The sequence below is a fragment of the Neophocaena asiaeorientalis genome, unplaced genomic scaffold (genome assembly GCF_003031525.2).
Source record: "Neophocaena asiaeorientalis asiaeorientalis breed wild unplaced genomic scaffold, Neophocaena_asiaeorientalis_V1.1 scaffold275, whole genome shotgun sequence".
In the NCBI taxonomy this organism is placed as follows: Eukaryota; Metazoa; Chordata; class Mammalia; order Artiodactyla; family Phocoenidae; genus Neophocaena; species Neophocaena asiaeorientalis.
Window position 1 is genome coordinate 238,021 of NW_020173679.1, and position 68,572 is coordinate 306,592.

The window sequence follows — 68,572 nt, forward strand, 5'->3', positions numbered from 1 at the left end:
CGTCTGCAGACCGACAGGCAGAGGTGAGCGGCCGAGTCTCCCTCACCAACGCCCCCCGCCCCCCCGCCCGAGGTCCTATGTTTCCACTAAAGCCACCCTCTGGATGTGGGTACGAGGGGCTCACAGGGACTCCGTGTTGACCCAGGAGCACAGGCCAGCAAGGCCTGGACAGCTGCCCACTCGCCGGAGAGCTGAGCAGGGCCAGCCATACAAGTACAGATGTGCCTCTAGGAAATCAAGATCCCCAAGCAAAGAACGGGATAAAATTTGTCCCAATCTAAATAATCTAGTAATTGAAGCTCTCCCAAGATCGAAGGAGCAGCTCTTGTTTTACTGATCAGGTGGTGCTGGCTCAAATGACGGCCAAGAGCCTTTGAACTTGAAACCTCAAATCCAAACCTAAAAAATAGGTGCGTTATGAATTAGTTATTTGTAAAAGGATTCATACAGACTTCCTTTAAAAAGCCAGTTCCTCTAGAACTGCATATTTAATTATCTCAAATCTTCTAGTTCAAAATTGACCAGCGGTATGACTCTCTTTTACAGGATCCCCAGGCAAGTGACCATCCAGCTTCACTTGAGTGCTTCCAGTGACGGGGAGCTCACTGCCAGGGGCAGCTGGGCTGACATTCAAGTAGTGCTCACTGTTTGAAAATTCTTTCTTATATTAAGCTAAAGTCTACCTCTCTTTCACTTTATTCAAGAAAATGTCCACCACTGAGGTTTCTGTTCTGTAAGCGGACAACCGAAAGGAACCTGGGAACCATTAACCACCACTCCACGGGTCCTACACAGAGAACAAAAACCTCCATCTTGAAGGAGGGAGTGCTCATCTCTTGTGTACAGAGCTAAGACACAACAACTTAGAACATAAAAATCAAAAAAGACCCAAAGGCTCCTAAACGTCCCCAGACCTAAAGTCCAGTGTGCCCTGGACCGCCTGGAGGTGCAGCGGGGCAACTACCTGCGTCTGGCTCCACGAGGACGTTGTCGGATTTCAGGTCTCTGTGTGCGACGCCCTGCTGCACCAGGTGAGCCACCCCTTCCAGGAGCTGCAGAGTCATCACGGTGGCCAGGCGGGGGCTCGGGCTGTTCCCACGAAGATACTGGCGCAGGGTACAGGAGTAGCTGGCAGAGAGGGCAACAGGGCCTCGGCTACTGTGCACCAGGGATCCCGAGCACCTTATTTCCTATTAGAGTGATGGCCTTTCCTCTTCTTTTTTTTTTTTTTATTTTATTTATTTATCTTTTATTTATTTATTTTTGGCTGTGTTGGATCTTTGTTGCTGCACATGGGCTTTCTCTAGTTGCGAAAAGCGGGGGCTACTCTTCATTGCAGTGCGTGGGCTTCTCATTGTGGTGGCCTCTCGCTGCGGAGCACAGGCTCTAGGCGTGCGGGCTTCAGTAGTTGTGGCTCGCAGGCTCTATAAGCTCAGTAGTTGTGGCTCGCGAGCTCTAGAGCTCAGGCTCGGCAGCTGTGGCACGGGGGCTTAGTTGCTCCGTGGCACGTGGGATCTTCTCGGACCAGGGCTCGAACCCATGTCCCCTGCATTGGCAGGCGGATTCTTAACCTCTGGGCCACCAGGGGAGCCCCTTCTCTTCTTCCTGAACATTTTGATTTCTTTTTTCCCCAAGTATCCTTTCTGTTCCCACCCACCATCTTGAAATTAAGTAAGAGCTGGGGCCTCACATATTAAAAGCAACAGTACAGATGCTTGTTTCCTTAAAAACCCATACGGCAATGCCAGGGGTGCAGGGACGGAGGAAGGAGAACAGTTTATGTTAAGAAACCAGGTGAGGTGAGCATAGCGGGGGCAACAGCCAAAGGTACTAACAGCACTGGGGGAAAAGTATGTTCTGACTCAACACGTGTTTCTGTTTCCATGAAAAGTTGTCCTAAAGGGACAACTGGCCTCCCAGAGGGCGGGGATCCCTCTTCCCTGCAACCCCGGGCTCCAGGCATGCTGCTCACTACAGGGCCTGCCACACCCGACACTTACTTCTTCATCACAAGGAAGAGTGTCCGCCCGTGGCCCAGGCCTTCGGGGTGAAGGCGCGGGGGCAGCACGTCAGGGTAGTCGAGCAGGGCCCCTGGCAGCAGTGGCACAGACGACGTGAAGGCGCGGAAGACGCGGATGACGTTGGGGTGTGCGGCCAGCTGCTTGGGACCCCCCTTGGATCTTCTTTTTCAGCCAAGTGGGACAAACATGAGGCCAGTAGCAGATATGACACTTGGAAATGTAACAGTCTAAGGCCACATTCAATACTGACATGCATTTATGCGCCCAGCTCCTCATATCAACTCTGCCCCAGGTGCAGAGCCTGGTTTTGGAAGGAAAACCCACAATGACTCATTGCATTCAGTGACTCCACCAGTCCGTCCACTGTCCATCCATCCCAGGTGGCAGAACACAGTGGAGGAGACCCTGGAATCAGACCGCCTGGGATTGAATCCCACCCCTGCCACTCCAAGTCCTTGGCCAAGTTGCTTAACTTCTCTGGGCTCAGTCTCAAATGCAAAAGGGGGATAAGGGGGTAACGTACCTCAAGAAGTTGTTAATGCTTGTAAAGGACCTAGAATCTCCTCGATTCCAAGTTCTAGCATAACGCTTGGCATGGAGTTATGAGCCCAATAAACCTTTGAGTGAATGGATACACATGCAGTTCATAGTAGAGATGTCACCTGCTGCCATGCCCACACCTACCGCTCAGACACAATGGCCACGTTTGGGATTGCATGACCAGGGCTGCAAAACCACCTGCCCCTGGCTCAGAGCTGCTGGGACTAAGGGTGAGCACCTACCCCAAGGGCAACAAGCCTGCAGTCATGTCTGAGGCCCAGTGGCTGGCAGGAAAAGGGGAGAGTCTCTCTTTGTGGAGTGAGTGAAGAAACGTGGCAGTACCTGGGCAGTCAGCAATGGAGCTGAGGGTGAAAGGATGCTGTTACAGAGCAGGACCCTACGGGGCCTTCCCCCGTATCCTCTGCTTTAGCTCCTCTCCAAAGTGCCTGGATAACAGTATCTGCTGCACATTCCTGAGCTGTTTTACAGATGTGACACCAAACGGAAGATGCTAACTACTTGATGACCACGGGCTCATGGCCCCCAGACGTACTGGCGCCTAAGGATTGATAATGTTAACCCCTGTGACACCACCCTGTCACCTCACCATCAACCAGTCAGAGAACTGTGCACGAGCCAATCACATACCCTGTGACCTTCCCCTCCCCTCCCCTGGCCTTTAAAAATGCTGTGCTGAAACCCTTGGAGTTCGGGGGTTTTTTGGGCATGAGCCATCCTTCTTGCATGGCCCTGCAATAAATCTTTCTCTGCTCCAAACTCCGATGTTTCAGTATTGTTTGCCCTCACTGTGCTTTGGGCACATGAACTTGAGGCCTGAGGGAAGCCAGAGGTGTAGCCATGGATAGGAAATAAGGACACTGGGTGGCAGAGGAGGAGGACGGAGCAGAAGCCCAGAGACATCAAGACAACACAGAGAGTTCGACACACGCTCTGTCTTCAGAGCTGCTTCAGTTCCGAGCTTTGAAGCCAGTCCACCATGTGGCCTTGTACAGCTCCTCTGGACTCCACCCAAATGGGCCCCTGTCCTAGGCGATCAAAGGAATCAAAGCATTGTTCCTAGCCTGGGGCCATTAGAGCCAGTGGGAGAGTCACGATCACAGCACAAGGCCGTCAGTGCCACAGTGGGAAAGCGCTGCCTGGTTGTCACGAGAGCCCAGAGGAGGCATGTGGCTGTGCTGGGGAGACGCACACGTGTGTGTGTGTATAGAACTGGAGGAGGACCGGAGAGTGTGTGTGTGTGTGTGTGTATAGAACTGGAGCAGGACCAGAGTGTGTGTGTGTGTGCGTGTGTGTGTATAGAACTGGAGGAGGACCGGAGTGTGTGTGTGTGTGTGTGTGTGTATAGAACTGGAGCAGGCCCGCAGTGTGTGTGTGTGTGTGTGTGTATAGAACGAGAGCAGGAGGAGTGTGTGTGTGTGTGTGTGTGTAGAACTGGAGCAGGACCGCAGTGTGGGTGTGTGTGTGTGTGTGTGTGTGTACAGAACTGGAGCAGGACTGGAGTGTGTGTGTGTGTGTGTGTGTAGAACTGGAGCAGGACCGCAGTGTGGGTGTGTGTGTGTGTGTGTGTGTGTACAGAACTGGAGCAGGACTGGAGTGTGTGTGTGTGTGTGTGTGTAGAACTGGAGCAGGACCGCAGTGTGGGTGTGTGTGTGTGTGTGTGTGTGTACAGAACTGGAGCAGGACTGGAGTGTGTGTGTGTGTGTGTGTGTAGAACTGGAGCAGGACCGCAGTGTGGGTGTGTGTGTGTGTGTGTGTGTGTACAGAACTGGAGCAGGACTGGAGTGTGTGTGTGTGTGTGTGTGTAGAACTGGAGCAGGACCGCAGTGTGGGTGTGTGTGTGTGTGTGTGTGTGTACAGAACTGGAGCAGGACTGGAGTGTGTGTGTGTGTGTGTGTGTAGAACTGGAGCAGGACCGCAGTGTGGGTGTGTGTGTGTGTGTGTGTGTGTACAGAACTGGAGCAGGACTGGAGTGTGTGTGTGTGTGTGTGTGTAGAACTGGAGCAGGACCGCAGTGTGGGTGTGTGTGTGTGTGTGTGTGTGTACAGAACTGGAGCAGGACTGGAGTGTGTGTGTGTGTGTGTGTGTAGAACTGGAGCAGGACCGCAGTGTGGGTGTGTGTGTGTGTGTGTGTGTGTACAGAACTGGAGCAGGACTGGAGTGTGTGTGTGTGTGTGTGTGTAGAACTGGAGCAGGACCGCAGTGTGGGTGTGTGTGTGTGTGTGTGTGTGTACAGAACTGGAGCAGGACTGGAGTGTGTGTGTGTGTGTGTGTGTAGAACTGGAGCAGGACCGCAGTGTGGGTGTGTGTGTGTGTGTGTGTGTGTACAGAACTGGAGCAGGACTGGAGTGTGTGTGTGTGTGTGTGTGTAGAACTGGAGCAGGACCGCAGTGTGGGTGTGTGTGTGTGTGTGTGTGTGTACAGAACTGGAGCAGGACTGGAGTGTGTGTGTGTGTGTGTGTGTAGAACTGGAGCAGGACCGCAGTGTGGGTGTGTGTGTGTGTGTGTGTGTGTACAGAACTGGAGCAGGACTGGAGTGTGTGTGTGTGTGTGTGTGTAGAACTGGAGCAGGACCGCAGTGTGGGTGTGTGTGTGTGTGTGTGTGTGTACAGAACTGGAGCAGGACTGGAGTGTGTGTGTGTGTGTGTGTGTAGAACTGGAGCAGGACCGCAGTGTGGGTGTGTGTGTGTGTGTGTGTGTGTACAGAACTGGAGCAGGACTGGAGTGTGTGTGTGTGTGTGTGTGTAGAACTGGAGCAGGACCGCAGTGTGGGTGTGTGTGTGTGTGTGTGTGTGTACAGAACTGGAGCAGGACTGGAGTGTGTGTGTGTGTGTGTGTGTAGAACTGGAGCAGGACCGCAGTGTGGGTGTGTGTGTGTGTGTGTGTGTGTACAGAACTGGAGCAGGACTGGAGTGTGTGTGTGTGTGTGTGTGTAGAACTGGAGCAGGACCGCAGTGTGGGTGTGTGTGTGTGTGTGTGTGTGTACAGAACTGGAGCAGGACTGGAGTGTGTGTGTGTGTGTGTGTGTAGAACTGGAGCAGGACCGCAGTGTGGGTGTGTGTGTGTGTGTGTGTGTGTACAGAACTGGAGCAGGACTGGAGTGTGTGTGTGTGTGTGTGTGTAGAACTGGAGCAGGACCGCAGTGTGGGTGTGTGTGTGTGTGTGTGTGTGTACAGAACTGGAGCAGGACTGGAGTGTGTGTGTGTGTGTGTGTGTAGAACTGGAGCAGGACCGCAGTGTGGGTGTGTGTGTGTGTGTGTGTGTGTACAGAACTGGAGCAGGACCGGAGTGTGTGCGTGTGCGTGTGTGTATAGAACTGGAGGAGGACCAGAGTGTGTGTGTGTGTGTGTATGTGTGTGTGTATAGAACTGGAGCAGGACCGGAGTGTGTGTGTGTGTGTGTATAGAACTGGAGCAGGACCGGAGTGTGTGTGTGTGTGTGTATAGAACTGGAGCAGGACCGGAGTGTGTGTGTGTGTGTGTATAGAACTGGAGCAGGACCGGAGTGTGTGCGTGTGTGCGTGTGTGTGTATAGAACTGGAGGACCGGAGTGTGTGTGTGTGCGTGTGTGTGTGTGTGTGTGTGTGTACAGAACTGGAGCAGGACCGGAGTGTGTGCGTGTGTGTGTACAGAACTGGAGCAGGACCGGAGTGTGTGTGTGCGTGTGTGTGTACAGAACTGGAGCAGGACTGGAGTGTGTGCGTGTGTGTCTAACTGCACACACAAGAGGCCTGTGTGCATCTGGTGAGGGCATATGAATTCACCACGTGGAGCATAGGGTGTGACGGGAGAAGATCAGAAACCAGGTGGGAGAAGCAGCCCCAGGAGCAGATCACAAGGGCTGAGTCTGAGGTCCCTAGAGGAGCAAGGCTAGGAAGAAATCCACCCAGTGCTCTCAGGGTCTTGGAGTCTTTCTCCTGAGACAGAGTCGATGTCATCAGTACTTTAGGTAACAGGCCTTCTGCCATATTCATCTAATCATTCCGCAGACATTCACTGAGCTGTTGGGTTTACACAGTAAACAAACATAAAAGCCCTGCCCTCAGAGAGCTTTCACTGCAGCCACAGAGACGATTAATAAATAGACAAAGACATCTACGATTTAAGGACAGATGGAGATAAATGCTGTGAAAAAACTAAAGTGGGTAGAAAACTGGAAAGTGACAGGTCTGCACGGCAGCACCATGTCAGCTGGCTGACGCTTCCACCACAAAAGGAAGCACCAGAGGATAAAGTTAGACCCTAGGAACCAGCTGACACCCACCCTTCCCTACAAAGGAATCCGGAGAAGAGGAGGCCAGGGCTAAGCCCACCAAGCAGCTACTTCCCTAGGCCTGCACCGACCGTCAGTCACACTAGAGCCAGAGCCTTCCAAGCCCTGGAAGGGGTCTTCCACGTATGTTTCCTTAAGTCCCTATCTCCACCTTCTTGCTTCTGATCTACAGACCAACCCTCTAGTAAGTCACCAAAAACACAGCGGGCCACCTCTTCCTGGGGGTCTACAAATACTAAAGGGAGCACAGCGTCTCCTCTGGCACAAGTATTATCTTTTACAACCTGTGGGTTTGCAAAGCCAAGGTGAGCTTCGGCTGCTATCCAGACTCTTCCCTCTGTGGAGGGAGCCTCTTTTCCTACTTCTTTGCCTAGCTAATGGCTATCCATCTTCCAAGAGGCAGAACAAACTGTCCCTTCAAGAGGCCTTTCTGAATGGCCCCGAACCCCTGCAACACACACACCTCTGGGCTCCCTCAGCACCTGAGCATAGGCTATTCTAGCACTTACCACGCTAGACTCTGCTCCCGACTTCTCAGGCTCCTCTGTCACATGGAGAACAGGCCATTAAAAGAAAAATCTCTTGGCACTATCGGGTCACAGCAGCTATTCGTGAAGTGAGTGTTGCCTCTGCTGGGGACAGAGTTCAATTTGTTTCCACCTGGGCATTACTTAGGCATCAGAAACCAGATCCATTTTCCATCGTTCTGAACTGGGCAGCTCTGGACGGCCTTCTCTCCCTACTCCAGCGTGAGTCAGCCACCTGCATCTTCCACCAGAGTCAGACCGTCTACAATCTTTCCCAATTATCCACCAACTGAAAATCCATCACTGACTACATCATTCAGTGAGAATTTATTATCTACTGTGTGTCGTGTCAGACGCTGTGCTGAGTGGTGAGGGCACAGGTGGGGATTCTGCTCTGTGTGGTGGGCAGATGGGTGCTTACCTGTGAGCGACTGCGCCATACTCCCCGGCCAAGGCCACTCGACTGGCTGGGACGAGCTCCTGGCTCATTGTGCTAAAGATGGCTTCGCTGGATGAGCCCGCCTGGAACACATCCGTAATGGATCCGGGGTTACACAGGCCCAAGCAAGTCCAGGCCCTCCTTATAATCTGGACCAGGACAGCTACTGCCTAGAATTGGTTTTGACCTTCAAGCTAAGATAACCTCTCTGAAGTGGGAGGCCGAATTTCTCCTGGGAGAGAGAAGGCAGAGACGCCATCCATGCCAACCCAGAGGACGCTCCCCACACCTCACACCCTTTGACAGCTCAGGTGCCCACGGCAGGAGGAGGTGTCAAGATGATCAAGGCAGGGGCCCTCCTTCCTGCCATAGATGCCTCCGGTCACCACCAGGCTCAAACCTGACCACCGAGCACTAACGCTCACCCTCGCAGGCTCCCTTCAGCAGACAGGCCCAGCCCGACAAGCCCCCGCTGGATAAACTCGTGCCGAATCACAGAACAGCCCTCTTCATCACCCAGTAAAAAACACAAAACAAGGAAAAGCACCTTATTTCCCTCATTTCATTATGAACAGCTCTCAGGACTTGTGAAACCTGTCAAGAATCCTTTAAGAATCAAGTCTTTTAGCTTTTGTGAATGCATTTGCTGTCGTGCCCCAACCAGTGGGAGTTTTGATACTAAGACTGGATGTTTCCTAGGTCGAGGATTTGGCTACTTGTTAGCTATTAGCCCAGCGTGGAAGTATGGTCTAATAACCTCCATTCCCCAGATCGAAACCTGAACCTGCATCCTTCAGTGTCCAGCATGAGCTGTGTGGCTGTGTCCCACCTTAGCCTTGGAAAGATGCTCTGGGCAGGAGGAAACGCATCAGGTCTTGATGAATTTCCTAACCTCTCCTCCCACCCCCCCATGTAATGGCAAGATAAATTACTCTAAATGGACAGAAGTCTTTGTTTTCAGGTGGGAAAAATACTGAATTTCCCAAAGTGTCGAGTTCTGCAAGAGTTGAGAGCAGAGAGGCGACAAGCCAGCCTTGGGTCTGCAGGGGCGGTGGGAGGCGTGCGGCCCCTCGTGCCCAGCGCGGCAGGTCAGGGAGACAGAGGCCGGTGCAGACTGCAGCCCCGAAATCAACTGATCGGCCTGGACACTTTAGGCACTTGCTACTCAGTGTGGCTCACGGCCCAGCAGCATGGGCATCGCCTGGGGGCTCGTCAGTGGTGGGGGTCGGCGGGAGTCTCAGGCTCCACCCCACAGCAGCTGCCCACAATCTATCTGCCTTCTAACCTGCCCCCAGGTGATGCACGGACATATTACAGTCTGAGACATGCTGCTTCAGACTCTTGTGCAAGAGCGTGACGCACCTGTACTGTGGAGAATCTGTGTTGTTTCCTATCTACTGCCTGAGAAAAAGCGCCGCGAGGTTCCCCCAAGATGGGCATTTTGAGAAACGCCGACTTTAAAGATGGAGGGCCCGGGCTTCCCTGGTGGCGCAGTGGTTGAGAGTCTGCCTGCGAATGCAGGGGACACGGGTTCGAATACCGAGATGTTCCACATCATCTTGATGGCCAAGGGAAAGGCAGGGGCCAGTGGGGCTTGCTCCTCTTCTCCTCGTGGAATGATCTCTGGGCCTCTCCCTGGAAGAAGCCCGATACTCCCTGCCACTTGCTGGTTCTGGGGCAACACAGGCATGGTGGCCTCATAGACAGCGGCACTGCAGCCCTTGCCAATGGACTTCCCGATCAGATACTCCTCCAGCCGGAAACCCTGCCAGCGTCTAGCGTCCAATGGGTCAGGGAGCAGCTTGTTTTTCTGGGTGAAAACTGCCTGTGAAGAAAGAAAGCAGGCGCCGTGAGGCAGGGAGCCCAGGAAGGCTTCAGTGAAGGGATGCGGAGGTACAGTGAGGCGAGCTCTTCACTGACAAGACCAAGAGCCAATAAAAACACAACCAAGTTGGGTTTCACTGCTCGTCCTGGGCTCAGGCCATCCTGCTTTCTCTCTCATTACTCAGAATAATTTTTCTCGAAGTGTCACTTCACTGCAGTCACCGAGGCAGCCCAACACAGAACATGAATTAGTTAAGAGGTCAGAACTCTCAAATTCTGCAGCTGGCACATCACTCCTTTGCTGCCTGTCAAGCTCCCAGCACAAGCTTGGGGGTTTCTGATTATGGAGACGGCTCCTTCTGCAAAGACCTCGGCAGGCAGGTATTGGACGGTTACCAAGTACTGTGTATGGGCAGAAGCATGTGGTCAGCAGCCTCCCACTTGGGAATGACCTCAGGCTGCTTTTGCAGGCCAGGGGGTAAAATAAGGGGGCTCCCTGGAGCCGAGTCATCAGGTCCTGTTGTTGGGCTGCAGCCCACAGGCCTGCAAGCCTTGTACCTGCCCAGCCTTGAGACGACTGAAGAAAGAGCCTGGAGTCAGTGACAAAGACATCAATGGTTTATTGGATGGGGCATCTTACACGTCTGCAGCATAAGGTCCTGGAGCAACATCCCAACGTGTGTGGTAGACAGCAGGCTGGTAGACAGCAGGCAGGACACGGCAGCAATCTTCACTAATCTTCACTAGTCGGGGGAGAAGGAGGCTGCCATTTATAGGGAAATTGGTATCAGGTTGGCTCATCAGTTACCAGGGAAACCAGCGGCTGGGGCACGTCCCTCACAGCCCCTCAGGTTAATGACCATCACGAGGACAGATGTTTCCCTTTAATAAACTAGCAGGTGGAGCTGTTTTGGCCTAAGGCTTAGAACAATCACTAGCTGGGGCAGGAGGCAAGCACCTTCCTGTGAGTAGGATGTAAGTGAAGCAGGGACTGGTCCAGCAGGGGATGTACAGACAGCAAGAGGATGGCCATCTTGAGTGGCCTGACCATACATGTCTTCCTGTCTCTACCTCTTAGGAATCTGGTGGGCCATTCTGTTTGCAGAAAGGAAACAAGAATACAAGAGTTCGGAGGGACATAGATGGAAATGCGGGTGCTGTGGGGATGCACTGGGATCGAGGCTATTTCCCCCAAATCGGGGTTCTTGCCTACTCCAGGCAGGTGACATCATTTCTGCAGTCACCCAAACTCTGCCTTCCCCCTCAAATCCCATCTGACCTGCTGACCCCTCCCTCTTCATGGTCAGTCACTCAGCTCCAGACTCTCCCACTCACGTACTCCCTTCACCTGCTTCTGAGCCGGATGAAACCACGCTGCTTTCACGTGTCACTCATCAGGTTCAAGAACCTGATAGGTTATTCGGTACCTTGTGCTGGTACTTCCTACATGGGAAAATTGTTCTGCAGGCTGGTCTGCACTGTCCGTGCTGGTCTCTCACATGCCTCTCCCTGAACCTCTGCTCAAACTATTCCCCTCCCCCGCCCCCTATTTCTATTGTCTTCACTCTACCTGCTCATCCTTACTCATCCAGCAAATCCGAACTCAAGCTCCTGCTTCCCCTATAACCAGTCCTGACAGCCCAGCCCACAGCAACCCTTCCTCCTGGAGGATTCCTAAAGCACTGAGAACCTATGAGCTAACACACCTCGTATGATAACTTCTAATGTTTTTAAAAAACGAAAGTCTGTCTTGCCTTGCCAACTAGTTTCCAAACTCTGTGGAGTGGAAGCAATATCTCGTAGAGTAATCCTTTAGCAACCATGGTTTTGAGAATGAGATACATGTTTTAAAACTTTTAATTTTGAAATAATTATAGACTCACAGGAAGCAGCAAAAAAAAAAAAAAGTACAAAATGTCCTGTGTACCCTTCACCCAGTTTCCCACAAGTGACATCTTATAAAAAGCACTAGTACAAAGCCCAGGAAAGTGACAACATACACTACTGTAAACTAGACTACAGACCTTACTCAGTTTTCACTTTTTCTTTTTTGGCCGCACGCAAGCGGGTTCTTAGTTCCCCGACTAGGAACATGCGCCCTCTGCAGTGGATGCACGGAGTCTTAACCACTGGACCACCAGGGAAGTGCCTCACCATCTTTTCTGACCTGCATTCTTTCATGTGTGCACGCGTGCGCACCTGTAACTCTGCAATTTTATCCCCCGTACAGATACATGCAATCACCACCACAGTCAAGACAGCGTGTTCCGTCGCCACAGACTCCTCTGTGCCACCTCTTTGTATTTGGGCCACCCCCACCCGTCCCAGTCCCCTGGCAACCAGTGATCTGTTCTCCATCTCCACAGTTTTGTCATTTCAAGACTGTTATATAAATAGAATCGCACAGGATGTAACCCTTTTGGAACTGACTTTTTTCCACTACGCATAATGCCCTTGAGGTTCATTTAGGTTGTTACCTATCGATGGCTGACTCCTTGTTATTCCTTAGTATTCCACCGTATGACCGTACCAGGGTTTGTTTAACAATCACCTGCTGAAGGATGTTTGGGTTTTTAATATTTTGCTATTATGAATGATGCTGCCGTGAACATGTGTTTAAAAATTATTCTTAAGAATTGTGGTAAAATACACATAACAGAATTGGCCATTTTCAGTGTGCAGTTCAGTGGCACTAAGTACAGTCACGCTGTTGGGTAACCATCACCACCATCCATCTCCAGAACTTTCTTCATCTTGCAAAACTGAAATTCTATACCAATAAACAGTGACTCCCCAGCCCCTCTCCCCAGCCCGTGTTCACTTTCCCTCTCTATGAATTTGACTAAATACCTCATGTAAGTGGAATCATACAGTACTTGTCTTTTTGTGACTGGCTTATATCACTTAGCATAATGTCCTCAAGCTCCTCCATGCTGCTGCATGTGTCAGAATTTCCTCTCTTTTTAAGGCTGAATAATATTCCATTGTATGTATATAGCACATTTTGCTTATTTTTCACCCACTGATGGACACTTGGGTTGCTTCCATCTTTCGACTACTCTGAATAATGCTATGAACGTAGGTGTACAAGTATCTGTTCAAGTCCCTGCTTTCAGTTCTTCTGAATATATACTCAGAAGTGGAATTGCCGGGATATGGTAATTCTATTTTTAATTTTTGGGGGGAACTGCCATACTGTTTTCCATAGCAGCTACTCATGTACAGGTTTTTGTGTGAACATAAGTTTTCACTTCTCTGGGTAAATGCCCAAGGCTGCAATGGCTGGGTCCTACAGCGAATCCATGTTTAGCTTTGTAAGAAACAGCCGACTATTTTCCAGAGTGGCTGCACCATTTTATATTCTCACCATTGGTCCAGTTTCTCTGCATCCTCACAGGCATTTGCTACTATCACTAATTAAAAAATTTTAGCTGTTCTAATAAGTACGCAGAGATATCACATTGTATTTTTAACTTGCATTTCCGTAATGGCTAGTGATGTTGAACATCTTTTCATATGCTTATTTGGCATCTGTATCTCCTCTTGGTGAAATATATATTCATGTCTTTTGCCTATTTTATATAGGCTTTTTTCTTCCCCCAAATGCTTTCCAAACGCATCTAAAGGCACTGGTCAGTGTTCTACCCCAGTATGACACCATACAGAATTTTAGCACTAGAGTTGCCAGATCTGGTGATTTCTTTCAAAAGAAGCCAAATGCCCGAATTTTTAAAATTAATTGGCAACTAATTAAAAATTTTAAGTCACAGAAAGGTGAAGTGTGAGGAAAGGACATGGAGGATGGTAAGCTTAGGGGGTCAAGCTCCTCAGTTTAAAAAGAGCCTCCCTAATTTTAAGTAGGATTTGTCAAGTTGGCCGACCTTGGCTTCTGCCAGTTGAGCTGTAGCAAAAGACAAGTACAGAGGCTGGGGACTAGGTCAGGTGTCACCTGTAGCCCCAAAGGGGACAGCGCAAACATGAGACACTCTGGTGATGAGTAACGCGAACTGGGCTGAAAACCAGGAAACATGGGAGACACTGCTTGGTTTTCAACCAGCTGTGTCCTTGGGCAAGTCACCCCACCTTCCACCACCTCAGCGCTAAGCTGTGAAACGCAGGGGCTGTACTAACTCAGTGTTTCCAAACCCCAGGAAGAACGACCTCCCTGGAAGAGGAGGGAATCCTGCCAGCAGATGGCCTTCAGACTTGAACTCAACAATGGTTCTTCCTTGGGTGTCCAGCCTGCCCACCTACCCTGCAGATTTTGGACTTGCCAGCCTCCAGACGGCAGAGCCAACTCCTTCAAATAAATCTCCCTTTTTATAAACACATCCTATTGGCTCTGTTTCTCTGAAGAAATACAGATTTTGGTTGAGCAGAAACAGAATTCTCTGAGCTATTTAAAACATTTAAAAAGCCTAAGAACCTCTGTGTCTCTAGTCACCTCTGATAACTCTATGCAGGTTAACTAAAACCCATTAGGTCTGCTGTTTTCTCCTGCTGTTCTTGCTTTTTACTGTGGCTTCAGTTATGTCACTAATCGGCTAAACTGGATGCAGCCTGGCTGGCACAGTGGTTTAAGGGCACAGGCTCTGGAAAGTCAGACTTGGGGCACTGCCCTTTATTAGCTGTGTGACTTCAGCAAGTTACTTCACCTTTCACCTCTCTGAGTATGTTTCCCCATCCATAAATTGTGGATGACAGGCACCTCGGGAATAGAAGTGTTATTATGATTTAGTTGTCCTTAAATTTTAGAAAATTTATGGAAAGTCATTGGCCTCGGTGCAAGAAGAGCTATAATTAACATATCTTTTAAAACATGCTGAGGAAGGGAAGACAGTAAAACAAAAGTGAGGTCCTGGCCGAGTATGAGGAGATCAGTAACAAAGAAAATGAGCCTTAACCAATGACTGCCCAGAAATTCCAGCTCCAAGATAAACCTTGAGGGGCTTCCCTGGTGGCGCAGTGGTTGAGAATCTGCCTGCCGATGCAGGGGACACGGGTTCGAGCCCTGGTCCACCGCTCTGGTCGCCCCCAGCCGTAGGTCGGGCCAGGCTTGGCCGTGAAGCGCAGTAGCAGCGCTCGGCCCAGCTGCAGGCCCCGGCCCAGCGCCTGTCGCACCGCCATGGCTCCGCAGCCAGGTCTTTCCGGAGCCGCAGGCGTCGGTGACGCCGGACAAAACAACAAACTTCGGGGGCGGCGCCTCTGCGCAGGCGCGGTCGCTAATGGGCGGGGCCGCCACTCTGGCGGTTTCCTGGCTGGGCGCGCGAGGGCGCTGTGCGCGCACTTGCGCGGCGGTTAGTTTCTTGCGCTTTTGTACCCAGGGTCTAGGAGTCGCGTGTCAGGGTGGTCCTCAGTGTGAACATCGCTGGTTCTGGGCAAAATCGAATAATTAAGAAGGGAAACATATTTATTATCATCCACCGTGCCAGACTCTTTACATTTGTTAATTTTCCCACCAATGAGATAGGAATGTCATTTTTATAGATACGAAAACAGGCATGGAGAGGGCAGTGAGGGACCCAGGTCGTATGTGTCAGAGCTGAGGTTAAAGTTCACGTTGCCCTGATTGTTGGGTCCTTGTCTCCCAGTGCCCTTAGGCTCCTTTCAACAAGCCCACGGTCTCTGCTGGCTTCTTGGGACTCCAAGAGAAATCGCACCCAAAGACCACATTTTTCAGATTAGTGAACTGAGTCCCCGAGACGTGGAGCGACTTGCCCAACGTCGCACAGCTTGTTAGTGGCAGAGCCCTGTTACCCAAAGCTGCTGTTAGAAATGGCCGATAAAGGGATTCGTACTGATTTCTTTTTTCTTGCCTTTTTTTAAATGGGAATTTTCAAACACACAATATTGGAATAGTATAGTGAACCCCATGTACCCATTACCCAGCTTCAACAATTCTCAACAACTGGCCGTTATTTTATTCGTCTATGCATACCTTCCTATGCCCCATTCCCCCAACTTTAAAGCAAATCCCAGACATCGTATTGTAATGACTTTATATTATAAATACCTAAATATCTATTGCTAAGTGATAACTCTTTTAAAGAAAGCATAAACAATATTATTATCACCTCTGAAAATATTAACATTAGCTCCATAATATCATTTACTATCCAGTCAATATTCAGATTTCCCTGTTGTTTTGTCTTATTTTACAGTTACTCAAACTGGGATCCAGACAAGGCCTACATGATTTATTTGGTCAGTGGGTTATTCTTTAACAAGGGACTATGCCTTCCCCAGGCTAAGGAGGTATATTTTGTGGTGCTGCCATTTAAAAAACGTTGCTGTAATCATGGGTACCTCTATTCTCTTTACCCCTAAGGATAGTTGTGGGTAAGAGGCCCTGGAAGAGATGTAGAATGTTTTTGTAGGTGTAGCCCTGTATCTCTGTGTGACAGGTGAGCTTCAGGGCAAGGAGACATTTGTCTGGCCTGAGACCCACCTCAGCATTGCTTGGGTAGAAAGGCACAGCCTAATCCATTTATTTTTGGGCTCATTTGCAACATTCAGCACAGCTCTGGTTCTGTGCTGTATAGTAAGTAGGGATAGGAGTAGATACGAATAATAAGGCAACTGCAAAAAGATTCATCCTTGAATTGGTGAATTTAAACATATTGAAATATATATATATATATATGTATATATATATATATATAAAGTGGGGAGCTGGTAATTTTACTTTTTATTTTATGTATGCATTTACCTATAGAAATGCATACATAGTTTCTCCAAGAATGTTTATAGCAACACTATTCCACATAGTGTAAAACTAGAAACAACTCAAATGGCCATCTACAGTAGACTGGATAAATTGTGGTATATTCACCCAATGGAATACTAAACAGCCATAAAAGTGTCTACAACTGTAGGCAACAACATGGATATATTTTATAAATATACTGATCAGTTAAAGAAGGCAAACATAAAAAGCAATAAATACTATGTGATTCCATTTATATAAAGCTCAAAGGCTGACAAAATTAATCTACAGTGTTAGAGGCCAGGATAGTGGTTGCCCTTGGAAGGGTAGTTGCTGGAAGGAGACTTGAAGAGGCTTTTGGAATGCTGGTGATGTTTTCTTTCCTAATCCAGGTATGTTCATGTCATGAAAATTCACCTAGATGTACACTTTGATTTGTGCAATTTTCTGTGTGTAATATTTCTGTAAACATTTTACATAAAGCTTTTTAACACAATGAAAGCGTTTTTGAAAAATTCAGTCTATCTTGTCCCTCCCCCCTTCCCTCTTCCCACCGGTAACCACTAGTTTGTTCTCTAAATCTGCACCTCTGTTTCTTTCTTGTTATATTCACTAGTTTGTTTTATTTTTTTAGATTCCACATATAAGTGATATCATACAGTATTTGTCTTTCTCTGTGTGACTTATTTCTCTAAGCATCATATACCCTCCAAGTCCATCCACGTTGCTGAAAATAGCAACATTTCATTCTTCTTTTTTGGTAGAGTAATATTCCATTGTATATACATACCACGTATTCTTTATCCATTCATCTGTTGACGGACACTTAGGGGTAGGGGATTAAGAGGTACAAACTATTATGTATAAAATACATAAGCAAAAAGGGTATATTGTACAACACAGGGAATATAGACAATATTCTGTAATAACTATAAACTGAATATAACCTTTAAAAATTGTGACTCACTATGTAGTACAACTTATATAATATTGTACATCAACTATACTGCAATAAAAAATTTAAAAAATAGAAACAAAAAAAGAAAAGGTGGAAGCAAATTTAAAAAATAAAATAAAATAAAGCATTTTGAGGGAATTCCCTGGCAGTCCAGCGGTTAGCACTCTGAGATTTCACTGCCGAGGGTCCGTATTCAATCCCTGGTCGGGGAACTAAGATCCCGCAAGCCACACGCTGCGGCGTGGCCAAAAAAAAAATTCAGTCTAACTCATTCATGGTCTCAAATTTTTTTGAAAAATGAACTTAGTTTGAATAGTGTGATAAAGTTCACAGAATTTACTTGTCATTGCACTCAGTGGTTTCAAACAACAAATACATTTAAATAATGAGCTTTGTTGTATCATAGGCCTTGAGTTGAACTTTGCTCTGCTGTAGCACACATCTCAGTCAGCGTTTTCCTGAATGAACAAAGGATGGGACTTTCCACTGTTTAAGGCCAGTCAACATTAGGGAGCATCTTCACTTTGATTCTTCTGATGATGGTGTGATAGAAAAGGCAGGACACCAAGAGAGAGCAAGCAAAAGGCTTCACACTCCTTCCTTCCTGCTTAAATATGAAATTAAGGGACATGTAAATAGCAGGTGTTGCTGGAGGGATCTTCAATTATCTGAAGAGTTCTGGTCCCAGACTTGCTTGGCCATAGTGTGGACCCCTGGCTGGAGACAGGTGGCCAACTGTTTCAGCAGTTTGTGTGTTCTGATCTCTCCTATAGGGAGAAATGGCAGGCCCTTTGTCATATGCAATCATATTTATTTGGGAGAGACATAAATAAATAAGCAGATGAATTTCCTTCCAATTTACTTGTAGAGGCACATGGAAATCAGATGTTATCTTTAATTTTTTGATCGATCTCAGAGAATTTTAAATTACAATTTTAAAATGTTCCGTTGAAATTGTCCTTTGGAGAAAGGTAAGAAAGAGAAGGTTGGAGAAACTTCACACTCCAGTGACCGCAGGCTCAACCATGGAAACTTAGTCAGTTGGGGCAAAGATCTCCTTTAAAGTTTAAATCTACCCATCTGCTGTGTGTCATTATCATTACAGCTCTTTGATGTTTACTGAGAAGGAACAAGAAGTTCTCTGAGATATTTAATATTTTAACGAAAAGGATTTTCTTTACTCTCCTAGGAATGTAACCTTTTACCGTAAGGCTTGTAATGACTATGCAGCTTGTAAGACATTCACTAAAGGGACATTGCATTGATGTTTCTGAGTTAAAGAGTGCAGTTGTTATTGGCCTTTGGGTTTGTTTCCCTAAGCTGCAAATAACCCTGCTGAACCTGTGATGCTTAATCTACCCACGTGTAGAAATGAAATGTCCAGGCTCATATTAATTAACCGTCCATTGTAGACAGTGCAGTTTCTTGTTCAACAGAGAGCACTGACTCATTCGTTTCTCCTTCTGTAGAAAAATCTAAGGTGCTTGTGACGTGTCTAAACCAAGCACAGTGTGAAGCTCAATTCTTCAGCAGACCTCTGTATAGAAAGGGCAAGCAAAACAGAATAAAAAACAAAAGAAAGGGCAAGCAAGTGGATTTCTACACAGAGAAGCTTCCAGCAGGGATCACAGGGTTCCATGCTCTCCCTTCTCAGGGTAGAGATGCAACCTTATTGTGTGGGCCCCAGGGGTTGCCTTTCGTAGGGATCACGGCCCTGATTCCACTGTCCTCATCTGTCCTCCTGAGAAGGAAGTCTTCCACGGTGGTACCATGTCTCAGGTCTCAGGGGAATCATCCTGAGTTTCCCCCATAATGGTATCCCACGCAGGTGAATTCAGGGATACAGCATATGCTTTTCTGCTAAAATATCTGTTTATACTGCAGATTTAATATTCTGTCCGGGAGTAGTCTCATTCATTCAGAGAATATTTGTTAAACATCCAAGGCAGCCTTTACTATGCTCAGCCACAAGAATTAGAGGAGAGTGGAAGGGGTTGCTGGAGAGGCCACAGGACTCTTTTCTGGTATACACTCTGCTCTGTGGCATCCTGTGTCTTCATTGTACCCTTTTCCCTCCAGGCAGCAAGACTGTATGTATAGTTTTGATAAAGCACATAATATTCCTAAGAAGCATCATTTAACCTTCCCCCAAAGGACACGGGGGCGAAAAAGGCTGATGCTAATATAAAAATGGAAAAAGGCAAGACTTAAAAAAGAGAACTGTTGAGGGCTGTTTGACCTTCCTTCGTGGACGATGTCCTCTGGCACCATTTCAATGCTCTTTGTCTCCTCCTGGCAGGAGACAGACACGTTTTCCCAGGGCAGCAACATCTTTTATCCACAGACCATTTCAGAAATGTTATCTGTGAATTGCCAGCAGAGGTGGAAGGGGTTTTTGCTAAAACTGTTGACAGAGCAAAGCTGCTGCCAGATCAAAATCCAGCTACTTGGAACTCCTGGGCTGTAGTTTTTAGAGGTTAGAATCCGACAACGGTGGGCAGAGAGTGAGATTTCATTGGGAAGAAGTGTCTCTGTTTTGCCTGGGCAAGGTGGATGCAAATGTGGTGGTGATGGATTGTGGAGGTGTGGTGTTGTTGAGACATTCAGACAGTCTGTGGTTCATGCAGTCCGGTAAGTTTGCTGCCCTGCGGTGATTATTCAAAGTACAAATATGGCTGTGTCACCTGCTGCTTAAAATCCTTCACAGGCTCTTTGCCCTTGCCCATTGCTCTCAGGATAAAGCCTAAGCTCCTTAGCCTGGCAGAGAAGGTGCTTCACTCTTTGGCCCTAGCATCTTTCTTGCTGTCCCCCTTCCCTGCCCTTTGTGGTCCAGCAATGCCGAATTACTTGCAGTTGTCCCAAGCATCCTGCTGATCCCTTTGTCTTAATTTACCTCTTTGAAAGAATCCCCATTCATACTTGAGGTCACCTCCTCCAGGAAGCCTTCTTTGACCTTTCCTAGACTGGGCTAGATGTCCCTATTCTGTCTCCCCTTCTAAACATTCAGTTCTGTAAGGACAGGGATTGTGATTTTTAAATCTTAGATCCCCTAGCACCCAGCATGGGGTCTGCTGGATCTCCAGCCCTCCCAAGGGGGTGGAGAGAGGAAGGGGCTGGGCTATCTTTCAAACTCAAAATCACATGACTCACTCCACCTTCCCAGGGGTGAGCCAGAGGAGAAACCAGAAGGAAACAACAGGAATGTCAAATAGCTCGATCCCCGCCCACAACAGAATCAGCTGCTGAGTTTGCTCTCTAGAATTTACACTACATTATTGCTAAATGAACCTCCTTTCTACAAGCTTCTTTCTTTTATTCTTTCTGTTTTTTTAAAATTAAAAAGTCTTTTAAATAAAAGTAATATGCATCCTTGGTTTAAAAAAACACAGTGTATAGAGATGGGCTCATCATAAAAAGCAAACGGTCTCCTGTTCCAACTCCCTCTAAGCCCAGAGGCATGCTATTTTACTCCTTTGGCTATTTTTTCAGTTCTCTACTATCCCCTGATTTGGCAGACTGAGCTATTTAAGGCACAAAGCTGACCATGTCACCCCACCCCACCCCGTCTGAAACCGATAGCTGCCCTTTGGAATAAGGTCAACTCCTTAACAGGGCCAACCAGGCCTGCTTCTTCTGGTCCTCCTGCCGCCCTTACCCACTTTTCTGTTTTCTTTTTTCCTGTCTAGGTACATTTTCAATTTTTCCATCTTTAGAGTGACACCCCCTCCGCCCCCCCAACCATGGCTTTCTGGAATCCCCTCCCCTTGACTGTGGGCTGGACTTTAGTGACTTCTTCTAAGGAATAGAATTTGGCAAAAGCGATGGGATGTCACCTTCATGGTGAGGTTACCAGAAGACTCTGGCATCTGTCTTGCTCCCTCTTTTGCTCTCTTGCTTGCTTCTTCTGAGGGAAGCCAGCTGCCGTGTTGTAAACTGCCCTGTAGAGACGTCCAAGTGACAAGGAACTAAATGGTAACAGCAACAGCCCATAGGAATCCTGCCAACAACCACACCTGTGAGCTCTGAAGTGGCTCCTTCCCCAGTCAAGCCTTTGGATGAGCCTGCAGCCCCAGCTGACACCTTAACTACAGCCTTGTATGAAACCTTGAGATGACCTAGATTAGCCCAGAGTCCTGACCTGCAGGCACCATGTGATAATAAATTTTTGTTGTCCCAAGCTGCTAAATTTTGGCATAATTTGTTACACAGCAATAGGTAACTAACACAATCATTATGCCATTTTTTTTCCTGTTCAGTCATAGAACAGGAAACAGGTTTTTAATTGCCCCTCGCTTAACTTCCCCTTCCCATACCCCCTCAAAAAGTATTAACAGACTAGGTGTTCCTTCCACATCTGTTTCTGTGCTCATATAATTGTATAAAAAATACTGTGTGTGTGTGAGACTTATTAGGCCATTCCATTATTTATTCTTTTTTTTTTTGCGGTACACGGGCCTCTCACTGCTGTGGCCTCTCCCGCTGTGGAGCACAGGCTCCGGACGTGCAGGCTCAGCGGCCATGGCTCACGGGCCCAGCCACTCCGCAGCATGTGGGATCCTCCCGGACCGGGGCACGAACCCGTGTCCCCTGCATCGGCAGGCAGATTCTCAACCACTGCGCCACCAGGGAAGCCTCCATTACTTATTCTTGAACAGCATTTTCTGGCTTCATTTCTGACACAGGTACCCAAAGTACCCCTGGCATCCATCAATCATAGTTGTGCCCTCTTCCCTCCCAAAAGGAAATCCTAAAGAATCTTGTAGTTTACATAAGTAATTAGCAGCAGCTGGCAAGAGCCACAGAAATATACATGCTTCTATTGGAATATGTCCATGTGAATCTGGGACTCAGCTTTAGGGTCCTAAAAAACACAGACAGCCCTGAACAATAGAGCACATGCTGCTCTGAAATCACAGCCCTCAGAACAGTGGGACTGCAAAATGAAAGTGCTTTTATTTTAAACAAACTTCCCAGCTTCTCTGCAGCCAAATGAGTGTCATTCTTCCAAGGGGACATTGTTCAAATAATTTCTGGAATCCTTCTTTGCAAATTGCCTTCCCCAGTCTGTTTCCATGAAGTATAAGAACACTGGGCTTAGTCCTCCAGACAGTCCTCATTCTTTGACCCTCCCCAAATCGCATTCCCTAATGGGCTGACCCTTCTTGTGCCCTGGCTGAAATATCCCCTCCTCAGGGCTGCTCTGCCCATTCTCAGGCAAGCTCCACTCCTCCTGTGACTTGCTCCTGGAGCACTTTCTTCCCCTTGGGTGGCCCTTGTCATGAAGTACTAGAATCATTTAGATGTCGTTTGCCACAGCTAGACAGAACCCTGTGAGGGCAGGGATTTTATGTCTTATTTACTATTGTATCCCCAGGGTCAGGTCCCAGCCCTGCAACACAGTAGGCACTCGATAAACAATTGTTAAATGAATGTAAAAGCCTGTTTGCAAAACTCAAATCCATCATCAGAGGACCCAAATTTGCCACCCTTAATAAAAGGAACAGCTGGCATGTATCAAGAGCTTACTGAGGACCCAGCACTGGGCTCTCAGTAGGGCATTATTTCCTTTGATCCACACGACAATGCTGTATGCTGGGAACTTTCATCCCTGATTTACAGATGAGGAAATTGAGACTCAGAGCAATGAAATCGCTTGCCCAAAGCCACAAGGTTTGGAGGCTGTTCAACTCTGAAGTTCCAACTGTTAACCATTGTGCTATACTATTTTTTTCTTGTTAAATAGAAAAAAAAATGTTTTGGAAATTTAAAAAATACAGACATGTACAAAGGAAAAAACCCACTAATCTGGACTCGCATCAAGCAGAAGTTTAACTGATGTTAACATCTTGGCCTATTTTCTTTCACCTTCCTTTCTTCTTTTTCCTTCTCCACTCCTCTTTATTGAGAACATTCAGAGGAATGTGCTGGAGGCCGCAGCAGCCACTTCTAAAGAAAGGCAGGATGGCAGCAGGTAGGTCTGGGTGTGTGATGGAAAAGCCAGTCTTAACAGGCAGTAACCCCTGCAGGTGCTCTGATCTCAGTAGAAAGGACTCCCAGGGAAGGGGTGAATTACCTGTCCACTTCCTGTGTCCCCAGCAACTTGCTTGCCTGGGAAAGAGGAAAATCTACACCCTATTCGTACCCCAGCCACCAAAGCTCACCCCAAGGCCAACTCCTCCAGGGAGGACACCCAGAGCTGTCAGCCCCCTTTACAGGGCCAGCCTAGCTCCTTCCCTTATTCAGTCCTCACCTCCCTAATTGTACCAACAGACAGTCCCCTCCCTGACCCTCCTCACTCCCCAGAAGGCAGCATGCCCCCCGCAACTCTTCCCACCCTGCACTTGGTACCCGCCTGGACCACAGTGTGTATTTCTGTGCATTAGTCCTGTTTACACCTCTCTCTCCCCATCAGACGGCAAGTTTCTCAAGGGCAGAGACTGTTTCTTATACATCTTTCCCTCTGCAGTATTTGGCATATAAAAGAGACTCAGTAAATAAGGGCAGCCAGACATCAGCTGTGGGAGAATGGGAAAAACACTCAGAGTCAGACAGACCTGGTTCCAATTCCAGATCTGCCACATCCCAGCGCGTGGCAAGGAGCAGGCACTGTTTCTAGACCATAGTGGGAGTTACAGGACCTGGATTCTGGTTTGAATTTTGCTGCAGTCCTAAAGCAAGTTACTCAACCAGGGCCCTCATCTGTAAGAAGGGGGAGATAGCTACTTCGCCGAGTTGTCAAGTACTTTAAATACAAAATAATCCACGCAAAAGTACTTGACACAGCGTAGGTCCTCATAGAGACATTTGCTCTGCTGTCTAGACAAACTCACGCCTCCCCCTTTATACTTGGGGGTGACAGCATCCAGTGCCCGGGTCTAACTGAGCCCAGAACGACTCTAGAAACGGCCGTTGGCAGTAAGATCCAGCCCAGCGGCCTCCCATCTGGAGAAGGCAGGGGCAGGAAGCCTAAAAACTCAGCTCTCCACACCAGCTACACAGGTCCAAGGTGCCTGTTTCCTCTCCCAGAAGAAAGAATCCAGGTCTTTCTATAAAGACGAATCACCCTGCCCCTCCTTAGAGCTACAGCAAGGATTGAGACAGCAAAACGTGCTCTCCCGAATCAGTATGTTCTGTAATGTTTATAATTAGAAAAGTCGCTCAGAGCAGGATAGAACCTTAGATAGGATAGAACCAAGCAGGACAGCACAGACTTGGCAGGACGGAAGAGAGGGACGGGGGTGCTCTGAGTCCTGGGGAGGACAAGGAGGGGCTGTAGGCCCCACTGCTTGAGTGTAATTTGGAAAAGTCATCTCTGCCCAGCGCCTGTGGGGTTGGGGACCACTAGGCAGGCGTCCCCAGGTCTGTGAGTACATCTTCATGAAGTTCTCTGGGTGGCTGTCCCCTTAAGCACGTGTGGGAGCCCAGGGTCTCCCAGGCGGTGGGTGTTCCCCGTCCCTCACTGGATCTTCTGCAGGTCCTCGGGCCCAAAGGAGGCAGGCAGCAGCTCCTGGACTGTCCTGACAACGTACGTGCCATCCGGCTTGGTCATGTAGACAGCCCAGTCAGTGCCAAACTGGAAGAGACAAAGCCAGTGTGAGGGAAGCAGGCCAAGGGGTGAGGGCTGAGGGCTGACCTGGGTTTGAATCTGGCTCTACCTCTTACTGTCTAACATGTGTCTCTGTACCTCGGTGTTCCCACCTGTAAAATGGGAATGACAATAATCATACCTGGTGCACAGAGCTTGAGGGAGGAGCCCGTGAAAGATGCAAATTAAGCAGTTAGCACAGTGCTTGCATGTTGCTAAAGGGCGATCAATGCTCCATTCTCTGATTAAGGACTCACCCAGGGCTTTACAAGAACAATATCTAACCCCTGGGGCCAGATCCCCTCCTGCTGTGAAAAAGAACAACTAATATCTGCATCCCTTAGAGCCTCTCCATAAGTCCTGACAGCCAGGAGAGGTGGCATGCCTGCCCCATCACACACCCGACATGGAACATGCAGGATTTCGCCATCTACCCTTTGAGGGAGGGGGATATTATCCCCATTTTACTGATGAGGAAACTGAGGTTTTGCAGGGTAACGTCAGGAAAACAGAGTTTTAGCCCAAATCTCTGTCCCCATCTTTCTCTTACATGCTGGCTGTGTGATATGGGGCAAATGATTAAACTCTTTGGGTCTCTGTGTGTGTCTTGATCTGTGAAGTGGTTTTAGAGACAAAAGACTTATTAGGCAGGAAGAAAGGTGTCCTAGGTGGAGAGTTAAATCAGCTGTGGTGTAATGGAGAGAGTCCTGGAGTTGGAGTCAACAGCCCGAGGCTCTGCCTGGCCAGTGCTGAGTCCTGGAGGTGCCTGTAAGCAGTGTCTGGCACGTAGTAAATACTCCATCAATGGAAGCCATTCCTACTGACGACCTGTGCTTCCTAGTGACCGCTCAGCTTTGCCGCCAGCTGTTCACGCTTCAGTCTGAATCACCAACTTATTACCAGGCACAATCCGTCTCCGGCTTTTTATTTTATTTTACTTTATTATTATCTTTTTAAAGTTTAATTTTATTTATTTTTTATACGGCAGGTTCTTATTAGTTATCCATTTTATACATATTAGTGTATACATGTCAGTCCCAATCTCCCAATTCATCGCCCCCACCCCAACTACCCCCGCCATTTTGCCCCCTTGGTGTCCATACGTTTGTTCTCTACATCTGTGTCTATTTCTGCCCTGCAAACCGGTTCATCTGTACCACATTTCTAGGTTCCACATATATGCGTTAATATACGATATTTGTTTTTCTCTTTCTGACTTACTTCACTCTATGACAGTCTCTAGATCCATCCATGTCTCTACAAATGACCCAATTTCTTTCCTTTTTCTGGCTTTTTAAAATTAATGTTTTAAGGAAGGAAATTTTTCTGCTTGGCGGGCTCTGCCTGAGGGTATGGGTGTGAGTCGAGTGGAGGTGAGTTTAAGCACCAGGCCCCTGGCCCCCAAGCTTCAGCTTTTATTCTTTGCATCTTGGTTTCAGTTTTGCCTCTCCCTCCTTCAGCTTTTCCATTCCCCATTCTCTCACCTGCCAGCATCTAATCTGTTTGGAGAAAACAGCAATGAGCAATTAGACTGAGGCAGGGCCTCGGGAGTCAGGGAGCTGGCATTCTGGTGTGCTTTCCTTATGTGGCCTTGGACATGCCATGGTGCTGGGCAGCCATTTGTGCCCCTCTAATGGGAGATGAAGTGCCTATTGTGAATTCGGTGCCTTCGTGGTGGCATCTTTCATCTGGATTTGGGACATGAGTTCTGCTAATTGTGCCTGATTTGCAGTCCTGGCAAGAAGCAGAAGGAGGACGGAGATGTTTGCATGTTCGAGAGATGCTTTGAAACCCCCAAGGCACAAAAGCAAAACTGAAGGAAGCCCCACTTCCCCGCATTTCAGACAGTTCCCAGAGCAGAAGCCCCCATGGAATAAGCAGGTCCTACCCTGCAAAGCATCATTATATCTCCACTGGGGCCGAAAATAATTTGTTCCATTTATAGTACCATAAAGGCAGGGGGGCTTCCGCGGGGAGCGTGGGCTTTGCAGTCAGCCTGAACTGCGGTGAATGCCAGCTCGCCACTGACCGGCTGCACGTCCTTCAGGAGGTCATTTCACTTCTCTGAGAAATGGGGATAATGACCCACACGTCTCTCCAGCTGGGGGGTGGAGATTAAATGAGATGCTGTATTTACAGGGGCCAATGACGTCACATCAGAGCCCAAGGGCGTGGGGAGTCTTTAAACTGGTGGCTTTAGCCTCTGGGGACTCTGGAGGACACAGGCCCCTTTGCGAGTCCACCAAAGCCACGGACATCCCCCCTCCCCCAATGTACGTTTACACATCAAAAACTTCACTGAGCCCAGATTCAGAAGCCACGGCCAGATCCACCCCTTTGTTTTTAGGATTGAAGAAACTGAAGTCTTCCACCAAGAAGATCTTTGTAGAAAGTACGTCAGATCCTTTAAGTTCCCTCTTAAAAACCACCAGTGAATTCTCTTTATTCTTCTCTTCCCCCAACTTTTGTTTCAATGTCGTAAAACCATTTTAACCATTTTTAAGTGTACGATTCAGTTCTCTTTATTCTTGGAATAAAACATACCCTCCATTCATGGCCTACTGCGTGATTGGCCCCTGCCCACCCCTCTGACTTCACCTCCTATCACCACGCACCCCAACCCCTGCCCCCGTGTTCTAGCCTCTTTGTCCTTCATACGACTCATCCAACTCACCAAGTATATGGGCGTTAAACTTGCTGCTTCCTCTGCCTGGAAATCTCTAGGCCTTGGTCTGCCTCATCTTTTCTCATTATTTATATCTCTGCTCAAATGCCGTCTTCCAAGAGAGGCCCTTCCTGGCCATCTAAAGCAGGGGGTTGGCAAACTTTTTTCCATAAAGGGCCAGGTAGTCAACAGTTTAGGCCTTGCGGGCCATAAGGTCCATACTGTAACTCCTCATCTCTCCTGTGGTAGGACCAAAGCAGCCAGAGACAACGTGTGAGTGAGTGGGCGTGCCTGCGTGCCAATAAATCTTTATTTACAATAACAAGCAGCAGTCTGGATTTGCCCCTGGGCTGTAGTTTGCTGCTCTGACACTGACCTAGAGTCAGCTGCCCCTTCTGTCACTCTCAACTCCTTTTCTCTGCAGCCCTCGTCCCTCTCAGAAACTCTACTGTTGATTTATTTTGCTCCTTGTTTGTCTGTCTCCTGCACTAGACTATAAAGTCTGTGAGTGCCGGGCCTGGCCTGTCTTTTCACTGCTGTCTCCCCAGAGCAAGGTCAATGCCCAGTACAGAGCAGACACTCAGTAAGTATTTGTTGAATGAAAGAATAATTTCCAGTGATTCACGCAAGCTTGGGAAGGCCTTAGGAATCAGCCAACTCAGCAACCAGGACAGTTGCTGTGTCTCCTCGCTGGCAGCTTGGCTCAGCTCCCAAGGCCTGGGGAAGAGCAGGGAGGCATCCGTTCCAGAAAGAAAGGGAAGCTGCTTACCTCTCTCATGACCTGCCGGCAGGCCCCACATGGGGAGATAAAATCATCTTGCAAGTCACTGCGGAAGCAGAGAATCAAACACGGATCAGTCTCTTCGGAGGCCAGAGGACAATTGCTAAAATTCAGGCCCCAAGTCCTGCCCGCCTCCAGATTAAGTCAAATCCCACCAGGCAGTTCCTGGTTCACAGGTGTGCTGCGTCCTAGAGGCTGAGAAGAAGCGCACAGAGCTGTCCGCACTTGCAAGAGGCAAGGCCATGGGCAGGACCATTACTTTCATCAGTGAGTTCAGTAAACGTTTAGTGAGCGCTTACTCTCACCAACGCCCCAGGGACACAAAGGTTAAGGAGAATTTGTCTCTGGCCTTCAGCAGATTGCTCAGCCCAGTGGGTGACATAGAAAACTAGATGAGTTATCATTTCAAACAAAATGCAGTAAGAATGCATGGTAACTAGGAGACCCTCCCTGACTAGGGAGGGAGAGAGAATATTTCATGGTGGAGGTGGCATTTGGCCCGGTCCTTGGAGGAAGTGTAGAGTTCATACGTCACCATTAGTGAGCACCTGCTCTGCCCCAAGCTCTTTACCAGGCACTCGATAGACATTATCTCATTTAATTCTCAGTATAACCTGAGTGTCAGAATGACCATTTTACCTTCAAGAACATATATTCAGTGAGATGAAGTAACAGAGTGCTACTCTGAAGCTCTGGGGTTTTCTGTGTTGCAGGCAAGGGATGTAGTATGTGCAAAGGCCCTGAGACATATGTGAGTCAATGAGAAAACTGGGTTCCCTGCATCGGAGAAAGTCAGAGAAGAGAAGCCTACAGCCAAGGGGTTGTCTCTGAGAGTGAAGGCACCTGAAGGCAGTCCTCCAGCCCTGAGCAGGACAAAGGATGGTGTTTAAAGAAAGAGTAAACTGTAAGAGCCTCCAAGCCTGATGAAGCACCAGAGGTTAAGCCAGTGGCCACCATCACCCTTGCTCTTCTGAGACCCACAGCTCTGTGATACCTCTGGACAATTACAGGACTTAAAATTTGGTTCTTGATCAGCTCTTCCTTTTGCTAACTACGTGTGACTTTGACCAAGTCATTTTAACCCATGCAAGGGTCATTTCTTTGCCTATAAAATGTGGGGAATAATGTCATTCACTTTGTAGGAATGCTTAGAAGATAAAATGAGATCAGGTGTGCAAAGGCCTTGGTAAACTTTAGAATGCTATACACACATTGTTATTGCCTCTGCTAATCACTGGCACTCTTCCTTCACATATATAAGCTCTGTCATTATTTTAGTACCTTGTCATATACAGTTTTATTACATACTGTGTGCTTTATGTACTATTGTATAATTAAGTTGCCTTATTGTGTATTAACAATAATTATTATATTGTTTAATAGGTGCCTAGAATGTGCCAGGCATCCTCCGAAGTACTTTATAGTCATTATCACATGTTAATCGACGGACGTTTATTTATTGAGCACCTACTATGTGCCAGGCACTGTAAGTGCTGGGGATACAGCAGTGAACAAACCAGGCAGAATTCACTGTTCTCAGGAGCTTTTGACTAGTGAGATGAGCCAGATAACCAACCAACCGATCAACCAACCAGTCAACCATGTATCAAGTGGAGACAGAGACAGATGCTATGCATTGAATAAAGCAGCTGAGGGGTGCTATTTTATTTAATCCCCATGACAACTCCCTTTTACATGTGGAAGCTTCTGCTCATGGAAAGGTGGGTCCTCTCTGAACACACTCTCAGCTTCAGAGTGATCCCATGGGAACGTGAGAGGGTGCCCAGGACGCACCCTGAGCCAGATTAACCCATCTGGTTTCCGGGTGACCGATGTTGCAGCCAGAGCCTCTCATAAGCTCTTTGGAGGCTGGACTCTGTTATTCTTTATTTCGTTGCACACATGTTGGCTCAGAGTTGGCTCTATGATAGGCAAGCATGGGAGGGAGCAACAAAGACCAATCAGAGAATCCCTGACTTCAAGGACCTTGCTGTCTGGAAGGGAGATAAGATCTGTGTGCCAATGTCATAACTACAGGCAGACTGTGGTTAGGGTTACGGGAGAGGTATTCTAAGTGAAATTCAGCCTCCCTTCCATGGCCTAGAAGGCCCTGTATGATCTGGCCCCTACCAAGCTCACCATTTCCTTTCCCAATCTTGTGACATGCATGGCTAACTGCCCAAGGGACAGCCCCTTGGAGAGGGTGACCTGCATTGGGGTTTTCAAGGTGGGGTATGAACATGCATTCCACTGGAATGTTGGATTTGGTCTCAGGTTCAACCACCAAAAGTCACAAGATGGTACATCCTGGCCGCAGAGCTCTGAGAACTGGGAGACAGCCCAATAATAATGGCTTACACTCACACTGCACTTCTCTGGGCCGGGCACTGAGCTAAGGGCCATGTGTATATTAACTCATTTAACCCCTTATAACCTTATAAGACAGGAGCTATGTAGGTACTCTTACCATCTACATGTTAAAGGTCATGAAAGGTGAAGTGACCTGCCCAAGGTCACAGAGCTGGTAACCGGGATTTGAACCCAGAATCTGTCTACTCTGCCTTTGGTAGTTCTGCAGCTTGCAGAAGCAATAATGATAATGTTAAAACAATAGTTTTAATTTATTGCATACCCCGAGTCCTCCCAACAGCCCAATGGGTAGGCATCACCCTCCTCCACTTTACAGAAGAAGAGCTGGGCTCAGATTGTTGAAGCAATGTGCCCAAGGTCGGTAGTGGAGAAGGATTTGAAACCAGGTCTCACTAACCCGGGAGCCTGGGCTCCTAAGCATTACTCAACATTCCAGCCAAGAGAAAGAATGAAAAGCTTGGGAGAAGAAGCACCCCAGAAGGTCCTGGGTGCACGGGGACCTTTTCTCCTCCCTTTCCCTTTCTCCCTCTCGGCTGCCCTTTGCCTCTTCCACCTTGTGCCGGGTGTTGACAGTTTCCTGTGGTTTGTGCTGACCTTAGTCACACACTGAGGCCAGCTTATCAGACTTGACAGGCTGGAAACCTATCGACTTTGATGATGACAGCTAGGACCCCAGGGGGGCAAGCTTATCTCTCTGTCAGCAAAATCCCACCTGAGCTGTGCACTTTCCGCTTTCCAGATCTCGAGGGGGCTCTCTGAGACTATTCACACTCATCATTGTTAACAAGGGAGCTGGCACCTCCCATTCACCCTCTAAATCCACACTCTCGATTTAACAAGTCATTAGTGCAGTAATGACTGCTTTTCTGGCTCGGGAATGCTGGCGCAGGCTGAGTACCTGGAGACGAGCAGTTGGGTGCTGGAAAAATGCGTTTATTGTGTAAACAAGGACATTTGCTAATCATCACTAACGAAACTCAGTCATGCTTTTTAAGAGTAGATAATGACCAAGAGAAAAAGCCTTTCATCTGGAACATTCTAAACAGAGCAGGGCCACCTTGCCATTATCCTTTTGTTGACTTTGGCCGCCTTTTCCCCAGAATATCATTATTTTCTTGGATCAGCTTTGAAATTGAGTTACCCCCACCCTCTTTTTATAAAGTGTAATTCACATCCTGATCTCTGTTCGTCCGCACAAAATGTTCCCAGGGTGGCCTCATTTATTCCCCCCAAAGCCGGAGGGAAGCCAGGACAGACCTTGGTCACAGGGAGAGCACTTGGAAGCTGGGGCCCTTCTCCAGAAGTGCATCTTTCGCTTCCGTTACTCAGGGAAGAAAACCTTCAATAATGTGGACCACCTTGGGGGCCAGACTGAGGCCAAATTTAGGATCTTATAAAAGAAATGGGGGGACTTCCCTGGTGTCACAATGGTTAAGACTCCACTCTCTCAATGCAGGGGGCCTGGGTTCGATCCCTGGTCAAGGAACTAGATCCCACACACATGCCACAACTAAGAGTTCACACGCTGCAACTAAGGGGCCCACCTGCCGCAACTAAGACCCGGCTCAACCAAATAAAAATACATAAATAAATAAATATTAAAAAAAAAAAGAAATGGGGGCTGGTTTATGTCACACAGACGCCATAGGCCTTGCTCTCAGCCCCTACATTTCCGCCAGAAAGGTCCTGCATCTCCACCACAATGAAGAGATCATTCACACCTAGTCCATGACCCATGCACCCGGATGTCCCTAAAGACCAACACTTGGTCAGCCTTGCAGTTTCTTTCCGGGTGGATTCAAAACTTCCCAAGTTATTTTCCTTGCACTGTTATCTTGCTACGAGAACTCTCATAGACAATGCAACAGTACACAGAGAAGCAATTCGTCATTAAATCAGAAGCATAATGGGGTCCAAATTAATAAAAGAGCCCATTCACATGCTTTGAATCCTGAAGCCACTGAGTCTGGGTCCAGGGCCAGTAAGAACTCAACGAATTCCCTTTGAGGGCACACACGTGGGAGCTTGGATAATTATGCCTGGGGCCTGGAGAGAGAGTTAATAAGTGCTCTTGTTCAGCCAGAACCTGGGCTGGAATCTCATCAGTTTAGACCATAGCCTGGGTTTGCCTGGGTGTCACCCCACCAGCTTGTCCTTTTATCCTGGTTCTTGCACCTAGAGGTGATTGATGCCAAGTGAAGGAGCTGGTACAGTGAAGGACGGATCTCAGTATCAGCTCAAGGAGAGCAGGGAAGAAGGTTTCCTTTCCTGGCACAGCATGGCACAGTGGAATGAGCCCTGGAGTCAGACTCTAGATATGTATCTGTCTCGGCTTCGCCACTAATTCCTAGGAAGGTTGCTCATCATCTCTGGGTCTCAGTTTCTTCAACTGTAAAATGGGTATAGTGGCCAGGCAAGTCTATACCAGGTGATTTTTAGGTCCCTCTAGCTTTGTTTCTTTGCTGCCTTTCTATTGTATCTTATAGGGATTCTGTTGTGTTTTGCGCTATTATTAGAACAAGAGCGCGCCTGCCTTTGTCTTAGAGTTGTCTTGCTTGTTTACCTGCTCTTCAGGCTCACCCAGGGCAGAGTCCATCTCTTATTTATCTTCTACCCTCAGCACTCAGCCCAGCCCTAGAGTGCCCCACACCACAGGAAGCGCAGTATAAACACATGTTAGATGAATGAATGAATGGATGAATAACTGGTGTGTGGTGGATGTTGGCTGAATAGATGAATGAATATTGCTGTGAGCAGCCTTTCCCACTCACCTGGAGATAGCAATTGCCCTGAACTCTTTGTACCCTTCTGAGATGGCCTTCTGGATGGCGGTTCGTTCAGCACAGACGCCCAGTGGGTAGCAGGCATTTTCTATGTTGCACCCTGAGAAGAGAGGAGAGACCAGTGCTATTTGCAGCAGAGCCACTTCCTGTTGCATATGTAGAGTAAGAGGCTTACCCCATTCCAGTGCTGGGAGGGACCCGCTACTAGGAACAAGGTGCGGGCAAGGAGAGGGCAACTTGACCAGAAGCGTTGGGAGACTCCGTGACCCACTGGTGCAGTGGTTTTGCCCAAGAACCTCCCACTCTCATCACTTATCTGATGCCTGCATTTCGAAGCACAGCCTGGAAGCAGGGGCAGCATCACAGGGCAGATTAACTCAGCCTCATCTCCCCACCAGAGGTCAGGTCAGGGCCAAGGGAGATGCCAAGGCTTAAGAAGATGAGCAGAGCCCCCCACCCTGGGTCTCAGAGACAGAAGCCACAGGGTGGGGTGCGGTGGTGATCCTGATTCAAAGATTGCACCTGAGTAAAAAAAATTTTTTTTTTAAAGAATTTTTGGCAATGCAACGTGGCACAGCATGTGGGATCGTGATTCCCCGACCAGGGATTGAACTTGTGGCCCCTGCAGTGGAAGCGTGGAGTCTTAACCACTGGACCAACCGCCAGGGAAGTCTCCAAAAGTTTTGGTGTGGATACCAGCTGTCAGAGTTCAACCGGGGTTCTCTGTGAGTTGTATTGCAAAACAAAACTGTCAAAACCAACAAACTAACAAACAAAAGCTCTCAGCTTTGCAAAAGATGTTTGTGATTGCACAAAGGGGTTCCACCCCAGGGGTGTTCTCTGGAGTGTTCCTGGGGGCAATGGGCAAGGGCTGCTCCCAGGTAACAAAGCACTGGCACAGCCAGATTGGCTGACTAACAGACTCCGCATTTTCAGGGAGGTGAGGCCATGAACCAATGGCCACAGGAGCTGGGCTTTCCCCTGACCATCAGGCTGTCATATTCAGTATGTCACTCTTTCATAGCTTGCCTTCTCCCTGAGGCAGGATATTCATTGTTCCCCAGTATTCATTTTCTCCTTCTTCCTTTAAGTAATACAAGTGATTCCCATTCCCATATGGCTGATCACATGGCCACTCAGAGACTATATTTCCCAGCCTCCCTTGCAGCAGAGTACGGCCATGTGACTAAGTTTTGGCTAATGGGATGTGGCCCAAAGTGAGGTAGGAAACTTCTGGATCACATCTTTTGTAAAGAGACTGCTTGCCCTTTACTTCCTTTCTTTTCCCCTCCATAGGCTGGGTTAGGGTGGGACAGCTTTGACCACGCGCTTTATATTCACAGGGAGGGAGAAGCAACAGCACAGAAGGAACCTGGGACCCTGGCCAACTCCTGGAACAGAGCTGAGTTGCCTACTTGCCCTGGACCAGCTGCCTACTCTGAATCATCATGTGAGAGAAAAAGAGAATTCTGTCAGGTATGAGTCATTGTATTTTGGGATATTTTTTAAAATTTTTATTTATTTATTTATGGCTGTGTTGGCTCTTCGTTTCTGTGCGAGGGCTTTCTCCATTTGCGGCAAGTGGGGGCCACTCATCGCGGTGCGCGGGCCTCTCACTATCGCGGCCTCTTTTGTTGCAGAGCACAGGCTCCAGACGCGCAGGCTCAGTAATTGTGGCTCACGGGGCTAGTTGCTCCACGGCATGTGGGATCTTCCCAGACCAGGGCTCGAACCCATGTCCCCTGCATTGGCAGGCAGATTCTCAACCACTGCGCCACCAGGGAAGCCCTTGGGATATTTTTGTTACAGTAATTTAACCTGTATCTAACCAAAACAGAAATTTGTGCTAAAAATAAGATGTAGCTTTGACCAAAAAAAAAAGAAAAATCAAAAATATGTGGCCTTGACTTAGCAGTTGGGCAATGTGAAAGAAGATACAGATGTGGCAAGATGGAAAGCTTGACGGCCCTTGCTACTCTGTGGCAGATTATTTGGTAAAACCCCACCCTGCAATAACCTGGAAGGCAAACCATGGTACACACTTTTCTACCTAGGACTTTTCTACCTAGCAATGTGAATCAGTCCTGTGGCAAATATCTGATTAAGGCTGTCATTTCCACCCAGTCATTGTTTCAGTGCCTCAAGGTAGCCACCATTAAAATGAGGCAGCAGGGCTGGGCTGGGCAGGAAAGCCAGTTAGTAAAAAAGGGAGTTGGCGGGCTTAAGAACTATTGCACAGAAAGGATTCTTTGGGTGTGCTACTCCTGTATGAAAGTGGAAGCAAACAGACCAGAAGGTTTCTAAGTTTTTGATAGATTTGGATAGCCAGAGAACCCAAAAGTCTGGCCTACAAAAGCCTGTGATCGTTCAACTCCTAAAGAAATCTGGGGCCCCCAAGACTCCACCATCAGGAGTAAGTTGAGAGAGCTGTGTGCCCCTAAGGAGAGCATTCTCTCTGACACCCACTTCAGAGGTAAGGCTGAGGAGGATAATGGTCGAGGAAGAAGCTCCCAGAGGGCAAAGCCAGGGGCCCCAGTGGGCCGTGGACAAGGGGGTCACCCCCAGGGCAGAAAGGGGAGGCAAGGTGTACCACACTTCTTGCCCAGCAGGTCTGATAACTGCACGGACTGGTGGCCAACAGGTGTTCTGTTTTCCTAATGGGAGATTTGATGACTGTTAGCCTTGCCTGCTCCATGCTGTGTATGGCCAGAGCGGGTGTGAAGTGGGGGGCAGATGATTAGTTTTTAGTTTTCAGGCCACTGGCTTAGCAAGGCCACACCCGACCTGAGAAGGTGGGCTCTGCACCACCAAGGGATTCTGCTTTTAGAGCGGAATGCGGTGACTGGGTGGACTTTGGGTTGTCACCCTCAGAAAGTTTATAAGTGGGTCCTACGTGTGGGAAGAAAGATGTACAGATACTTACAGGCCGCAGGGGGTCTTGTGGCAAAGACTAATTGTTCCCAGTATTCACACTCTCAATAGAATCCATTGGAGTTTAGTTGGCACATGCCTACCCAGCTGGAGACTATGTTTCCCAGCCCCGATAGACGCTTGGGGTAGTCCTATAGGGTTAGCCAATGGGATGTGAGTGGAAGTGTTGGGTGAAACCTGACCCACACTGGGCCAATCAGAGTTGAGCACCTGACCCACACTGGGCCAATCAGAGTTCTCCTGCGTGAGGGACCATCAGTCCCTCTCTAACACCAGGAGCTGAGCCTGGGCCCAGCTAGTTTCCCTTCTTTACGGAGAACACCAATAGGAGGCAACGAAATGGACACTCAGATGAGAGACGGTGGGAAAAGAGTCCGGCCTCCTGATGCCAGCTGCCCTTGAAGCCCAGAAACACTCCAGCTCTGCCACCATTCAGTTATAGGAACCAATGCAGCCTCCTTTTGCCTAAAATAGTTTAAAAAATAGCATTCCTATCATTTGCAACCCTACAGAAATCAGTTAATACAGCTGGGATACAGGACAGGGAGCCATCAGGGAGCTGCAACCATGAAAGGAGTGGTTGATATTTATCGACTGCCTACTTTGGCAAAGCATTTGTTCATATTCACATGTGAGTTACTGTAGCCTGGATAAGTGGCCCCTAAATGCTCAGGCTCTCTGCTAGGTCAGTGAAAGTTAAATGAATAAATGAATGAGTCTTTCTTGCTCCCTACCTAGTCTCCCAGAAGAGCTGCTCCCCACTCCACTTCCCGTCTAGCAGCCCTCCCACCCCTGCCTCATCCCTGCCTCAGGGACACTTTTCCCATTAGACGTGATTCACGTAAATCTTGGGTTGTGCTGATGTTGAAGCAAACTGCCGGACTGCAAAGGGCCCGGCCTCTCAGGATGATTGCCTGTGTCTGCTCCGGAAGTTCACAGTGACCTCATACAGAGAACTCTTCCTTCACTGTGTGTAAAAACTTCAACGGGCCACTTAAGGAGAGGGAGAGTTTGTTCTAGAAGGGAGTGCCCTCACATACCCTACTGTTCAAATAGACTCTTGTAGAAAGATCTGGTAGGTTTTGTTCTGCCCTCCTGGCTCTGAGAACTTGGGAAGGGACTGAACCTCCTTGAGGCTCAGGGTGCTCATTTGTAAAATGAAGATGACAGCACCTTCCTCGCAGGCCTCTAGTGAGGATGAGTTGAGATCGCGCGTGTAAAGCAATGAGCACAAAGCCTGGCACGGAGTAAGTGTTCAGCAGCTGGAGCTGCTGGGTTTTTGTTTTGTTTTGTTTTGTTTTGTGGTTCGCGGGCCTCTCACTGTTGTGGCCTCTCCCGTTGCGGAGCACAGGCTCCGGACGCGCAGGCTCAGCGGCCATGGCTCACGGGCCCAGCCGCTCTGCGGCATGTGGGATCTTCCCGGACCGGGGCACGAACCCGTGTCCCCTGCATCGGCAGGCGGACTCCCAACCACTGCGCCACCAGGGAAGCCCTGGAGCTGCTGTTCTTAATTGCGTGATAGTCAAGGCTTTGGTGGTGGAAGGCCTGTATGACTGAGCTTCTGTTCCTTCCAGACAAGGTGTCACAGTGGCCCTGTCTCTCTTCTTCACGCAACTTTGAAATTCTTTCCATGACTACAAGGCCCTCGTAATCTGGTGCCAACCTGCCTACCTCCTGGACCTCAACTCCTTTTGCTTTCCGGCTGTTCCCCAAGTATATACCTGCCACAGGGCCTTTGCACCGGCTGTTCTAACTGCCCGGAACTCTCCTCCCCCTATAAGCACATGGCTCACTCTACCCAGGTCTCTGCTCAAACGTCATCTCCTCGGAGAAGCCTTCCCTGATCACTCTATCTAAAATTGTTTCCTCCCCCCTCACCTCCCACCCTCTTAATCCATTTATCCTGTTTTAACACTTCACACTTTCCTGAAATGAATGTCTTTAATATCTAATTCCCCCATTATCCCCCAAGTAGAAATTCCTGAGGGCAGGGACTTTGTCTATATTGTACATTGCTGTATGCCCAGGGCCTGGAACAGCCGGTGTGCCCAGGGCCTAAAACAGTGAGGCCAGCGAGGCTCTCAGTTACTTATTATCGAAAGAGTAGAATTTCTCGCTTTAGTGCTAAATCTCTGAGATGCGAAGGAATAACTGTATGTGGGGCCTCTAGCAAGTTCAAGTGTAATTTCTGAGTCTTGCTTCTAAAAAAACAAAAAAAAAAAAAAGAGGAGGAGGAAGGGAGGAAGGAAACCCATAAACTGTTGATCCTGAAAGGCCAGACAATTTTGTTTTGCTTTCCTAAAGCCCAGAGCACAAAACGTCATCTATACAGGCAAACCAGCTCCATTCCCTGTGTTCCCTTCACTGACTCTGGAACACACAGGAGAGACGGGCTGGGATGGCACCAAGTTAGAAATCCATAATTATAAGATTGGACCAGAAATAATACTATCATGATAGTGCTGTTACTACTCATTGCTTTGTTCTAATCTTCTCTTTTATTGCTCTCCTTTTATCTGCCAGGCACTCGGGGAACACTTCATCTGCATTCTATTGTTAACCTTTTTAACAACTCTGTAAGGCAGATCCTATTCTAACCCCATTTTACAGAGCGTAAATCTGAGGTGGGGGTCAGGGAGTCAACTCACATCCTGACATGACAGATACAAAGAAGTGTCTTTCTCTGTGGCATTTCAGTGAGGCCATGTTCTGAGGAGGTTTGTTGCTTAAGGCAGGGCTGGAGTCAGATGTCATTGAGACATCAGCCAGGGAAGAAATTCACAAGGAGGTGACTGGGACCCAGTCCCCTGCCGGAGAACATGTCCCCCTCTCTGCGTCCGCTCTGCCTTCCGAGGGATCTTAAGATTCAAGCGGGGGTTCATCACACTCAAGCAAGTGGGCCTTGGCACCTTCGGGAGGGTTTCTTAAAGATTTCTCAGCTCTACCCCTGGAGCTCCTGCTTTAGTAGTTCTGGGTTGGAGCCCGTTAACTGGCACTTCTAACAAGTTCCCAGGAGGTGCTGAGGCTGTGGGTCTGGGACCACACGTGGGAATCACTGGACTAGAGAACTGTCACGTTCGCGTGCTTGAAGAAATACTCCACTCTCTCCATGTTCCTGCCTCTGCTTCAAGTGCAACGCACAGTTTCACGAATGGATCCTATTCCAACTCAGCTATAGAGACGAGGGATTTTAGTGAAGCTCATCTTTGTAATAAGCTGCTTTCGAGTGACAGCGCAGAGGACCAGTGGAAGAAGCTGGGGTGGGGGGCACAGCGGGAGCGAGGCATGGAGGGTGGGCAGGGCTGTAAGGAGAGGAAGCTGGTTAGGTAAGCCTGCTTTGACTCACCTAGAAGTGCTATGGGTGGGGCTGGGAGCCTGGGTTGGGTCAAACGCTGTGGAGCGGGGCCATATAGAGCTCCAAAGGGTGGTCCTGGGGGAGAAAGGGAGCCCAGGGAGGGAATCAAGGGCTGGTCAGGGGAAGACAGATGAAGGATTAGGTTTAAAGGTTAAGCCAAGACGAGCCGAATTCAGCAATTAACCAGGATGTCCTTAAACTTTTTTTTTTTTAACATGGTTTTTTTCCTCCCAAATTAATTACACGTGTTCCAGAAAAGTGCTCCCCCTGCCTCCCCGCCAAATGTCAATGAAACATATGGAGTGCTGCAATCCCTCTGCGGAAAGGGAGAGACAGACCACCACCCCAAGAGCATGAGCTGAAGGAGAGAAACTCCCCCATCCCTTGGGTGATGCCTGCAGGGTGGTCCTCCATGAGTCTCCTCCACGCCCTCCCACCCGGCAATCCACCATCGCTGGCTGGGGACCCCGGGCTGACTTCGTCCCCCCAGCCCCCTTGTGTCCCATCTTAACTCTTCTCTCTGTGTCCTCACCGCCCCTTCCCCCAGCATCTCTTTCTTCTCCGGTGAGCTCCTCCTCTCTCTGTCACTCTCCCCACAGCAGTGACAGAGGGTAATTGTAGTTATTAACTACCATCCTGGTGGCCCAGCTGCGAGGGGCACAAGGCCCTGGCCGGGGTCAGGGGTAATAGAAGAAATAAGATCATCATTATGAGATTGTGACAGCAAAGTTCTCAGACTTGCTTTTGAATTGGACAGAACACCAGCTGCCTCTGAGGGTGCAAACTCCACGGAGGCTGGTGTTTTGTTCAGCTGGAGACAGTTACAGAACTGGGCAGACTTGGCCCGCTACGAGTTGTAAACTCAGTGTCTAAGTTCAGCTGTGCCCTCTCTGCCTCCTAATTGTCTCTAATTCACTCCCTGATGCCCTATCAGGTTTCCTCTGGTTGTTCAAGGTCCCTCCTCTCCAAGCCCTGCCTCACCGCCATCTACCCTCCCTTTCCTTCTAAGTAAGGAGATCCAGGGATTCTGGTAAATGCCCTCCATCTGTCCCGCCTCCTCAGCACAACTCTCTCTGCCCCCTTCTGTGTATCCACATATCCTCATGCAGCGAGGGGCAGCAGAAAAAGCAAGGAATTTGGAAGCAGATAAAATCTGATCCTCAGTTATCTCATTCATAAAATGTGCGTTTGGCTCTTGGTTTGGTCTGCTTGGCACCTCCGCAGTCCTTCTTGTGGTAATAGACCCACCCACCCTGCACTGAGAAGGAATATGTGTGTGAATCAGCTGGCCCCATCACGACAACCGTGATTGGCCCAGGGATGTGCATGTGATTGGAGATGGACCAATCAGAACCCTTCCCTGGAATTTTTCCATCTCCAGCTAGTGGGGAAGAGTTCTTTCCTCTTTGCTTTTTAAGGCTGTAAGAATGTAAACTAGGGATGCCTGCACTCATGTTCCCTGATGCCTGGAGAAAGCCCACCTTTAGGATAAGAGAAAGAAACCAGCATCCAGAAGGCTAAAGAAGAGCATGGTGGCATTAGAGTTCCTGGATCCAGCTGTCCCTGAGGCAAGATCTACCCTTGCCCATTGTGGTTCTGGTTGGTTTCTGGCATTGGCAACTCAAAGTGCTCTAACGCATGTGACACTCATTGTCTCCTCTCATGTGGTGGCTGTGAGATTACAAAAGATCTTTCACAGAAGTGCTTAGAGAATGCTTAATCCATTGCAGTTATTAATATGGCTGTGGGTCCCTGCCCACCATGTCCCCAGCACAATCCAGCTCTGTCTCATCCTTTCCCTGGTCTCCATGGCTGGAAATCCTAGAGCCATGTTCCTTTCCTTTATTCTAATACTGCCCACCCTAGACCCAGTCCATTAGTCCTGTATGATCCCTCTCAGATCTTTCCTTCTTCTTCGTCCCGTCTGCCGCTGTCCTAGGCCAAACCACTCATTCACGCATTCAACGAACCTTAGCTATCGGCCGGGCAACATGTTGTCAGTGAGTAAGACAGACACTGTCCCCCTGACGCTCTTTCCTCTGTCCCAGTCTTCCTCGAGTACCTGTCAGCCTCATTGTCCTCAAACCCCACTTTCCTGTTACTCTTCTCGGCTCCCTACTGGCTACCTCATCAAATCTCAGTGTCTCTCCCTGGCCTTCAGAAGTGCTCCGCAATCTGCCTCCAAATCATCACCACCACCCCATTAACGGTAGAAGCAGCCGCCATTTGTGATATTCTTATTTGGGTCCAGAAACTGTGCTAAGCACTTTTGCTCCTTTAAAGGCATTAGCTCGTTTAAAGCCTCACGACCGGGGGTGAAATTCAACATCTTTAATGACTAATGCAGCCCAGGCACCAACAATCAGGGAGGACCGCCAGGCCAGAAACACCAGCTTTGTCCACAGCCGTCCTGAAAGGCCGGTATTGTGATCTTCGGTTTACAGATGTGCAAGCTGAGACTCAGGAGGGTGAAGGGTCCTGCCCGGGGTCACACAGCTGAGAAACAGCAATGCCAGGATGCAAACCCAGGAGCCTTTAACTCCTCCAGGGCCTGTACCCCATCGCATAAGAACTCCATAAATGCCCACCGCATGACCCTTTTTCCGGTGACATCAGGTCCTACCCTGCCCTTTAAATAGGCCACACTTCTGCTCACTTCTTCCATTCTCTCCTACAATCATTGGTTGAGGCTCCCACTTTGAGCCATGGCCTGTGCAAGAGGAGGGGACCCCCGTGGGGGGCAGGGACTGTCATTTCTGCTCACAGTGGTATCTCCAGCACCTGGTACATTACCCAGTAATTGGTGCTTGGCAAATATTTGTTGAATGAATAAATCAGTGCAAGGATGGGGAGGGCCCCTCTCTGTACACCATCCAGAGGGGACATGGAAGCACTGGAAGGAATCAATGGCTGATTGCATGTTCAAGGCCCTGAGACATGGGGTTGGTGTGGATTGCAACGTTGTTTGAGGTGGTGGTTAATGTTTAACGCTCATCTGAGCCCCCGGGCCAGGACTGAATTTCCACATGACACTCAGAGATTCTTTATTCCCCACAGGAAAGCAAACTTGGGAGTCAGGGGAGCTCTGGGTTCCCATCTCAGCTTGTGATCTTGGGCATTTAACCTCTCTGAGCCTCAGTTTCCTTCTCTGCAAAGGGCCGATATAATAACTGCCTTGAAAGACTGGAAAGGTTAGATGGATAACGTTGAGTCACGGTCCTTTCACATGGTAGCACACACTCAAGGTGCTGAAAGATGTTTAAGACCCAGGTGACTCGTGAAACCAGAAAGAACCACAAAAGACAAGAGATGAGATGAACATCCAGGGGCCACTATAGAGGGGGAGGTGTGGCTCCCAGCCAGACTCGCAGCTGAGCAGTGGTGGAGGCAGGGGCTCACACCTGGCCCCGGCCGGAATGCTGGGGTTGTGGGTGTGGGTGGGGTTACCAATGAGAGGCACACAAGTGAGCCTCCGGTCCTTTAGCTGCTGCGCAGGCCAGGCGGAAGGGGGATTCCTGGCAGCAGGGCTGGGGCTTCCCATCTATCACTCTGGGCCAATTCTCGTCTGCCCTGGGGGCAGGGTGGTGCTGGGAATGGGAGGGGGTAGGGGCACTGCCGGCCACCTCCACGCCCCGTTCCCCACTGTCCTAAAAGAGGATGTCCCTAAGCTTAGCAAAAACAAGTCTGAATTTCTGTTCAAGTGAGCTTTTCTATAAAAACAACAAACCAAAGAAAAGGAGCTTAGGAACAGATTAGTGCCAACTCAGATTCCTGTCCCTCCCTCCCCAGGCTGGCACTCAGGGCTGGTTACCCAAACTCTGACTGCCTTCTTTCCCTTAAGACCCTCTGTAAGGCCCACACCCCACTAAGGAGTAACCCCTGGATTCCTCGATTTCACCCCCAGCCATCCCCCTGGATGGTAGGTGACAGGAAGAAAGCAGGGCTTGAGGGACCCTAGCACTGGTCACAGCAACCTGTGTGACCTTGAGCAAGTCATGTCACCTCCGGACCTCAGTTTCTTCATTGAAAAAATGGGCATAACACCTGGCTCAGCGCGTGGGCGGTGAGGACTTGCCTGTAGCAGTGGAAGCCTTTGTAGGGTGCCAGACGTAGAGGAGGGCTCAGAAAGTGTTAACCTTCTCCCTCCCAGCTCAGGGACTGCAGATGCTCTGAGTTTATGGCATCCCTTTCCTGCTTCCCCTTCCCACTTCCTTCCCCATCTCTCCTCAGCTTCCCAGTCCTCCAAGAACGGAAAGCCACCGGATTTGAGCAGAACATTCATCCTCACGGTCTGGGACAGCAAGCAGGGCAGGGGTGAGTGGCAGAGTCACAGGAGCGGCCCGGGGAAGAGGGGAGAGAGTGCCGCTCCTTCCGCCCTTCCTTCTTGTCCTCCTCTGGCCTCCCACCCAGGCTGCCACGGAGGGGAACCCCAAGGCACCGCCCTTACCGGAGAAGATCCTCCCGTCCCCGGTGAGGAGGGCAGCCCCCACGGGGAAGCGACTGTAGGGGCAGTAGGCGGACTTCTTGGCCTCCCGGCAGGAGAGCAGCAGCCGCTGGACGTGCTCGGGCTCCAGGGCGGGGCTGGGACTCTTCTGGGCCATGTCGGTCCCCTGGGGCCCGCGGAGGAGTGGAAGGGGAACTCCCAGCCAGTGTGGGCTGGGCCCCACCGCGACAGCAGCTCCTCCCCCGGGGTGTGTCCCTGCCTAGAGTCTCCCAGGTGCGTGCCTCTGGGGATGCTGGGCGGGGCCAGGTGAGGGAGAGGAGCCCTCCTTGGTTTGGGGACAGAGGGTGTGGTGTGTGCCCTGGTGTGGAAGGATGCCACTGTGTCCACGTGTGCTTCACACTCTCCCTTGGGGACCACTCCCACTGCTGACAGACTGATGGGTGAGAGGGTCAGGGGATGGGTGCCACTGTGATCTCAGCTGGAGGGAACCTCTGAGATCATCTACTCAGGACGCCTCATTTTTGTTGTTGTTGTTGGCAAAATAGACATTGGGCTGCTGGTAAAAGAAGTGAGTTTGCATCCTGGCTCCACTACTTCCCATATGTACAACTGTTGGCAGGTGACGTGCCTTTCTGAGTGAGTTTCCTCATCAGTACAGTGGGGATAGTGACCATCTCTGTCCTGAATTCTAGGATTACAGAACAGCTCGAGCTTTGGAGTTTAGTAGACCCTAGTTTGAATCCCAGTTCTGCCATTTATTAGCTGTATGACTTTGGGAAGTTAATACCACCTCTCTAAGCCTCAGTTTTCTCATCTGTAAAATGGGTGCACTAACAGTATCATGTAGCATTTGTAATGAGGATTGGATGAGATACAATTTGTTACAGTGAGCTTGGTTGGAGGATCCCATGACGCCATGATGTAAGCATCCTTTGTGACTCCATGCAAATGGTGTTTTTGTCATTAAGTGACCTGGCCAAGATTACATAGGAAGGGCAGAATACCAGTTAGGGCATCCAGAGGCATCCAAATGTCCCCAGACCCGCAGCAAACAGGAGTGAATCTGTAGCTTCTCTTAGGGCTTAAATGGGTGGTGTGGGGAAAGGGAAAGGGAGGGGAGGTGGGAAATGAAGCAGCAACTCCATGCTCTGCACGCTGACATCTCTGGGATCTGCAGTGTAGCATCTTTGTGTCCTGAGCCTGGAGCTCTCAGCCACGTGGAGACACAGGCAAACACCCAACTGTAGAGTCTCCCCTTCCCCTTCCCTCCCTTCCCTCCTTCAGATTCCCCACACCTCCTTTCCACACATTTGGCCCTCAGAGAAGCAGCTGGTTCGCTCCCACTCTGTTGCACTCTCCTCCTGGATTTATACCTTCGGCATCTAGGGCAGTTTCCGGGATCTGAGGCAGGGCTGGTGGAGGAAGCCGCGAGAGGGCTCTCCTGCCTCTTCTATCCCTGTACAGCCCAGGCACCCCAAAAGCCCTTCCCCCAAGGCTCGAGGAAAGAAAGCAAAGGATGTCCTGGGACCATGTGCACCCACTTGACATGGGAATAATTCTAAAGCTTTTGGTGGCCAAGTAGCATCACAATTGGGAAAAGACTTATGGTGCCCTGCTGGCCTGCCAGGCCTCACTAAGCAACCCTGTATCTGTCCCCTGCTCTGTCTTGACTCACCCCAGCTCAGCTCAGCCCAGCCCTGCCCAGGCCAGGGGCTGGACTCCTTGGCTCCACGGTACCAAGAGGACATGGACGACGTCCAGGCTACTGATGGCCCTTGGCGCCTTCAAAGCTCTTTACCTACCCATGCCATAAAGGGGGACAGTGACCATTACAAACCCAGCTGTGTGGAGCTTGAGAGCCAGCAGTAGCTCTAGAATTCCTTATAGAGGGGGCTTGGGGTGGTCATCTGGATAGAAGGAGAGGGTAGGCCTGGAAACTTGGTTAGAGCTAAGTTATAGATCAGCTATAGATAAATACGTATATAAAAACATTTTTTTTTTTGGCTTGCAGGATCTTAGTTCCCCAAGCAGGGATCGAACCTGGGGCCCCGGCTGTGAAAACTCCGAGTCCCAACCACTGGACCACCAGGGAATTCCCAAGATGAGCAATATTAATGGCATTTTCTAAACATGCTTTAATCTCCACTTCACATAAAATTAAGAAAACTTAATTGCCCAGATCAAAGAATAGGAATATCAAAGAAGATGTTTTGAGTGACAATAGAGATTATCAAGGTCCTCAAAGCCTCCCCAACCTCCGCCCCCAGGCCTTTGCTCAGTGAGAAAAACCACCCAGAGTCCCCATGTTAGAGCTCAAATACCATTCACTCACTTATTCGTTCAATAAACAGTTACTCATGATCATAGCTAACACTTTTTTTAAAAAATAAATTTATTTATTTACTTATTTTTGGCTGTGTTGGGTCTTCATTACTGTGTGCGGGCTTCCTCTAGTTGCAGCAAGCAGGGGCTACTCTTCGTAGCGGTGCAGGGGCTTCTCACTGCGGTGGCTTCTCTTCTTTTGGAGCACGGGCTCTAGGCGCACGGGCTTCAGTAGTTGAGGCACATGGGCTTAGTAAGAGCTCAGATACCATTCACTCACTTATTCGTTTAATAAACAGTTACTCATGATCATAGCTAACACTTTTTTTTAAAAATAAATTTATTTATTTACTTATTTTTGGCTGTGTTGGGTCTTCATTACTGTGTGCGGGCTTCCTCTAGTTGCAGCAAGCAGGGGCTACTCTTCGTAGCGGTGCAGGGGCTTCTCACTGCGGTGGCTTCTCTTCTTTTGGAGCACGGGCTCTAGGCGCACGGGCTTCAGTAGTTGAGGCACATGGGCTTAGTTGCTCCGTGGCATGTGGGATCTTCCTAGACCCGTGTCCCCTGCCTTGGCAGGGGGATTCTTAACCACTGCGCCACCAGGGAAGTCCCCATAGCTAACTCTATATGTGAGTGGGACTTGTTTTGGACTCTATTATGTTCCATTGGTGAATTTTTTCACTCCTACACCCATACCATACCTGTCTTTATTATAACTTTATAATAAGTATTGATTTCTGGAGGCCAAATACCCTCACCTCCCCCCATCCCCGCCTGCCACTTGAGCCTTTGCTCTTCTCTGTGCGTTTTATAATCAAGTTTTCAATATCCACTGAAAACTTTCTTATCTGGCCTCTGAAGGAATTTGTAAAATGTTGGAGTAATCTATTTGACTTTTTGGGAGAATTTTCTTGTAAAACCATCCTGAACCTCATGTTTTCTTTTAAGAAAAAAATTTAAACTATCAATTGAATTTCTTTCAATATTGTAGAGCTATTTGAGTTTTCTATTGCTTCTTGAGTCGGTTTTAGTAAACTAGTTGTGTGTGTTTTTTTAAAGGGTTAGGGCCACTGTAGTGAAAGCCCAGAATCCTAACCACTAGGCCACCAGGGAACTCCCCTATAAAACTCTTTTCAAAATAATGTTTTAAATGCTTAGAATTATAAAGCAAACCAGTTGTATTGAAATACAGTTATCAGAATAGTTAAAATATTTGTGTACTTTTAAATTAATGCATTAAATAACAAGCTCTAACAGTGAGCCTAATAACTACTGTGATTTTGAAGTCATGATAGGAGTAAAATGTATTCTGGAATACTGCAATAAAGTGATGTGAAAATATTTATGATTTTCGTTGGTGACAAAGTCACAGGTACTGTAATATTTCTGTGATTTGTTGTCTACCTTTATAAATGATGGGAAGGCTAAACTTTACTCAGAAGTTAGTAAAATTAAAGGCATATTTTTTTACTTCTAAGTTCATGGACTCCCTGAATTCTATCCAATGACTCAGTGAGAGTCCATGGGCCCTACAATAAGAACCCTGGCCTCGTTTTTTAATCTTTTCTTCCTTTGTTGTGAGTCTGTTATAAATGACGTATTATTGGCTTTAAAAATATTTCTTCTAAAAGTCTCTGTCTTTTGGTCAGATACTTCAATCCATTTACACTTACTGTAATTATTGTTATATTTTAGATTTTCCCTGCCATCGTTTTTTTTTAATAGATCTTTATTGGAGTATAATTGCTTCACAATACCGTGTTAGTTTCTGTTGTACAACAAAGTGAATCAGCCACATGCATACATATGTCCCCATGTCCCCTCCCTCTTGAGCCTCCCTCCCATCCTCCCTATCCCACCCTCTAGGTCATCACAAAGCAAGGAGCTGATCTCCCTGTGCTATGCTGCTGCTTCCCACTAGCTAACTATTTTACATTCAGTAGTGTATATATGTCGATGCTATTCTCACTTCGCCCCAGCTTCCCCCTCCCACCCTGTGTCCTCGAGTCCATCCTCTATGTCTATATCTTTATTCCTGCCCTGCAACTAGGTTTATCAGTTAAACTTTTTTTTTTTTTAGATTCCATATATGTGTTAAGCATACAGTATTTGTTTTTCTCTTTCTGACTTACTTCACTCTGTATGACAGACTCTATGTCCATCCACCTCACTACAAATAGCTCAATTTCGTTTCTTTTTATGGCTGAGGAATATTCCATTGTATATATGTGCCACATCTTCTTTATCCATTCATCTGTCAATGGACATTTAGATTGGTTCCATGTCCTGGTTATTGTAAATAGTGCTGCAGTGAACACTGTGGTACATCTCTCTTTTTGAATTATGGTTTTCTCGGGGTATATGCCCAGTAGTGGGATTGCTGGGTCATATGGTAGTTCTATTTTTAGTTCTTTAAGGAACTGTTTTCCATAGTGGTTGTATCAATTTACATTTCCACCAACAGTGCAGGAGGGTTCCCTTTTCACCACACCCTTCCCAGCATTTATTGTTTCTAGATTTTTTGATAATGGCCATTCTGACCATTGTGAGGTGATATCACATTGTAGTTTTGACTTGCATTTCTCTAATAATTAGTGGTGTTGAGCATCTTTTCATGTGCCTCTTGGTCATCTGTATGTCACCTTGGTGAAATGTCTATTTAGGTCTTCTGCCCATTTTTTAACTGGATTGTTTGTCTTTTTGATATTCAACTCCAAGAGCTGTTTGTATATTTTGGAGATTAATCCTTTGTCTGTTGTTTCATTTGCAAATATTTCCTCCCATTCTGAGGGCTGTCTTTTTGTCTTGTTTATGGTTTCCTTTGGTGTGCAAAAGCTTTTAAGTTTAATTAAGTCCCATTTGTTTATTTTTGTTTTTATTTCTGTTACTCTAGGAGGTGGGTCAAAAAAGATCTTGCTGTGGTTTACTGCAAAGAGTGTTTTTCCTATGTTTTCCTCTAAAAGTTTTATAGCGTCTGGTCTTACATTTAAGTCTTTAATCCATTTGGAGTTTATTTTTGTGTATGGTGTTAGGGAGTGCTCTAATTTCATTCTTTTACCCATAGCCATCCAGTTTTCCTAGCGCCACTTATTCAAGAGGCTGTCTTTTCTCCACTGTATGTTCTTGCCTCCTTTGTCATAAATTAGGTGCCCATATGTGCGTGGGTTTATCTCTGGGCATTCTATCCTGTACCATTGATCTATATTTATGTTTTTGTGCCAGTACCATACTGTCTTGATTACTGTAGCTTTATGGTATAGTTTGAAGTCAGGGAGCCTGATCCCTCCAACTCCGTTTTTCTTTCTCAAGATTGCTTTGGCTATTCGGGGTCTTTTGTGTTTCTGTACGAATTGTAAAATTTTTTGTTCTAATTCTGTGAATAATGCCGTTGGTAGTTTTATAGGGATTGCACTGAATCTGTAGATTGCTTTGTGTAGTATAGTCATTTTCACAATATTGATTCTTCCAATCCAAGAATATGGTATATTTCTCCATCTGTTTATGTCATCTTTGATTTCTGTCATCAGTATTTTATACTTTTCTGAGTACATATCTTTCGCCTCCTTAAGCAGGTTTATTCCTAGGTATTTTATTCTTTTTGTTGCAGTGGTAAATGGGAGTGTTTCCTTAATTTCTCTTTCTGATTTTTCATTGTTGGTGTATAAGAATGCCAGAGATTTCTGTGCATTAAGTTTGTATCCTGCAACCTTACCATATTCATTGATTAGTTCTAGTAGTTTTCTGGTGGCATCTTTAGGATTTTCTATGTATAGTATCATGTCATCTGGAAACAGTGACAGTTTTACTTCTTTACCCATTTGTATTCCTTTTATTTCTTTTTCTTCTCTGATTGCTGTTGCTAGGACTTCCAAAATTATGTTGAATAAGAGTGGCCCTGCTGTCTTAGTTACTATAAATATCAACTAGAATGAAGTTTGACTTATACTATAGAAAACTCCAAAAATAATGGTTTAATTAAGATACAATTTTATCTCTCTTTTAGTCTAGGACTCCATAGTCATCAGGGATCCAGTTTCCACCTTCTTAGTTGTAGCTTCCATCTTCAAATTTATCTTAAGATTCAAGATTGCTGCTGGAGCTTTAGCCTTCACAAACTCATTCCAAGCAGCAGGAAGGAAGAATCGTGGAAGAATAAAAAGTGTGCACCTCCACTTACACTTCATTAGCCATAACTTAGTTATCTGGTCTCATTAATAGTAGCAAAGGATACTGGGAAACACTTTTTTTGGTTGGGTACATTGATGACCTGAATAACATCAGGGCTATTTTATTAAGGAAGAAGAGCATGGTGGACTTTAGCAGTCTCTGCTTTAGTCTCCCGACCACAGGTGTGTCCAACCGTCAACAGCAGTGGCTCTGAACTTTCATTATGGTACCTGACCCATAGAGGACTGGCCTGCCATCTGGTGGCAGGTTGGTTACATTGGATTCCTTTCATTGTGCAAGTGGCATAGATTTGCCCTCACTGCAATAGACATTTATTCTAGCTATGGTTTTGCATTCTCTCCTGGCCATGCTTTTGCCAGCAACATCATTAGCGGATTTACTGAATGTCTTATTCATAACCATGGTAGTCCAAATAGCATTGCTGCTGACCAGAGACGTTTTTCAGCGAAAGAAGTAAAGAAATTGGCGGATGAGTATGAGATTCACAGGTGCTACCACAAACTCTTATCACCAGAATCATCTGGCTTTATGGGTTGGTGACATGGCCTACTGGTACTTGGTTAGTATTGGCTAGAAGACAACTTTGTACAAATCTTAAGTGCTGGCCCAAGTTGGCATATGCTCTGATTCAGCAACCGATGCAAGTTGATGTTTCTCTCTTTTCCAGCATCCATGGGTCGGGGAATCTTAGGCTGGATCACTTAAAAATTTTTTGCACCCCTTTCCCAAGGCCTTGGGCTCTGCTAGTTTAGAGGTCTTGGTATGCAAAGGAAGAATGTTTCCACCAGAGCACCACCGAGGTCCCATTGATTTGGAAATTGAGACTGACATCTGGCGGTTTCAGACTCTTCATGCCCTGGATGAACAGGGAACAAACGGTGGGTGGGTGGGGTGCTTTTGTGTTGATAGAGCGACTGATTCTGGTTATCAAGGGGGGACATATATTTGCCGCTGCACCGTGGGAACAGGGGGAAGAAGTGTGTCTCTGGATCCCATGAAACCCTCTGGGGTGTCTTCTAGTTCCATGGCCAATGGTTAAAAATTAATGGAAGATGACAGCAACCCAGTGTGAGTAGGACAACCCTACTCAGCTTCCTCCTGAATGAAGCTCAGGTGATCCCACCAGGTAAAAACCTTTGACCACGTGAAGTGCTTGCTGAAGGCAAAGGAAAAATGGAATGGATAGTAGAGGAAGGATGTTATAAATGCCTCATGACCAGTAACAGAAATGAGACTTATATCACTTATGTAAATATTCTTCCTTCCTTGCTACGCCATGCATATATTTAGTGATGGTGCTAATTGTCTCTCTTTCTTCTTCTACCATTTTGTATAGGGTCAAATGTTAGTGGTAAACTGTACAGTTCAGTGCATAGATTATAGAATATGGAATATTGTGGGATTGAGGTTCGAGAAATGAACATACTCAAGCTCCCCGGAGTGGGAGCTGGGTGCAGTTACTGCTGGGACGTTGGATTTTTTTTTCCTAAGGAAAGGATAAGAATGTTCTTTTTTGAGATACCTTTGCATTAATTTGGGCAGTAACATGCTGTGGTTGTTTTATGGACGTTTCAGCATGGAAAGTAGTGTGGAAATGGATGTTGAGGAACTAAGGAGTGAACTGTGGCAAATACTGAAGACCGACCCTGCTCAGCATCTCTTCATAATGACTTCTACTGTAGAGGCTGGAAGGCTAGAAAAGACATTACCAGGCTCTCTTGCAGCTAGGATTTCCATATGTCACCTGGCTTCTGCCAGGAAGATGCAGACAAACCAGAAATGGAAAGTAGAATTGATCACTGGGAGGAGGTAGACACATGGCTCTTCTGGGTGTACTGCAGTAGAGGCATTTCAGTTCTTCCGAGGCAGGTGTGGAGGAAGCCCTAGGGCCAGTCCAGTTCCCACCTTCTCGGTGCTAACAGGAGTGTCAGCTGCTTCCCACCTTGGCAGCTTTCCTGACTGTGACTAGGGCAGTGAGATTCTTGAGTCAGCAGTGGTAGCAGTGGTGGCAGAAGCTCCCCTGAAGGGCTAGTTTTGCAATGAGGTTTGGGGATTATTCCTGGAATAGAGTCTGCTTCTCAGCCCTTCTAACGAGTTTGAAACCAGCCTAATCACCTTAGTTAACCTAAAAATAGTCCCCATGCTCCAAACATCCCAGGGGAGCTCCCAGGCCAGTCCTTTCCCTACTCAGAGCCCAGGGACAGAGGAGTGAGGGCAGAGCTGGTGGGGGAGAAACAACTTCTTCTGGAACTCTCTGCACAGTGGCCTACTCTGGGTAGCACCAGGCACTTGCAGATTAATTTTTTTTTCTTTTTTTGGGAGTCAGGAGGGTGGGAGATAAAATCAAATAAGGAGATGTACGAAGCTGTGTGGGAAAGGGGACCCAGGAGTCTTGCATTGAAATAATGACAAGGGGAGGCATGATGGATTAGCACCAAGGCCTTTCAGGGGAAGATGGGTATTTGATTCTAATTAGAGCCTCTCTTTTGCATTTTATTTAGACTCTTAGGCAGTGTATTCATTTCCTAGGGCTGCTGTAACAAATTACCACAAACTTGGTGGCTTAATACAACAAGAATTTATTATCTCATAGTTCTGGAACCTGGAAGTCTGCAATCAAGGTGCCGGCAGGACCATGCTCCCTATGAAACCTGTAGGGGAAAATCCTTTCTTGCAGATTAATTTTTAACATGATCCAGGGGAGTCCAAAGGGCTGAGTTCCCACCTCTGAGATCATGAGATCCTATTCCCTTCCAGGGGTCTCTGGCCCGTGGGGGAGGCAGCAGGAGAGCTGGACCCAAAGGTGCACCCTCTGTGGCAACCCTCTGTGCATCTCTGACCAAGGTGAGCAAGGATATGTCTGCGGTGTCTCCCTCCCCTCACAGGTCATGGCTGCAAGGACACAGGGGAGGAGGGGGAGGAGTCTGTCTGCCTGGGGGTGGGGGCAGCAGGAAAAGCCCCAGAGAGGAGGTGATACTGCAGCTGGATCTTGAAGGACAAGTAGTTCACCAGTGAGTTGAGTAGGGAAGGGCATTCCAAGAAGAGGGAACAGCTGGAACAATGGCTCAGAGATGCTGTCCACTTCTGTTTCCCTATAGTGATTAAAGGTAAAATCTTTAAAGTGTCACATGTATGGGGGCTTGTTCTGGGGCCTGCAGAGGTAGATGCGGGGGAGGGTATTCTAGGCCCTACCAGTCTCAGATAAAACGCATCCCAAGTGATTGACTAGATCGGGCAGCCGTGAAATGGGGGACATCAGAGTTTGACGAGTTCCTGTCAAGTGTGAGGTCTTGCGCTGGGCGCTGTGACACACCTGCCATCCTCACAGCCACCCTGTAGGGGAGGACGGCTGCCCATTGTACAGATGAGGACACTGAGGCTCTGAGAGATGAAATCTGTGGCGCAGGGTCCTTCAACAAGCAAGAGAGTGGCAGAACCAAGATCTGACCCAAGATTTTTATGACCCTAAATGCCATCCAGGGAGAGGACAAAAGGTTCAGTAAGACACGTGGCAAAAACGCAGCTGCGTTTTCCTCCTGCCCCTGGGCGGCTCAGTGGAGCTTGGGGCGTTCCTGTAGCAAACCTCGTTCTTCAAAGAGAGGGGCCTTCTGCTCTCCCCGGGGTGGGGCTCTGGGGGTGCAGAGGGCCCCTTTGCTACACAGGGAGACCACGTTCTCCTGGCTTTGCTCCTACTTCTCTTCCGTCTCCATCCTTGGCTTCTTCTCTGCTCAGCCACCAAGCACGGAGGGGTCTCTGCTTCTGTCTACATTCACTCCTCTCCTCTCCCAGGTAATTTCATCCAGAATTATGGCTTGAAATGCCATCGAGAATCATCACTTCCAAACTTACGTGCCTCGTTCTTGGAAATAGTCTTGCTTATCCAGCTGCCCACTTGGCCTCTCCGTTTGGATGTTTATTAGCATCGTAACTCGAGGAGATCTGAAACAAAACTTCTGTCCTCACCCGATCCCCAACCTGTCCCTGCCCCTGCCCTGGTCTGTGCCTCAGTTAAAGGGATGATCAGTTACTCAGGCCGCAAACCTAGAAGTGACCCTCTATGCCTTGCTTTCCTTCATCCCCCATTCGCTCCACCACCAGGCTCTGGCTCTACCTTCAAAATACGTTTTGAATTCAACCACTCCTCCCCATCTTCACTGCTGCAGCCCTGGTCTACGGCACCACCGGTTCACAGCTACACCTCTAATTGGTCTTCCTGCTTCCTCTCTTACTCTCTCTCCCAATTCCATTCTTTAAAAATGGGTCTGCGTGAGCTTTTGAAAACACAAACAACCCCGAAGTTTCCACTAATTGGAATAGAACCCAAAGCCTTCACCATGGCTAATGCAGCCCTGCCCACCTCTCTGGCCTCATGTCCTGTGAGTCTCCATCACCCACTAGCCACATTCAACACACCAAGGACGTTCTCATCATAGGATCTTTGTGCAGGTTGTTCTCTCTCCTGGATGTCTCTTCCCGAGGGGCCTTCAAACGGCATCTGCTTTGAGAGCCTTTCCTGACTGCATCTCCCCACCACTCTCTCCTGTTACCCCACTCACTTTCCTTCAGAGGGTGCCTCACTACCTGGTAACATTAGCTATGGGCTGACTGTCTAGAATGGCAGATGGATGTCTATCTTATCTCCTGGGCACCTATGGCCTGGCACACTGTAGAGGTTCAAAAAACATGTGAAAGGGAGGGAAGAAGCCCCCCAAAGTACAGTTCAGGGCAAACTCTGGGGCCCCAGAAAAGACCCAAGAGTCCACAGTAGATTTGTCCACCTTGGTTACTTAACCTTATATAACTGCCCATTGGGGCCACCTGGTCTCTGTCTGAAATTCCTTTCTCCCTGCATCCAAGAGTAGTCAGGTTAAAAAAAAAAAAAAGTCAGGTTAAAGTCCACCCAAGGCAGCCCTTAACCTCCTAATCTGCGTTCACCACAGGCAGATTTAAGGTGATCTCACAGAATTCTCAATATCAATTTCACCTTACACTGGGATAACTAGAAAGGCCAACAGAGAGGGTCCCCAAAGCAAAGAAACTTGTCTCCATAATATAATAATAATGACTACACTTGGCTGAGCTATTATTTTATGCCAAACAAGATATAATGCTTTCCATACATTTTCTCATTCAATCCTCAGAGACACACCTTGAGGCTGTTGTATTCATTAGCTACCGCTGTGTAACAAACCACCTTAACATGGAGCGGTTTAAAGGAACGCCCATTTTACTTGCTCGCAATTCGGTAGGCCAGCAATTTGAACTGGACTCAGCTGGGCCGTTCTTTTGCTGGTCATGCCCGGGGTCACTCACGTGCAATCATCCAAGGGAACAAATGGGTTCAGGAGGTTTAACGTGGCTTTGCTCACATGTCTGGAGGTTGGTGCTGACTGTTGACCGGGTCAGATGTCTCCAGCAGGCCAACTTGGGCTTCTTCCAGGGGATGGCAGAGTTCCAGGACAGCAAGCCCCAGTGTGCAGCATTTTTCAAGCCTTTGCCTGAGTCACGTTTGCTGATGTCCCATTGCCAGAGGAAGTCCCACAGCCAAGCCCAGAGTCAATGTGAGAGGGGACTTACACAAGGAGAGATAATTCATCAGAGGCCATTACTGAACAATCTATCATGGAAGTCAGTATGTTATTATCCATGTTTTATAAGTGAGGAAACGGGGAATCAGAAAGGGTAAGAAACATGCTCCAGGTCACATGGCTACGAAGAGGCAGAGTGGAACGGAAATCATTGGCTCACAAGCCTCAGAATCTCCACGGCTTTGCAAAGGCAATTAAGTCCCCACTGTGAGGAACCAAATTCCCACCAAGGGAAATGATATCAAGCTCATCTTCACCAGCCTCTCAGGTCCACTCCTTTTATTACATCCAGTCAAAAGCACATCAGCTGGGACTTTCCCGGTGGTGCAGTGGTTAAGAATCCGCCTGCCAATTCAGGGGACATGTGTTCAAGCCCTGGTCCGGGAAGATCCCACATGCCGTGGAGTAGCTAAGCCCGTGCGTCACAACTACTTAACCTGTGCTCTAGAGCTTGCGAGCCACAACTACTGAGCCCACGTGACACAACTACTGAAGCCGGCGTGCCTAGGGCCCATGCTCTGTCCACAATAAGAGAAGCCACCACAATGAGAAGCCCGCGGACTGCAACAAAGATTAGCCCCGGCTCACTGCAACTACAGAAAGCCCGCGAGCAGCAACGAAGACCCAACGCAGACAAAAATAAAAATAAATAAATAAGATAAATTTATAAGGACTTCCCTGGTTGTGTAGTGGTTAAGAATCTGCCTGCCAATGCAGAGGACCCAGGTTCGAGCCCTGGCCCAGGAAGATCCCACATGCAACGGAGCAACTAAGCCCGTGTGCCACAACTACTGAGCCTGTGCTCTAGAGCCCGCGAGCCACACCTACTGAGCCCGCGTGCCACAACTACAGAAGCCCGTGTGCCTAGAGCCCATGCTCCGCAACAAGAGAAGCCACAGCAATGAGAAGCCCGTGCGCTGTAATGAAGAGTAGCCCCCGCTCACCGCAACTAGAGAAAGCCTGCACACAACAATGAAGACCCAACACAGCCAAAAATAAATAAATAAAAATAAATGTAAAAAAATTTATAAAACAGAAATCGCATCAGCTTAAGTTACTTAACTTCTGCTTCTCAGGCTGCTTATCTGTAAAGTGGGGCTAGTAACAGAGCTCTCTTTTCACAATTTTGTTTATTGTCTGTTCTCGCCCTGCTAGAATGGAAGCCCCTTGAGGGCTGCGATTTTTGTCTGTGCTGTTCACTGCTCTAACCCCAGTGCCTAGAACAGTGCCTGGAATAGCGTAGCTTCTCAATAAATCTTTGTTGAGTGAATAAATGGATGGATGGATGAGTGGGGGATTAGTAGCAGGATAGGTGGGAGAAGATGAGGAAAGGATAGAGCCATGTCTTTGAGAAATCTTAAAAAAAAAAATTGAAAAGCCGCTGGCTTCTCTTCTCTGCCTGGGATGGTTTGCAAACCACCTGCTTGGTCTTCAAGCCTGTGGTGAAGCCCCTCATCCCTCATGCAAAGTCTAATCACGTGGGGCAAGGGGGTCACCTCTTTTCAAGGATGCCCACTGTTTTTGGCTCTGTCTTCCTTAGCGTTCAGTGTTCTCTCCATTCAGCTGGCGGATGAGGAAAGCAAAAACAAGGCTTGCTCAGGGCAGGAACGTGAAAGAGGCTCACATGCCATTGGCTGGAACGTAGTCACATGGCCACACCCAACAGCAAGGGAGGCTGGGAAATGTGTAGTCACGCCTCTGCAGGGAGAGAGGTGACGGCTTTGGGGATCATCTCACCAGTCTCTTCCATGACCATTTCTAGCCCAGAGATTTCGTAACCTTGGAATTTTCCATCTCGTAGCACCCACTTTCCTTACACCACTCTACTTTTTCTTTTCCATACATGTGTCTCCTTCTAACAGAATGTATTCATTTACTGTGTTTCTTATTTATTATTGGCCTCTCCTCACTAGGATGCGGGCTCCACAAGGGTAAAGGTCTTTGGTGTTCTGTTCATCACTGTCTCCTCAGGACCCAGGACAGGGCCTGGCATGCAGAAGGCACTCGGTATTTATCAAAAGAAAGTTGAATGGATGCGAGTGTGGCCCTCTGGCCTGCAGCCTGATCCTGAGAGCACGATAAGCCCTAGAGAGATGGTAAGTCTCTCCTCTGCCTGCTGGGAAAGCCACAGTGGGGTCTGGAGAGTGTCCGGACCTGGCTGAGAAAGGGCGCTGTGCCTGAGCCTTCCCAGGTGACTCGCTCTGTGCAGGTCAGCAACCCTCTTCTCGGGCACAGCTCCACACCCAGGATGCCCGGACCCCTGACTCCATTCAGGCCAAGAGGCTTACCTCTCTGGAGAAGCGGCCATTGCGGCCAAGTCACCTGTACTCCGTGCTGTCCTCATGCACAGGGCAGCCTATACCAGTCCATTTTCCCAGACAGAACCTGATTTTTTATGTTTGTTATTAAAAATATTTATTAGTTTATTTTAAATTTTTTATTGTTTTGGCCACACTGGGAGGCTTGTGGGATCTTAGTTCCTTGACCAGGGATTGAACCTGCACCCTCGGCAGTGAAAGTGTGTAGTTCCTGTGAAGTCCCTGGAACCTGGTTTTTAAAATGTAAAACACAGAAGGGAGCTTGGTTTCTCTTTCCCAATTTTGGGGAACAAACACAATGGTCAGGTGGCAACTTCAGAGCATTCGAGCTATAGAGCCATCCAGCTTCTGTAGCCTTCCTGTGCCTCATTTTTGAGAGGAGGAGACAAAGCCCAGAGAGGTAAAGAGACTTGACCAAGGTTACCCAGGGTTCCAGTGACCAAGAACTCCAGGGCAGTGCCCACAGCATGCTCCCAGAGGACAGGTGTCTGGGTCCCCCTCTTGGCTGGTTTCCTTCTCTGGGCAAGACACCAGTGACGGGAAGGGCACAAGGAGACAAGAAGAGATGGCTTGGGGCGGTGGGGGGGGGCGGGGATCAGGAGAGACCACCCTGAGCTCCACCTGGAAGCACACAGTGTGATCAGGGACCAAGCAGAGAGGAGGGTAGAGGCAGCAGAGAAGGGTGGTAGCCTGAGGGCTCCGAGAGAGGCTCTGGTCCTGGCTTTGAAGGTGAAGAAAGAACGTCATCCTGACTTGTTGCCTTTGAATCTTTGCAGGATCCCGACCCCCTCCCAACCTCTACGGAAGCTGGCAGCCAGCACTCTCTCCAGGAGCCAGGGCCACCAGCCTTCACAGCCCTGTTGTAGCACAGACACCTCTTGGTGCAGAGGAAGCACCACTGCACAAGCAATCAGGAGACTTGGGCTCCGTCACTTCAAATCATTACTAAGCACCTACTACTTGCCAGGCGCTGTCTTCAGGAGGCAAGGGCTCTGCCTCATGGGGCTTCTATTCTAATAGGGGAGGCTGTTGATGAACAAACACATGCCTGAGATCATTACAGATGATGACAGCAAGCAGGGTAATGGGACAGATGATGGCTGAACAGGTTAGTTTGAGTCGTGAGGAGGGTGGAACCAAGGAGGGCCTCTCTGAAGAGGTGACATTGGAGCTGTGATCTGTATGTGAGAAGGTGGCAGCCGTGTAAAAATCTGAGAGAGGTGTGGTCCCTCCCTGGGAAGTAGCAAGTGCAAAGGTCCTGAGGCAGAAATGAGCTTGTGTTTGGGCAAATATGACCGGCGAGAGGGACAAGAGGAAGAGTATAAAAAGAGTCTCCTTCCCTTTGTCATTATCTCTGTGGGATTTGAGTACATCTTATCTCCTTATTTGACCCCTAAATTTTGGACATCTCTAAGTTTAAACAAACCTTTCTTGGTCCTATTTCCAATTTTTATTTTAACATCTTTCGTACAGAGGACAGGATATTATTAGTCTGAGAGTCAGAAGACCTAAATTATGGCCCCAGAGTTTCCAGTAGTGAGCAGTGTGACCTTGGACAAATCCCTTTTCTCATCTTTAAACCAGGAGATTGGACCACAAGCTCCAAAGGCCCTTCTGGCTGAGACATCCCAGCACCGGGAATTCATGTTAACTCTTCTTGATCCTATTTATTTTCAGCCCACATGTGGATCTGCTCAGCATACATCTGCTCCTTCTTCCAGGATCTGCGCGCATTTATTAGATGCTTTTAAACACAAGAGACAACCTGTACAGACATTAGCAGGAGATGGTCGAATATATCATGCAGCTATTAAAAGAAGAATGAGTTACACTGAAATCCCCTGAGCTGGACGGAAGCGCATGATGTAAGCGATAAAACTAGCTGTGGGATGTTAGAGAAAGACTCCCGTTTTTGTGAAAACCAAACGACAAAATCTCCGTGTGTGTGTATGTGGGTTTGTTTATGCTCACAAGTCAGGAGAAAGGTGGGAGAGAATAAGCAGCAGCCTGCAAAATTAGTTATCTAGGAGTGTGTGTGCGCGCGCGCTTCCTCTAAAGACAGCAGCGTGCTTCCCAGAACCCATCCCACCCTCTGGGCCTGTTTATCAATGGGATTCTGGCAGAGGGTATGTGATGCCGGCCTCCGAGTTTGTGTCCTTTGGAGACTGAGGGAGGTAGAGAGGAATAGGTGCGGGCAGTGTCCGCTTTGACCTTGGAATGTCCCTCTCACCTCCTGGCACCTGCGCCTCTACTTCAGAGGCTGCTGAATGACCACAATCTGAGGCTGGTTTTGGTAGCAGGAGATGCACCAGAGCTGTCCAGGGCCTGTGGGATCCGAGATCACAGGCACGATTACCACACGAGAGGCACATGCTCCAGCCTGCTGCTTCCGGCTCCTGCTTTAGGACTTCAGAGGCAGCTTGGGCTGCAAGGGTCTTCCGGGCCCTCCCTGGCCATCGCTCTGACTGCAGACGGATGAAACCAGCCGTCCCTCCAGCCTACCCTGGGAGGCGTGTGTGTGGGGAGCTTATTGTTTGAGCTGCTTCCTGGTCATATAACTCTCCCCTCCAGGGAATCCCTGCAGATGTCTATTTTAAACCTCCCTTGCTGCGGTCTGTGTTCATTTCCTTTGCCTGGGCTCCTCCCCCCAAATAGGAACCCTTCAGCCTGGATGTTGTGGAGCGGCCTCACTCCGACTTTCTTGTCGGTAAGGAAGCACCCTGCCCCACATACGGTGCTTGATGCTTTTCAAAGCCTCTCGTGTTGCATCCCACTTGAATGGCCCTTTACAAGAATCCTCTGAGGCAGAAATACCTAGGAGTATTGCCTCCATACTACAGAAGAAATGGGGATGCAGAGCAGTTAGGTGACTTGTCCATGTCCCAGAATGAATAACAGGCGGTTCTGGGTCTTTGACTCTTGAGAGCAGCCTGCTCAGATCCCGATCCATCATCACAGGTGCCCCCTCCACACTGAAGGCGTCCTGGGAGATTGGCTTAGTGGCCACATTTACATCTGATGAGCCGACTCCCCAGCTGCGGGGGAGTGGATCAGGGTGGGTTCATGATCTGGGGTGATCACCTAGAGCCTGGGCTGCACTGATCAGCCTTGTGCTCTAGCATTTGAACGACGGCCAGAAACTGAGTGAAGAGGCATGTGGAGTCAGGGTCAGAGCCACGTGCTGCTGGAAGGCAGGGAGGGATGGGCACTGTGAGCTCCATCCATAGAGGGAAAACTGGGAAGGTGTGTGAGGGGCAGCCCGGGTGGAAGACCGGGTGACCTCGGAGAGGGACAGGACCTGGGGGCTTTTGGATCCCATGAGCTGCCTGGATGTCCCCAAATCAGGCAACCCTGGCAGACCCTGAAGCTTTTCAACAATCCCCCTTTTCCAGAGCTGGGAACCTGATGATAACAGAGATGGCAGGGCCAGGGCTCTCTTAGATGTAAGCGACAGAAGGCCCAACTCACACTGGCTTAAGCAAAAAGTACAGCTTATTGTCTCAAGGCGCTGAAAACTCCGGGGGCAGACCTGGGCAGGTCCAGTGAGATCCAGGGGCTCAAGTGATGCTTCGGGGCTTGTGGCCTGCTCTGCTTTTCCCTGCTGGCCTCTCTCCTCATGGTGGCAAGATAGCTGCCAGCAACACCAACACGACATACTCCCCACCTCTCAGCAACCCCAGCAGAAAGTGAGCATCTCTCTCCCCAAGAGTTTCAACAAAAGTCCCAGAACTAAGTTCCACTGGCTCTGACCATGTCACATGCCCGTTCCAGAACCAGTCTCTGGGGCTAAGGATACAGGATATTCTGATTGGTCAGGCCTGGATCACACGTTCTCCTCTGGAGCCCACGTGTGTGAAGTCAGCTCTGCCCAAAGCCCAGGGACCAAGAGCAGAGAATGATGGTTTCACCAGGAGCATCAGGGCAGTGGGTCTCAAGAAGAGTGTGTTAGTCAAGGTAAGCTACGTGCTGCAATAAACCCCCCAACATGTCAGTGGCTAACACAGTACAATTTCATTTCTTGCTCCCATCGTTAGCAGGGCTGGGGCTCTACTTCCCATATCCATTCAGGGACCCAGGCTGGTGGAGGCTCTGTCATCTTCACCATATAGCTTCCAAGGACACCCTGGGTGATGACATCCAGCCGGCTAGCAGGAGAATAAAGCAAAGGTTACATTTTGTTTGGTCCAGGCCCTGGGAGTGACACTCATCGATTGTATTGACCAGAACTCAGTCACATGACCACGTCTCAGTGCAGGGGAGAATGGGGAGGCAGTCTCTACCATAAAGGGGAGATGGATGAATGCTGGGCAGACAAAAACAAGATCCACCTGAGCTTTCCAAGTCCTTTAGCCTTTGTCAAGGGTTCCCAGCATGCCACAGTACTGGCCCAATCTTCCCGGCTGAGGTCTCCTTTATGATGGCTTGAACTCCACCTTCCCCCTTAATGCCTCACCTGCCCATCCTCTTTCCCTCTCAAGTTGAGTGATGAGGAGGCTCAGTTATTCTGGAGCAGCTGACAAACCCATATGTGCTTTATGGACAGGAGGCAGTCGAGCAAAGGGAGAGACAGGACAGCTTTGGCTCAGAGACTCGACAGATCTGCGTGTCAACCCCGCGATCCTTTTCGGCTGTTCTTTACTGGTCCTTAAGCCAGCAGCCCCTTCCTCTTCTCCAGAGCCTGTAGCTAAGGGCAGACAGGGACTGGAGGGAGGCTGATCCATCACTCACAAAGGACTGGCATCTCAGCTTTCTGAAGACCTTAGCTGGGAAGACTATGTGTCAACATTGCTGCCGGCAGCAGCTAAACATTCATTCATTCATTCGTTCATTCATTCATTTACCTCTGAAGTGCTTACCGTTTGCCTGGCATTGCGCTGGGTGCTAAGGCGAAAAGGAGACACAAAAGCTTAGGATATTAGATCTAATCTAGTGTTAAGGCGATCAGGCTTATGTCGGTTGAACAACTGGAGATGAAAATAAGACAAGCTGAAGCTGAATCTTCTACCGTGATTTAGAGATGATGCCACCCCACGGCATGAACAAGCAGCGTATTTAGTGTCTCAGGGACCAGGCACCTGATCTCCTCGTCCCAGAGCTGTCAGTAAGGGGAGCTCCAGGTAAAATGATAATAATCAACCTAATAGCAGCAGCTACAACTATTATGTGCGTCGGGCACTGTGCTAAAGAAATTATCCAAGTGCAAAGCTTTCCAAGTCCCAACAACCGTGTAAAATCTAGGCTCACCCACCCCTGTTTTCACAGATGGAAAATCAAGGCTCTAAAAGCCTTCAGAAACCTGCTCCAAGTTATAAAGCCATCAGGTGGCAGCTCTGGGAAGGGCAGTCAGGTCTAGCTGATGCTCAAGCCCGGGTCTGATCGCCTGTGTGTTAAATTAGAGATGGCATCTGTCTGGATGGTCCTCCCGCTGCCCAGACAGCGCACCTGGAGGTGGTTGGTCTCTGCCAGGAGCTGCTCTGTACTGTGAGTGGCAGCCCTTTTCTGGGGCTGGGCTAGACCAGAGAGTGAGAAGGCCCAGTCCTGGGGATTTGGAGCTCAGAGCAGACCCCGGGGACGGAGGCTTCAGTTTCTTCCACTGGCCTCATCTCTTGAGCTGCTGTTTTTCTCCCCAAGAATAGCCATCCATCTGAGCAGGGCGTCTGAGGATAGCTCTCCTTCAGCTTCTCCAGGCAGAAGCCTGGCAGAAGGAACACTTCTCCACCCACTTGGTTTCCTATCCCATGATGGCTCTTCCATCTGGCTCATTCATTCATGTGTTCATTCAACAAGTTAATATTGAGCCTCAGTGTCTGCCCTGCCATGGTCAGGGTACTGAAGGGGGTGGGGAAATGAAGAAGGGTCAGTATGAGAGACAAGACACTTCCATATAAACAGGAATCCCAGGGGTAACCTGATGAGAACCACGAGAAAAGGATAGGCCACGTCCTGTGTGTTTGAGAGGAGAGATCACCCCCAGATTTGGCAGGAGTTGGGGAGGGGTGTGCATTAAGGAAAGTTCTGAGGAGGTGGGATTTGTGCTGGGCCTTGAAGAGAGGGTAGGATTGGACACGTGCAGTGGTAGGAAAGGACACCTGCCGTAGTGAGAAGAGCAGGGGCACGGCCTGGAGGTGGGAGCACTTGGCCATGCCTGGGGCCTGGGAGCATGTCCACGTGCAGAACAAGTGCACCAGGAATCAGGATGGCATCGGCGGGCCAGCTTTATCCTCTAAGCTGTGAGCCGTGGCGCAGTCACTGCAGTCACAAGCCAGCCCCTCCGGAATGGGATCAGGAGAGCAGGAAATAAGGCCCCAGAGGTCCCGGGAAGAGGCTGGCCCAGCTGAGACACACTGTCTGAGCTGTCCCCGGCTGTCTGTTGCTCTAGGAAAGCCCTCCATTGACACATTCACACTCCAGAGTTACTTCTCAGGCCTAGTTGACCCAGTGGACCTAAGACACACACAGCATGGGGGCTGGAAGGAAAGTTTAAAGGGCATCTCACCCAGTGTTTAAAACTCGAAAAAGAAAAATCTGTAGGGTCCCATTATTCAACTGGAATCCCATAAACCCCAAAGGGAAAACAGAGAAGATGTTCCAGTTAAAGCAGGTGGGGGGCGGCCTCCCCATTCTGTCTCCCCATCACTCCCACAGCAGCTCCTGGGGCACCCCTGGGAAATCTAGGACTGGGAGAACGCTCCCATTTTTATTTTGCAGGTGGGGAATCTGGTGCTGGAAAAGAGGCACAGGGACACCAGATGGCTTGCCCAATGCTTCAGGGATCTTCTTCAGCTTGTGTCTAAGATCGGGGGAGAAAGGCAGTCAGTGCATAGGTGGAGGGGGTCTGGTTTTCCAGGATGCATCTTCCTCCTTTGGTAACAACGATGCTTGGGGCCTGCTGGCTGGGGCTGCCCTCAACACCCAGTCTGTAGCCTGGTGGCAGTTGGCACTGTGCTGGCTCCCCTGTGGCTTATCTCATCCTCAACCCACTGTGGGAGGGAAGGTGGACCAGCTCCTTCCTCCATCACACACATTGAGAATAGAGATGTGGGAGTTAGGATTAGTGGTTAGGATTCCGGGCTTTCACTGCCATGGCCCTGGTCAGGGAGCTGAGATCCCGCAAGCTGCACAGCGTGGCCAAAAGAGAGAGGAGAGAGAGCGAGAGAGAGAGAGAGAGAGAGAGAAAACAACTTATAATCACCGTTGCCAGGGAGAGTGGAGTGGACGTGGCGGGGAGGCACACTAAAAACCCTAATGGTTGCTCTTCACATGTGCTGGGCATTTTATTATCTGCCAAAGCTTTTTCACAGACATGATTCTATTTAATTCTTATAGTCAGCCTGTCAGGTAGATATTAGCCCCCTCCCATTTTACCAGTGATAAAGGTGAGGCTCAGAGAGGCTGAGTGAGTTGCCCGACATCATACAGCTGGTAAGGAGACAGGGACAGTCCCTTCACTCTGGTCTTCTAACTCCAGGTCTAGCGAACATACTGTGAGCAAGGAAAGGAAGGAGGCAGTTCTGTGTGTGTGTGTGTGTGTGTGTGTGTCTATGTTTTGGGAGGCTGCCAGAGAAGAGTGGAGGAGCAGAGGCTAAGGCTGGGAGCGTGCTTGTGAATTATTATATTGTAAGTGTTCCTTTAATTATATGCATTTCACTTGAGAATATAAGAGCCACAGGGAAGGGACCCCTGGACTGCTAGGACCTAGCTTAGTGCCTGTCCCAAGGCAGGCATTTAGTAAATTTCTGCTGCAAGCATCTGATTAAAGAGGGTGTGCTTGTGACCTTGTTTCTGGGTGAGGTTGTCTCCAACCCCAGAGGCTGCCTTGCAGCCCATCCTCCTCTCCCGGGGCTGACATCTTCCCACTTCCTTCTCTCCTTCTGTATATGGGGAGAAACACCAACAAATCCCCTGGCAATGCGTAAGAGGGAAGCAATGAACATGCAGGGCATCCCTGTCACCCCCAAAACATGTGAAGTCAAGCCCAGATTTCCCCTTCAGAGTTCCCCCCCCGCCCCGATCCTGCCTGGGTTCCTCCAGGGTGAAGCGGCAGTGGTACCCTCTGTTCCAGCAGCTCCAGGAAACAGAACAATCCTGATTGCTGGTGATTGCAGAGGCCACTCGTCTGGGCTCTGGACAACTCTGGGATCAGTGCCCAGCTCAGCACAGAAATAAAGAAGATATCCAAGCTCAGGACTCCTGCTGTTATAATGGTCTGGACAGATCTCTCCAGCTCCTCTGAAAGCAAATTGCATTGCCCACCCCTCTCCCTTACATCCTTGAGGAGACCCAGCAAATACCACCTGCTTTGACATACATACACATGAATCTTCTCAAAGATACACGGCTGATGAGAAGGCTCCAGCCCAGTGCCCCCTCCCTGCCAAATGTCCCAGAGACACTTGTGTTTGGTGCCCAGGCAGAGAGACATTGCGGGACGCTGAGAAAGACAGCTGACACCCCTTCCGGGCTTGGCACAGGTGACGTGCAGGCGAGGCACCTGCTACGGTCTCCTTTTCCGACATGAAGGGAACAGCTTCCTGGCAGCAGCCCCTTCGTCCCCCACTATCCTGAGAGTTGGCTCCAGCTGCTAAAGGGGATACTTCCTGGGGTCTTCTCCTGCCCTTTAAGGTTCTGATGATAATCTTTTCACCCCCAGCAGGCCTGGCATCAAACACAACACAGGAGCGGTGACAGGCTGAAAAAGCAGGAACACTTTATTTCGTGATCATTTGGTGACACATAGATCTTTGGGCTTTTAGTGGCCTTGCTGAGAGACACGTGGGCAGGGGCCCGCTGTCTCTGTTGGGTTACCGCCTCCTCCTGCCTCATCCTGCTATGAGAATCCAGCTGCTGTCAGGACCCTCGTGCTCTGACAAGCCTCAACTTGGGGGCATCCCTCCTGTGTCCATTTTCTGGGTAGTCAGTGTGCTCAAGCACTGCCAGAGGTCCTCCTTCCCTCCTCTGGAGGCCTCGTCTTGGTCCTGGTTGTGGGGCACCTAGGGGGGAAGCACACACTTCGGTATGCAGAAAGATGGGGGGGGTGAGGAGTCCTGTGGGGGGTGGCAGGTGCCAGGGCACAGGCTTGGACAGCCATCTGGTGCAGAGAGCTGTTACCTGGCCTAGCCTGTGGTTGGGGTTGGTGGGAACATCCCAGTCTTCTCCAGAGCCAGAGCAGTGAAGTCCCAGAAGTCCTTCAAGGGGTAGAGAGGCCAGGTATAGAGAAGTCTTCCTTGTGTGTACGGCAGCAGACTCAGTTGCCACTTTGGGCCTGGCCTCAGTTCTCCAGGGCTACTCACTCTTCCCCCTACAAGAATGCCTCCCCAGGGTTGGTCTCATCCCAGGGAGGAAGGCTAGCTTGGTCAAGGGCAGGACCACTGCCTCCACCTGGCCAAGATCCAAGGCCACCCTCCTGGATTTCTGGAAACGTCTCCCCCCCTTCTCTTGAGAGGATGTTTGGGGAGGGAGGGCGTGGTCTATGGGTAAAGAGACTTGGTGGGAAGCGTAGGGGGCAAATCCACAGTGGAGGGCTCCGGGAGACTCAGGTGGGGGGAGAGGTGAGCACTGAATTCTGCTGCTCCCGCATCTGGTTCCCCAACACAAGGGCGTGTCAGGCGTCACCGTGAGCCAGGATGAGGCTCGCGCCGACAACAGAGACCACGAGGGAGGCAAGGGCCGGGGTGCCAGGGGGAGCCGTAGCGGGCAGGGCCGGGGTTAGAGGCTGTAAGTCAGGCCGGCCGGGTCTGGGGCCGCAAGTCCTGTCCCTTCGGCTCTCAGCGCGCCTGGCCCGCCCGCTCCCGGTGGCCGGCCTTCCAGCGGCGAGGCTGCGAGGGCGGCGGAGGCGCCGGGGCGCCCCGCAGGCTGCACGTCCTCAGCTCCCGGGCCAGGCTGAGCACCTCCGGCCGCTCGCTCTGGGGGGCTCCTTCCTCGAGCTCCTCCGCCTCCT

General features: G+C 48.9%; 3 protein-coding genes and 1 long non-coding RNA gene across 12 annotated transcripts in view; 1 reads left to right on the plus strand and 3 right to left on the minus strand.

The window, feature by feature from the left end:
* The window catches only part of PINK1 (PTEN induced kinase 1), a 15,324-nt gene extending 3,060 nt beyond the window's left edge, over positions 1-12,264 (minus strand). For 2 of the 8 annotated variants that reach the window (XR_003003760.1, XM_024749901.1), the window contains exons 1-6: positions 10,200-11,517; positions 9,358-9,642; positions 7,800-7,900; positions 2,001-2,183; positions 965-1,128; positions 1-3 (exon numbers count right to left, since the gene is read on the minus strand). The exon at positions 1-3 is cut by the window's left edge and continues 125 nt beyond it. Coding sequence is in view for 7 of the 8 variants with exons in the window: in XM_024749901.1 (XP_024605669.1) it covers positions 1-3; positions 965-1,128; positions 2,001-2,183; positions 7,800-7,900; positions 9,358-9,642; positions 10,200-10,253 (790 nt within the window). In the remaining variant the exon portion in view is untranslated. Of the gene's footprint in view, positions 4-964; positions 1,129-2,000; positions 2,184-7,799; positions 7,901-9,357; positions 9,643-10,199 lie in introns of all 8 variants that reach the window. The other 6 variants (XM_024749896.1, XM_024749895.1, XM_024749899.1 and 3 more) reach the window with 6 other exon arrangements.
* A 12,154-nt stretch (positions 12,265-24,418) lies between these two features.
* CDA (cytidine deaminase) lies at positions 24,419-44,582 on the minus strand. Its single transcript, XM_024749904.1, has 4 exons — positions 44,223-44,582; positions 33,478-33,589; positions 28,325-28,382; positions 24,419-24,878 (listed from the first exon to the last, which is right to left on the minus strand). The coding sequence occupies exons 1-4, from the start codon at positions 44,374-44,376 to the stop codon at positions 24,762-24,764; spliced, it is 441 nt and encodes a 146-aa protein (XP_024605672.1). The 5' UTR covers positions 44,377-44,582; the 3' UTR covers positions 24,419-24,761.
* An 8,930-nt stretch (positions 44,583-53,512) lies between these two features.
* On the plus strand, positions 53,513-60,555 carry LOC112402782 (uncharacterized). 2 transcript variants are annotated; one of them, XR_003003767.1, is made up of 4 exons: positions 53,513-53,573; positions 58,231-58,413; positions 59,412-59,743; positions 60,313-60,555. It is a non-coding gene; the product is annotated as an uncharacterized LOC112402782 (long non-coding RNA). The 2 variants fall into 2 exon arrangements; XR_003003766.1 differs by having other exon boundaries at positions 59,412-60,555.
* Positions 60,556-67,317: 6,762 nt separating this feature from the next.
* FAM43B (family with sequence similarity 43 member B) overlaps positions 67,318-68,572 on the minus strand; it is a 2,441-nt gene continuing 1,186 nt past the window's right edge. The window contains 2 exon segments of the mRNA XM_024749824.1: positions 67,318-67,625; positions 67,744-68,572. The exon segment at positions 67,744-68,572 is cut by the window's right edge and continues 110 nt beyond it. Of these exon segments, the coding sequence (XP_024605592.1) occupies positions 68,400-68,572 (173 nt within the window). The 3' untranslated portion in view covers positions 67,318-67,625; positions 67,744-68,399.

What these genes read in the sequence shown, in the direction of transcription:
- CDA (XM_024749904.1), bottom strand. Translation starts at nt 44,376, where the DNA reads ATGGCCCAGAAGAGTCCCAGCCCCGCCCTGGAGCCCGAGCACGTCCAG. An exon ending in GGACGGGAGGATCTTCTCCG is followed by an intron (nt 33,590 to 44,222) that starts GTAAGGGCGGTG and finishes CTCTCTTCTCAG; the next exon opens with GGTGCAACATAGAAAATGCC. An exon ending in GCCGGCAGGTCATGAGAGAG is followed by an intron (nt 24,879 to 28,324) that starts GTAAGCAGCTTC and finishes TGTCTCTTCCAG; the next exon opens with TTTGGCACTGACTGGGCTGT.